The sequence below is a fragment of the Eschscholzia californica genome, unplaced genomic scaffold (assembly GCF_041429995.1).
Source record: "Eschscholzia californica isolate CP2 unplaced genomic scaffold, dmEscCali1.0.p SCAF_3, whole genome shotgun sequence".
NCBI classification, from domain to species: Eukaryota; Viridiplantae; Streptophyta; class Magnoliopsida; order Ranunculales; family Papaveraceae; genus Eschscholzia; species Eschscholzia californica.
The window spans coordinates 48,136,213-48,206,390 of NW_028238420.1; the positions used below are offsets into that span (position 1 = coordinate 48,136,213).

Sequence of the window (70,178 nt, forward strand, 5' to 3'; positions counted from 1 at the left end):
CCAAATCTTCCAATATCAATTTTGAATGCTCTGACTCAACCAAATAAAATTCATAACTCAGACCAAAGATCCTGATAAATTAGACAATCATGTTGGTTATCTCCAAATAAAAACATTATTCAGATAGAGGAGTACACATTTTTAAGCATTTTAACAAGATACCCGAATTCCATTTGCCATATCTAATGTTGGAACCGAAATCATGGAGACCAATATTCCATTAATATTGGTCTCCATAAATACAAATGGGAACAGAGGTATGATTTGACAGTATTAAAGATGTAGCAAAGACATGAAAAGAGACCAATATTCCATTAATAGTATCGCAACAGATTCATCCATTTTGTACAGAAAATACAACAAAAAATGCAAAGACGTATTCCCGTACCTTGGAGATAATCCCAGGACAATTTTTCTAAAGGATTGACTTCCTCGTTAATAGGTGAGTTGTTTATGCTTGAGGTCCGAATGATAAAGAAGAATGAAGAATAATGGTCAGACATCAATTCTCTTTGGTACTTGGGTTGAACCCCTTCAGTGAATCCATGCATTCACGACTTAATTGACCGGTAGATAGAAGATTCACTATCACACTTGTCATATTTGCCGAAGGTGAATAGCCTTTCCCAATCATTTCGTGTAAAAGCCGCATTGCCTTATCAATCTTATTCTTCCGAAAATATGCCAAAATTATAGTATTGAATGTGTGTTCATTCGGTGGATAACCTTTCTTTGTCATTTCTAAAAACAATTTATAAGCCTCTTTCAGAAACCCCGCTTTGCAAAACCCGTTGATCATTATGTTGTATGTTACAGTGTTCGGCTCCAACCCTTTCGTAGAAATTTTACTAAAAAGCTCCTCGGCATCTTGAACTTTACCTGCCCTGCACATTCCGTCAATCAGTATGCTATAGATTTGGATATCTGGTCTAACTAAGCTTGTTTCCATCACTTTAAAAAGTTCTTCTGCCTCACAAAGACAGTCATTTTTACACAACCCATCCAAAAGTATTATGTATGTAACAATATCCGGACACTGACCACGCAACTTCATTTCTTTGAAAAGTTCCTTAGCTTCCACAACTCTTCCCACCACTAATAGACCACCAATAAGAGTATTATAAGTACCGACATTACGATTCAATCCCTTCCTCCTACTACAAGCATTTAATCCACATGCACCCAGTTCCTACTCCTTTCAAATAGTGTAAACAACTTTGGCACCTAAGGATCCATCCTAGGATTCAACTTTTCCTTTGGAAATAGCTCAAGACATTATACCCATCTCTTTCTGGCTAAGTATTTGATTCATAACCCCACTCTCTGCCCCCTATGCTTGGAGAAGGAGGAATCAACCATACATTTCATCCAAAATTGCTCAGAGGTCAAGGCAGTTGTTGGAGAATTTCACCCATTGTGTCTCACCCAACTCCCCAGTACAAACTTCTCTAAATGGTTTGAGCATATTATGATGTTGGATCATGAAGAGGGTTACTCAACTCTGTGACTCTTTTAGAAACATTAGCTACTGGTGCCTTTGCCACATTTGGAAAAGAAGATGTGAGCTCATATTTAATGGAAAACAAATTCATCTACCTTCCTTGGTAACCAACACCAAAAGCTTCATCCACACACAACTTACTACTCTTCCCACTTACCAAAGTAGTCGAGCTTCTGGACCTCAACAATGGACTGCACCTCCCTCAGGAGTCAATAAGCTTAACTATGATGTTTCCTTTGATAAAAGCTCTCTTACAACAGCATTGGCTTTTGTTGTCTCTGATTACACAGGAAACCAGCCCACCAAAGAATCCTACATTACCAGCTCAAGATCAGTAGACGAAGAAGAAGGAAAAGCAGCTCTATATGGAGTTCGATGGGCAATGAAGCATGGAATCAGAAAACTAATTTTGGAGGTAGATTTCATAAACGTAAGCAACTTTTTGAATGGTCGACAAAACTTCATCCATTGGACAACCAAGCATGTTATGAAAGAGATCAAAGCTTTAATCTCATCTTTTGATTCAATTACTTTTGCTTATGTAAATAGGAAGCTCAATTGTAAAGCGAACTATGTCGCTCTTAGCACTAGGAAAGAGAGACTCGGCTACTCTACTTGTATTCTTAATTGCTCTTTAACTCACCATAGCATCCATGTCACTAACTTTAATCTTATTGAATATACATTATGATGTTTAAAAAAATATCAAAATTGGAGGGAACAACCCTGTTATAACTAAAAGTCGCGGAAGCTATCGAACCTACCTAGAAATTGATCCGACTATGAAGATTAATCGAAAAGCTAAGCCAAAATCTAAATATGCAAACAGAAATTAACGAGGTTCGGCCTAAAGCCTACGTCCTCGGGCGAACAAGAAATCTTTATTGAAGGATAGATGAAGACCACTCACACAACCCGCAAGTTCGTCCCAAGATGGTACCGTATAGTAATAACCTTCTATACTAAATCTTCGACGACCGAGAAATTAAACACCGCTCAAAAAACTATGAACACAATTTCTCTCTTACTTGCTCTCTCTCTAGCTCTCTCTAAAGAAGAGGTGTTGTTGAGTTGTTGTGTTGGTATGTTTTGGTTGATCTCAAGACCCCTTATTATATAATTATAAGCCGGTGGGGGGAACCAAATTGAGAACCAAAATTGGAAACTTCAAAACCGCCATAAGCCACAAACCGCCTATTGCAACCGCCAATACCATCTTTTGGAAACTGCCCATCTTTTGAAATTTGGAAATATTTGGAAACCTTCCTCTCACAATTCTCCACCTCGTACACAATTTGATACTCTTCAAATTTTGGACGAACACCAGGATACTCCTTGTAAGATATATCTGCTTCTTGTAACTTCATCCGACTGCGTCATATGACCATGGCTGCCTACGTACCCTTTTACAGGATCAAGCCTACCGTAGTTCTACCAACCCTTCACATAAAGAAAACCTTGTCGCCATTACGCCCTTTCGGGCAACTTAACACGAGCCGATTTGTAGCAATTCCAGGCAATGCTGAAACTTGCTACACGTCACCACTTTAGTCAACATGTCCGCGGGATTCTCATCTGTGTGTACCTTCATGAGAGAAACATCACCTTCCACTATGACATCTCGTACAAAGTGATACCTGACATCGATATGCTTAGTACGAGCATGATGGACCTGATTCTTCGCCAAGTGGATCGCACTTTGACTATCACACCATACATCCACGCACTCCTGCTTAATCCCTAGATCATCCAGAAGACCCCACAACCACAATGCTTCCTTCACACCCTCGGCCATAGCCATATACTCGGCCTCCGTAGTAGATAACGCAACTGTAGATTGTAACGTCGATCGCCAACTAACTGGAGCACCATGTACCTTAAATACATAACCAGTAGTAGATCGTCTTCTATCTAGATCGCCAGCATAATCTGAGTCAACATAACCGCTTACCTGACATGTGTCTCCACCAAAGCACAAACCCGTATCAACAGTACCCTTCAAGTACCTCAAGACCCACTTCACAGCTTCCCAATGTGTCTTCCCCGGGTTTGCCATAAACCTACTAACCACACTGACCGCCTGTGAAATATCTGGACGAGTGCACACCATAGCGTACATCAAACTGCCAACTGCACTAGCATACGGTACACGATCCATATGATCCTTCTCCACCGTAGTAGTGGGAGATTGTTTTCCCGAGAGCCTGAAGTGTGGTGCCAAAGGTGTTGACACCGCCTTCGCATTCTGCATCCCGAACCGAGAAACTACTCGTTCGATGTAACCTTTCTGATTCAAGTACAGTTTCTTACTTGACCTCTCTCTCTCTTAATCTCTATTCTCAGTATCTTCTTTGCAGCGCCCATGTCTTTCGTCTCAAACTCTTGACTGAGTTGAGATTTCAACTTATCTATCTCCACCATGCTTCGAGAAGCAATAAGCATGTCATCCACATACAAAAGGAGATAAATAAAATCACCTTCGCGAAGCTTCTTGATGTATACACAACAATCATAGTCACTTCTGCGAAAACCATGCTTTAGCATGAAAAAATCAAATCGTTTGTACCATTGGCGAGGGGATTGTTTCAATCCGTAAAGAGACTTCCTCAAACGACATACTTGATTTTCTTTGCCCTCAACCTTGTATCCCTCAGGTTGAGCCATATAAATTTCTTCTTCCAAATCACCGTGCAAGAAGGCGGTTTTAACATCGAGTTGTTCCAGCTCAAGATCACTGTGAGCAACAATACTCAATAGCACCCGAATAGAAGTATGTTTCACGACCGGTGAGAAAATCTCATTGTAGTCGACCCCTTCTTTCTGTACATAACCCTTGGCCACTAGTCTTGCCTTATACCTTGTACCCTTGATTTCGGAAGAATCCTCTTTCTTCTTGTACAAACATTTACAACCAATAACAGACTTACCTTCGGGCAATGGGACAACCTCCCATGTCTGGTTCTTGTGAAGAGACTCCATCTCTTCTTGCATAGCAACCAACCAACTCTCTCTTTCCGCCGCGGTAATAGCTTGTTTGAAGGTGACCGGCTCGTCGTCTTCCACCGAGAGTGCATATTCAACCAGATTTGCCTGCCCGTAATGCCTAAGAGGTTTGTCTGACCCTAACCTCTGTACCGGCTTATATAACTATTTCGGCCTAGTGTGTACCGAAACATCCTGCTGTTGTTGTTGTAAAACTTGTGTACCTTCCCCTTGAACCTCCTCATGATCAGGTTCATCAATTTCCTCATCCTGAGTATTATCCTGATGCTCCACCTGATCATGATTCCTAGAAACCCGTTGGTCTTCAGCTTCTACTTCCACTACTTGAGCTTTAGTAGAACCAACATCACCACAACTAGGCACCGTAGCTTTCGCCATAGCTACAATAGATGACTCATCAAACACCACATCTCTGCTGATTACAAACTTCTTGTCTTCCGTACACCATAGTCGATAACCCTTGACTCCTGTAGCATATCCTAAGAAAATTGCCTTCTTTGCTCTATTGTCAAGTTTGTTACCTTTAACATGGTAATAGGCCGTACAACCGAAACCTTAAGTCTCCCGTAATCTGCATGTTCACCTGACCACACCTCGTAAGGTATGCCGCCATCTAAAGAAGAATGTGGAGACCTGTTCACAATATAACAAGCTGTAGCAACAGATTCTGTCCACCATTCTACGCCTAATCCCGAATTGGAGCGCATACATCTAGCTTTCTCAAGTAGTGTACGGTTCAATCTCTCTGCGACTCCATTCTGCTGAGGTGTGTTTACTACTGTCCAGTGCCTCACAATGCCTTCCTGATTACAAAACTCCTTGAATGCCCCATCCGTGTACTCGGTCTCATTATCCGATCTTAACGTCTTCAGCTTTCGACCAGTTTTGTTCTCAACCATTGCTTTCCACACCAGGAACGTGTTGAATACCTCATTCTTATGCTTCAGAAAATAAAGCCAGACAAATCTCGAATGATCATCAATGAATGTAACAAAATACCTGGAACCACCCTTGGAAGGTAACTTTGCCGGTCCCCAGACATCGGTGTGTACGTAGTCTAACACCTCTTTGCTCCTGTGCTTGCTTGTAGAGAACGTCACCCTGTGTGCCTTCCCGAACACACAATGCTCACAAAACTCCATGCAAGGCTTCTTCATGTCCTTCAACAAGCCTTTCCCGCACATCAAAGATAGACCCTTTTCTGACATATGCCCAAGGCGCATATGCCAAAGCCTCGTACTAGCCGTTGGATCCCTTCCACTGATTCCTACTGCTACATCTCCCGTAATTGTTGTCCTCAAAAGTTTGTATAAATTACCGTAACGAGTACCTCTCATTACCACCAAAGAACCCTTAACGACTTTTATGGAGCCATTCACTATAATTATCTTACAGCCGTTCAGCTCCAACACACCAAGGGAAATTAGATTTTTTCGCAAATCGGGTATGTGTCTTACGTCCGTCAATGTTCTCACCACTCCATCGTGCATCTTGATCTGTATTGTTCTGAGTCCCACAGTTTTACATATACTATCATCACCTAGTATAACTGTACCACCATCTATACTCCTATAGGTAGTAAACCACTCCCTATTTGGACACATATGGTGTGACGCCCCTGAATCAAGCATCCACTTATCGAAGATCTTCTCAGACACCTCTGTCACCGAGAAACATTCGTCCGCCTCTTCTGACACATATCCCGCCTCTTGCATCTCTTGTTTCTCCTTGTAGCCTTCGTTCTTTTGCTTCAACTTTCTCTTTGGACAAGCCGCTTTAAAGTGGCCAAGCTCACCACAACTAAAGCACGTTTTCTTGAAAGAGCCTCTAGATTTGGATCTAGATTTCCCGCCCTTTCCCTTTCCCCTTTCATTACTCCTCCCCCTCGTTACAAACAACCCTTGTGCTTGTTCTTTGTCTACTCCACCGACGCCATACTGCTAGTAGCAACCTTACGAAGGTCATCCGCTAATAGCGAATTTCTCGTCTCTTCTATGCTTAGACTATCACCAACAAGCATCAAAGTTTGAACAAGGTTCTCATAGGATTTAGGCAATGAAAGTAACAATATGAGGGCTTGGTCCTCATCCTCAACCTTAACATCAATATCCTTCAAATCTGAGATAATCCTGTCAAATCTATTCACATATTCCTGAATAGAAGAACCCTCTTCCATTCTACATGTGAATAATTTGGATTTTAAGTAGACCCGATTCGTTAAAGTTTTCGTCATGAAACTGCTTTCTAGTTTTAACCACACACCTGCCGCCGTTGTTTCTTCGTCTACTAGGAACGCCACGTCCCTCTCAAGATACAACATAATGGTAGCCCGTGCTTCGAGATCTAACTCTTCCCAATCCTCATCTGACATATCTCCTGGTTTCTTTCCCGTCAACGTCTTGTGTAATTTCTGCGAGATTAACAGATTCTTCATCTGCATCCGCCAATAAGAAAAATCGTTTTTCCCATTGAACTTTTCCCATTGAACTTCTCTATCTCATATTTCCCTGCTTTGACCGTACCACTTCTCGATCCCATCTTCTCTTCGTTCAATCCTAACAAGGCTCTGATACCAATTGTTATAACTAAAAGTCGCGGAAGCTATCGAACCTACCTAGAAATTGATCCGACTATGAAGATTAATCGAAAAGCTAAGCCAAAATCTAAATATGCAAACAGAAATTAACGAGGTTCGGCCTAAAGCCTACGTCCTCGGGCGAACAAGAAATCTTTATTGAAGGATAGATGAAGACCACTCACACAACCCGCAAGTTCGTCCCAAGATGGTACCGTATAGTAATAACCTTCTATACTAAATCTTCGACGACCGAGAAATTAAACACCGCTCAAAAAACTATGAACACAATTTCTCTCTTACTTGCTCTCTCTCTCTAGCTCTCTCTAAAGAAGAGGTGTTGTTGAGTTGTTGTGTTGGTATGTTTTGGTTGATCTCAAGACCCCTTATTATATAATTATAAGCCGGTGGGGGGAACCAAATTGAGAACCAAAATTGGAAACTTCAAAACCGCCATAAGCCACAAACCGCCTATTGCAACCGCCAATACCATCTTTTGGAAACTGCCCATCTTTTGAAATTTGGAAATATTTGGAAACCTTCCTCTCACAAACCCAAGGTTTGTTACATATTTCAAATTATCTAGTCTTCATGATGTGCAAGAGAAAAAATCCTATATAAACCAGATTGATCGTTTATCATCAAACGATGATGGTCTGTGTCCAAGCTTGAAACAGTTGGAATCGGTACCTAGCTCAAAAATAGCTAGACCGGTTTTTCCTTAATTTGAGGTACCTATATTCATCAGAATCTCGAGCAAGACGTCTCGTTAGATTCGTCTCGTGGAGCTCTTGAATTTAGACCTAAATTTTGTCCAAATTCGATTACGTATGAATGAATTATTACCAAATTAGTTTGGTATGGGTACCATTAACTCTAAACCAGGATTTTGAGTTTAGTACCACATCTATGATGTTGGAGAAGTTTTATTTCCTTATATAGACTCTTCCATATATATATATATATATATATATGGGCCAGCACTTTGGGGAAAGCTAAATAGTTTCCGGTGTGTGAAATTTTAAAGGGAATATGTAAAATTTTGAAAATTTTCTGGGAAAATATATTTTATGGGGAAATTTTCCACCTCACCTCTCTCTCACCACCTCACCTCTTCTCTCTTTCCTCCATCTCATCTCTTCTCTCTGCCACCTCATCTTCTTGGCATTTCATCATCTTCACCGACAAAGGTCGCCAGCCGGCAAACTTTCCGGCCGGCGACCTTTAAACATAAAAAATAAGAAAAAATATTTTTTTTCTTATTTCCTCTCTCCCAAAAAAAATGTTTTTTTTTTCATCTCCTCTCTTTCTCTCTATAAACTCCGGCGAAGGGGGTTTCCCTTCGCCGGAGGTCATCCGTCTGCTGGAACAAACCATGAAGGTCCGCTCGGAGCAGACCTTGTAGATCTGCTCGAGCAGACCTTCATGGTCTGTTCCGGCAGATCTAGAAGGTCTGCCGGACGAACTCCGGCGAAGGGAAACCCCCTTCGCCGGAGTTTAGAGAGAGAGATAGGAGATGAAAAAAAAAATTTAGAGAGAGAGAGGAGAGATGAAATAAAAAAAAAACTTTTTTATTTTTTATGTTTGAAGGTCGCCGGCCGGCGACCTTTGCCGGTGAAGATGATGAAGTGGCAAGAAGATGAGGTGGCAAAGAGAAGAGATGAGATGGAGGAGAGAGAAAAGAGGTGAGGTGGAGAGAGAGAGGTGAGGTGGAGGTTTTTATTTCCCTCTAACAACTTACAAAATAAAATTGTCAAAGTCTTCACACCCCGGAAACTATTTAGCTTTCCCCAAAGCGCTGCCCTATATATGGTATGTTCTTTGAAATGGAAAGGTGTTTCGCGTGGTTTGCACCATGCAAACCGCGCACGCGCGGCGTGGGCGAATGGGCGTTTAGGGCGCTTTAGAGGCGTCCGCACGCACTTTGCACTTCGCATCAAATATGAATGTTGGGAAGCATCCATTCGTCTATAGGCACCCATACGAAGTGGTGTCAATACCCCTATAAATACCGTGAGAATTCAGCAAACAAAACTCAATTTTATTAGCATTTTCGGAGCATTCATTTTCAAGCATTAGAATTTAACATTGTTTCAGAAGTTCGTATTGCTTAGATAGACTATCATAATTAAGAGGTACCATCTTTATCTTGATAGGTAATCCGTTTTATCCGTACTTATATACTGGGTGTAAATTGTCTTAAGACAGAGGTATCCTCGACTCGGATTTTTGTTATATTTAATTTCTAATTAATAATCACTGTTTTCATCGTTTTTAATTAGTATAGAAAAGATAACTCTTTCTCTAATTTATCAGATAGAAAAACAAATAAAGTGGTGTACTCTGTTTTGTTTGAAACAGAAAGTTTAAAGATTTTTTATATTAAAAGAGAACCAGGAAAACAACAGAAACAACTCCCTCAGACGTCGTCATGCAACATATTTCTTGCAATCACTCTTACAAACAAATCTCTTAAAATCACTCTTACAATTTTAAGCAGAAGTAGAATTGGTGTGTCATATGTAGTCTACTTTCAAACTAAGTGAAGTGGTGATACTTCAACGAAAAAATAAGTGAAATGGCCACGTACAATGGGTCATATGAACTTTTTTTTGTTGCAATATGGGCCATATGAATTTAGAAAAAAAAAACTGGCATTATATCCCAATCCCAATGACTAAGGAATAATTTATCTCTCTTTTTCTCTCTCCTCTAACAAGTTACTATCATCAAAGATTATCTCTCTTTCGGCTCAATGTAGCTTCATACCCTCAAATATTAACTTTCTTAAAACATTTCTTCCTGCATAATAGAGTTTTAAACCCACAACTTACCAATCCATAAGAAGGAGACAAAGGTAAAAAGAAGATAACGAAAGGGCAAAAGGAGTTACTCAAAGGTTTACAAGATGATAAATAAAATAACGGTGATGAAGATGGAAAAAGAAAAAAAAGTATAGACGAAATAATAAATAGAGAGTGATCATTATGTAAAATTGCAATATGACTTGATGGATATTAAGGTTTTATGTTGTCATGACCGTAACAACTGTACGTTGTTTTCATCAATGTCAAAGTTTGTTTTGCTATCACGATGGAAACGATTAGATTCATTTTTAGGGTCCTCACTACCGCCACTATATCTCTCCTCTCTACCGTTAGAGTAAAGAGAGAGATGGTGATGCCAGACGGTGACGATGAGAAAGGAAAGGGAAAGAGGATAGAGAGGAGCTAGAAAATAAATAGTTTGAATAGCTTAGTCCTTAGGCTTAGGATTAGGTTTCTCACAAAAGTTTTCCCTCCCCGCAACAATCTCTTCCTTCCCCTAAAGCATCCACTTTTTATACATGCAAGTAAGATATGAGAGTAAGTGGAATACATGTTTAGACATCCAATGGTCAGAAATGTTGATCTATTATTCCATTAAATTTGAGATTTTGTTAAGATAATCTTTGATGATAATAACTATGATCTTGTTAAAATGATTATATTGATTTTAAATCACATGAGATAAGGTTTGGGGATCAATTTTTCTAATAATTTTTCTAAAAGTGAGTTCTTCCTGTGAGTCGATCCATCTGTTTCGATTTTTTTTCTTCTATAGGGTTGCAGGAAATAATCAATAAATACAAATGGAACAGAGGCATGATTCGACAGTATTAAAGATGTAGTAAAGACATGAAAAGAGACCAATATTCCATTAATAGCATCGCAACAGATTCATCCATTTTGTACAGAAAATACAACAAAAAATGCAAAGACATATTCCCGTACCTTAGAGATAATCCCAGGACGATTTTTCTAAAGGATGACTTCCTCGTTAAAAGGTGAGTTTTTTATGCTTCCTCCGAACGATAAAGAAGAATGAAGAACAATGGTCAGACATCAATTCTCTTTGGTACTTGGGTTGAACCCCTTCAGTGAATCCATGCATTCACGACTTAATTGTCCGGTAGATAGAAGATTCACTATCACACTTGTCATATTTGCTGTAGGTGAATAGCCCTTCCCAATCATTTCGTGTAAAAGATGCATTGCCTTATCAGTCTTATTCTTTCGGAAATATCCCAAAATCATACTATCGAAAGTGATTTCATTCGGTGGATAACCTTTGTTCGTCATTTCTAAAAACAATTCATTAGCTTCTTTCAGAAACCCAGCTTTACAAAATCCATTCACCATAATGGTGTATGTTACAGTGTCAGGCTCTAACCCTTTCGTAGAAATTTTCATGAAAAGCTCCTTGGCATCTTGAATTTTACCTGCCTTGCAGATACCGTCAATCAGGATGTTGTACATTTTGATATCTGGCTTGATGAAATTCATTTCCATCTCTTGAAGTAGTTCTTCTACCTCACAAAGACAGTCATTTTTACACAACCCATCCAAAAGTATTATGTATGTAACAATATCCGGACACTGACCACGCAACTTCATTTCTTTGAAAAGTTCCTTAGCTTCCACAACTCTTCCCACCACTAATAGACCACCAATAAGAGTATTATAAGTAACGACATTACGATTCAATCCCTTCCTACACAGTTCTTCATCTATCCTCATGGCCTCATCAATCATCTTTTTCTTGCAGTACCCATTAATCAATGTGGTGTACGTAACCACGTCGGGCTCATTCCCCTTATGTTTCATCAAATCAAACACTTTAACTGCCTCAACCATACGACCCTTTAAACAGTATCCATCGATTAATGCATTGTAAGTGAAAGTGTTAGGCTCCTTACCTATTCCGATCATTGCTTCTAATAGTTCATGTGCTTCTTCCGCCATTCCTTCTTTGGAAAAAGCATCAACAAGAGTGCTGAAGGTTACCACGTCTGGGGAGATCCCACGATCGATCATGTTGTGGAAGATGCCGACTGCTTCTTTCCACCGGCTTGCAATGCATAAACCTTGAATCAAAGAAGTGTAAGTTACAACATTGGGCCAAATACTTTTACCAATCATTTCGGAGAACAAATCAAGACCAACATCTACCAATTTGTCTTTGCAGAAACTATCAATTATTGTGTTGTAAATTACCACATCAGGTTTACAAGTTCCCTTCTTCTCCATCTCTCTTAACAACTGAACAGCCGATTTTGTGTTCCCTGATTTGCAAAGCCCATTTATTAGCGTAGCATAAGAAACCACATCTAGTATATCCTTTCTCTTAGACATTTCCTCGAACAGCGCTACTGCCTGGGCAATTTTATCAGCTTGACAAAGTCCCTTGATAAGGGTATTCAAGGTAATGGTATCAGGTTGAAGACCACATTTCAAGAAGTTTGCGAGTACTGAAAAACTAAGATCTACCCAGTTCAAGTTGCAGTAAGAATTAATTAAAATGTTGTAAGTATAAATATCAGGTCGAGTTTCAACTGAAATCAGTACCATTTGTTTGTATAAATGAATAACGGTAGTAGAATGATATTTCATTTTTGAAATTACACCCAATAATTGATTAAAAGGATAAATAGAAGGTGTGGGTTTGATATGAAGCAATTTATCAAATAGAACAAGGGCATCATGGAATTTAAAACTCCCTGATTTACATCCATCCCTTACATAATTCTCTAATTTCTTGGTTGTGTTAATAAAATCAGGAAAAGAATCTTTGTTGGGTGTATTAGAAGAAGAATTAGGGTTAGGAGTTGCAGAATATGAGTGTAGCTTGAGTGAAAGATGAGTGAAGGAAGATAGAGATGATGAAGAAGCCTTAGTTGAAGCAGAAGCAGTTCTTGTTAGAGCCATTTTTGTGTCTTGAGGAACAAATTCCCTCAACAAATGGTGGGAATTCTAATTCCATTGGCATTCATGAATAAACTTTTATGAGAAATCGTATAGGCGCCTCTATTATCCCTTGGACTTTGGTCAATGGTGGGAATTAAGCAGCCTGGAATGGCTGGGTCTGGTAGGTAAGGAGCCATGAAACTTCTTTTAACATATTATTCCGTCCGTGTTTGAACTCTGAAGAGATTAGTGATTGTTTTGGTGAAAAAAATATTGTGTTCCCCCGATGTCATCACGGACTGCCTGTCATCTAATATTTGGTACGTGAGGTGGCGTTGTTCGAGGCACACGCTAAACAATTAAAAAAAATAACCAAAATTGGGGGAACAATCCAAGGTTTGTTACATATTTCAAAGGCCAGCGCTTTGGGGAAAGCTAAATAGTTTCCGGAGTATGAAGACTTGGTCAAAAATTGGTCAATTTTGTTTGACAATTTTATTTAGGGGGAAAGCAAAATAGCTTCTCCACCTCAGCTCTCTCTCTCTCCACCTCACTTCTCTCCCTCCACCTCATCTTCTCTCTCCACCTCATCTTCTCTCTCTCTTCTCCGATAGGTCGCCGGCCGGAAAATTTTCCGGGCGGCGACCATGAATTTTTTTTTTTTTCTCTCACATCTCTCTCTCTCTCTCTAAACTCCGGCGAAGGGGGTTTCCCTTCGCCGGAGTTCCGGTCTGTTGAAGAACAGACCAGATCGGTCTGTTCTTCAACAGACCGGAACTGGTCTGTTGAAGTCTTCAACAGACCGGATCTGGTTTGTTCTTCAACAGGCCAGATCTGGTCTGTTCTTCAACAGACCGGATCTGGTCTGTTCTTCAACAGGCCAGATCTGGTCTGTTCTTCAACAGACCGGAACTCCGGCGAAGGGAAACCCCCTTCGCCGGAGTTTAGACAGAGAGATGTGAGCGAAAAAAACCCCCTTCAACAGGCCAGATCTGGTCTCTTCTCTCTATCGGAGAAGATAGAGAGAAGATGAGGTGGAGGGAGGTGAGGTGAGGTGAGGTGGAGGGAGGTGAGGGGGAGAGTTTTTTATTTTGAACCATATTCCCCATAAAATATGTTTCCCCGGAAACTTTTCAAAATTTTGCATATTCCCTTTAAAATTTCACACCCCGGAAACTATTTAGCTTTCCCCAAAGCGCCGGCCATTTCAAACTATCTAGTCTTCATGTGGTATTCGTAATTTGTTGGACTCATTTTTGTAACATTAATCAGAGTGGCTCAACAGAATTAAGTGGCTAACAAGAGAAAACAAGAGAAAAAGTCCTATATAAATCAGGTTGATAATTTATCATCAAACGATGATGGTCTTCATCCAACAACCCCCTCGAACGTCGTCATGCAACAAATTTATAGGAATCACTCTTACAAACAAATCTCTTATATTCGCTCTTACTATTTTAAGCAGAAGTAGAATTGGGGTGTCATATGTGGTCTACTTTCGAACTAAAGTGAAATGGCGATTTTACGCTTGGAAGGATGATAATAACAATTTAGTCATATCCCAATCCCAAGTGACTAAGGAATTCTGCTTTATGCTCAATGCAGCTTCGTACCCTCAAATATTAACTTCCTAAAACATTTCTTCATGTATAATCTGAGTTATAGTGAAAACCCACAACTTACCAATCCATAGGAAGGAGACAAAGGTCAGAGAAAAAGAGGAGAACGAAAGGGCAAAAGAGGTTACTCAAAGGTTTACAAGATGATAATGGAAACACCCAAACATATTACCAAAACTAGTCTTCTTCCAAGTTGATAGAGTCCTTGAACTTCCCATACAAAATCTTCTTTAACTCAGCCATTTGAGCAAGCAATGATTCTTTCTCTTCCTCCAGCTTTTCCAAGTTCTTAGTTGTCGCTTCTTTCATCTCTTCTATCTTGTTCTCAACTTCTTCCCTTGGCATATGAGCAAACACCTCTCCTATCTGGAACCTCACTACATCTTCGTCCGTGAGGATTAACTCATTGCCCGCATCTTCTAAGTTCTCATTTGATTCCTGCAGGACAAAAGAAAACGTTTCAGAGATCTGGAACGGCAGATATCTAAATGAATAACAAGAAAACCAGACTGGCGGAAAAAGAAGCTAATGAACACATTTCACCGATGATTGTAATGCTGCAACCACTTTTGTGGCTTTAGAAAATTGTTGATGAAGACGGATCTAATGATGATAATGGCCATGCCAAAACTTAAGAAACTTGTTAGAATACATGCCTAGATAGATGATATGAAATTCTAGATATACTCAAATTGTTATATCTTCTTAAATGAGTTTTAATGTTCTTGACGGGTAAACCAACTACTCTGTTCACGGCACAAAATTTCTTCCACAACATAAAATATGGAGTATTATACCTAAAATTGCAGACACATCATTTTACCAGAGAAATATTATAGCTCAGAACAAACCGACCACAAAAAGTTTTTTTCTTAACAAACTCATTCCTACTATATAAACTCTTGAACCATGTTTTACAAAAATATTTAAGGCATACACCTCGAGGAGGTTACCTTATGCCTCAAGGCATACGTAAATGAACTCAAGATTTGAGAATAAAATATGCTATTCTGAAGTCATGTTATTTTTGAGGTTTTGCGCAAAATATAAGTACAAGTTATATTTTATAAAACACTTGTGACTTTATATTATGATAGTAAAGTAGTATGTTATGCTTTTACATGTTCACACCTCGAGGCGCCACCACGCCTTGCGAGAGAAAACCGCCTTGATGGGTACAAACGTATTTAAAAACATTGCTCTCGAAAGACAGGAATAGCAGATTAGGTGAAACATAACTAAATTCTCGTTTCATTTCGAGACTGTTAAACTTACATCCAAGTAGGGAATGTCGTTCAAAATAAAAGAGTGAGCTTGCAAAAATGTGATATCAAGGAAACTGTCTCAAAATTATACAAATATCGACACATCACACATTGAACTCGAACCATTACCATGAGCAGAAATAATAATATGGAACCATTGAAGTGGGTTTCCAACTCTCATTATTGATGTACATATAACACGGCAACTAGGCGAAGGAATTCGGCAATGACGTCTCCAAAGTATACTATGTGTATAGATATAGAGTGGGTGAATCAGCAAGAACAAACACAAAAACACTTCTTATTCAGTGAAGAGGCTCAGTGGGTAGTTCTAAAATCATTTGCCCTAACTCTTAACTATACAAAGATCAAGGGCTGAAAAATCAAAACTTTCAATAAGCATTCAACTAGCATCCGAGTATGGATATTAAGATCAGATTAAAAAGTGGGGAAACAAAACCCAGAGTCATGATTAAAGAAAGGGTACCTGAGCAATCTTGATTTCTTCCTCTAGATCATGAAATCTGTTGTTTAATCTTCCGAATTTGTTAATGTTTTGTTGATCTTCCCATGTTACTTCCGTCTCTGATCCTCCACCCTTCAAATCATTACTAGCTTACTTTCAGATCCAATAATCATAATAAAAATCAAATAGCAGAGATTTCGAGCTAGGGTTTTTTACCTGTTGCATCTCTGGTTCTGTGATTCTAGAAGAGAGATAGAGATAGAAGCTGCGAGGGTTTTAGTGGAGAACAAGAAGATTGTTGTGCTGTTCTATGCCAACAGATTTATTAAACGAATAACTTCAAAAAGCTTAGAACCGTTGGATCTGGATTCAAGACGATAGAGCGGCCCAAAATCTTTGAATGAAGTTGTCTAGATCCGTTCCCCGTCCTCCGGTGTGGTAGTATGACATCCTTCTTAAGCACATGAGTTCTTCAGATCGAGTCATAGGCAGAAGCAGTTTATTATCAAAATTTATCTCATGTAAACTCGATAAAGTAGATGTTGTCGGGTTTGAGAGTCTTTGTTGTCGGGCCTTAAGTCTATTTAATTATTGGTCTAACTCTTAGACAGCGTTATCGTAAAAAAAATAAAAGATAAAAAAGTTGACGAGATCCAACAACTGACACGCATGCTATTTCATCACGACTGAAAAATTGGTAGTCCAAGGGGGGGCTGGAGTGGTTAAAACAGTATTTACCATGGAATTGATCGACAACATTGTCAAAGCTCATGGAGGGGTATCCGTATTTGGCGGAGTAGCCGGACGTACTCGTGAATGGAATGATCTTTACATGGAAATGAAAGAGTGTGGAGTGATTAACCCCAACTTCATGCCTATTATGTCAGTGACATGTACATATTGGGAGGGATTGGGGTGATATTTGTGTTTTTTCCTCAGTCTGTCTAGATATGAATCATATCCCTCGAAAGTACTAAAAACAATCTAAACTAGTTATTCAACCGAGTTAGACATCACATATCCAAATTTAGATTTAGTTGGGGGATTCAGACAAGTTACACGTCCCTCCGTTCCGTTCGAGTCTAGGTTTAATTGGGAAAACAACCAGTAACTTAGTTGAGGTATTTCTTTCACTTTAAATCATTTTTCCCAAAAATCACAATGCTTTGTGATTGAATCGACTCCACAAGTGAAACAATTTTAATGAGTAAAATCCTACTACGAGGCAACTCAACTGATACGACGTAAATGTACTCTAATCAGCATATCAACGGTACTAGTACTTCATATTCTAAGTTTCATACCCACCTGCATTTTGAATAAATATGATCAACAAAAACAAACCTGCATATTTCAAATGTCTTTTTTATTTAATTAATGTCATTCAAACCAAAATATTATATAATCCTCAAATAATTTAAATCCCATAATCCATAAAATAAAACTGACTGAAGTTCTAAAATGATATAACTTTTTGTGATAATATCACTGAGTCTTTACGAGCGCTTAAATCTTCCGAGAATAGGTCAACTCCATAATGAAATCCTCAGCTGAGGAGCCAACTTTTGCACGTATATGGGTTGATGGAGTTGTCTCTAACCACATATCCATTAACTCAGACAGTGGCAGTGTCGGAATAACTGCCACGCCACGGCATTGAATCTCTACCTATTAAAAGAAAGAAATAACCAACAGGAATATCATCAGTCTGATGGTTATTTTCCAAAATCTAAATTTAGATGTGACAATTAGTCGGAACAAGTACCAAATAGATAGAAGAGAGGTTAACTTACTTCGGTTTCGCTTTGAAGGTTAAGTTTCTGTTTCAGATACTTTTGGATGTATGAAACAGCCATGTTGACATCCCTGAACAAAGATCAGTGCACCCTTATGATGTATGTTTGATAGATCGAAACCCAAAAATATGTAAAGGAGTAGAGAAGTATCAAATGAAATCTCAAAGGCGTAAAAGAGGTACGCCTAGGTGTGAAGTGATATTCATGAATAGCTACAATATCTAAGGCCTTGAGCTTCCAAAACATTCGAACATATAGAGGAAAAGTAAGCGAAAAAATTGAATATAGAGGAACTCACTTGATCTTTATAAAACGAGAAGCTATCTGCGGCAATGGTGCATCTCCTTCCCTAGTAACACAAGAAAAAAAAGATACAGAGTATTTAAAATTTCCAAGTCATTAAAAGATATCAATTCCGTTAAACTTAAAAGTAGAAAATGGGTTCTTACTGGTGTTCAGAAGCCAGTAATTTGAACCAAATTGGTTTATCCTGTATTACACCCAGAGCACGAAGGACAGCTTGAGCATTCCCACCACGCTCACCACTAGATTTGGCTCCTCTTCTCTCCATCCCGGGCGACTTTTTAGGTCCCTTCACACCTGCACGATTAGACTTTGTGCTGTTCGTGACTTTAGAACCCACAGCACCAGGGACAGCTTGAGCATTCCCACCTAAACGAGTAGAGCTTGTGCTGTTCGTGACTTTAGAACCCACCCTGAGTGAGTTTTTTGGTTCCGTCACACCTAAAGGAGCAGAGTTCGTCCCATTCGTGATTTTGGAATCCACAACACCAAGGATAGCTTGAGAACTCCCACCAACTTCACCAGTAAAATTGGCTCTTCTTCTCTCCATCCCCATCGAGTGTTTAGGTTCCGTCACACCTAAAGGAGTAGAGTCTGTGCCGATCGTGACTTTAGATTTAGGCGCACGAACCTCACCCTCTAAGGGGTTCCAACGATCAATCTTTTCTGCCAATGAATCACCAACAGTACGGATATTTTCCTCTTCCACCTGTCTTCGTTTTTGAGTAATCTTGCTTAGCGACTCAGATGAGCTAGAGTTCTCAGATCCATTTTCTAGATTTTTGTTCTTTTCAATGCCTTCTGTTCCTCGCCGGGATAAGCTCGTATTTGGCGATATTCGAGGAGCGCTGACCACCAATGAGGAGAGTGATTGTTCCTTTGTTCTTACCAGAGCTGTTACTTCAGGTTCGGGTTCAGGTGCCTCAACCTTTTCCCGATTCAGAGGAAAGATTTTAGACGTTACGTCTTGTAAGTTGTGGTCTGGCCTGCAAGTTATATGAAACAAATCATTTACTTCAATAGGAATAAGTCACTCATTCCGACAAATTTTGAAAGGTTTAAAGAATTTAAAGTCTTATAAGGCTAGTTTCGATCTATCGGAGCAGAAGTGGTTTACCTCAGCTTCTCTTCTGGAGCAATACCAAGATTCATATGGCAGATTGGACAGCAATCCTCGCCCTCGTTCGTTAGCTTTTCAAAGATACATTTCCTACAAACTGGTTAATAGGTCAATCAAGAGTATCAGATATGTCCTTTTATGCCGCCAAAAATACTTGGAATTCAATGTCACAAGTTCAAATATAAATACTTATACAATTAAAGGACATTAACAAACAAGTTAGAATATGTTAGATACACTGACCCCATCAACCAACGACCACTCGTATTTCATAGAGCTTATTCGAGACTCAACAGCTCAAAGCTTTATACCTCTTCTACTACTTCGGTTATGAAGAAAAATGAAGTATATATACTCATCCTCGGATGGTTGAAAACACGTGTCTTTGACAAGTTTCAATATTGTACCCAAAATGAATCTATTCGAACAACAAAATACATGGAAAACTCTACATTTGGCTCCGACAAGAAGCTCTCATTAATTTTCTTAACGAAAAGACATAAAGAATGACATTGTCATAAGACATTGTCCAAAACTCATCAAGATCCCCAATCATCTAATTTTCACCCCAATGGAACCCAAAAAATAGTGCTACCAAGTATTAGAACGAAGAGACAGGAACATGGAAAAAAGAAAAGCTAAAGAAAGAACATATGACATATCTTATAAATACCATTCTTCCAACTTTATGAGCAACAAAATAAGTAATTCACATTTCAAACCAACTACGTTAACTACGTTATCTTTAAAGCCTACCAATTTAATAACGCATACGCTTTACAACCATAGATTGCGATCTATTCTTTCACTTTGCGTTGTTTCAAAATCAACAAATCATAAAAAATCCACCTAGCAACATCAATACTTTAGGTGTTCGTACATGGTTTATTTAACTTTTTTCCTTTAACAAAATTTTTTCTTCTTTTCAAATCTTATTTAGTAGATTTTCGAAAATGACACGATATCCTCCAACCTTCCCTTTACCTTACCGCATCGCCTACATATATAGAGGACAAGGGTTTGAAATGACAAGATTGGCCTTAAAATAGCGTTTCCCCGCTTGTCCTATTCAAACGCTAGTAAGGTGGGGAATACCTGTATCATCGTTAGTACATTTAACGAATATAACGACATTGAATTCTTCTCTTGTACTAGTATTAGTTTAATAAGCAATCTACATCGATTTCTATAATAAACAATAACAAAAAACAACTATGAAAAATGAAGATCATAAAAATCAACAAACCCGTATCATAAAATGCAAACACATAACACAAAGTTCATGGTAAATCACAATCTTCAAAGAATTCTAATGGTAAGAAAAAAAAAACTTCGAAGAAATATCACAAGGTTGAAACAAAGATGAGAAAAGAATGAACATGAAATAACATATATACATATATAAAGAGAGAAGAAAGACTCACATGAATGAAGACATTCTGGAAGAGTAGTAGCTTCCTCCAGAACCTTATCACAGAGAGGGCAGTTCATAAACTCAGCTAAAGTTTCCCTTGGAATTTTCACCAATTGACTGTCCATCTACACACAGAAAACCCTAAAACAACTTATTATATAATGCATGTAAGAAAATATGAAACTGTAAAATGAAAAGATTCATATAATCGCAATTGGACTCTGAATCACGTACCTGAAAACAATGAGAATCACAAACAAAACGAAACAGAGATGATTAACACAAGAAACGGGTTGGAAATTGGAGGATCGTCTCTGATTATGTAATGAAAAACCCTGAATCAACCAATCAATATATCTATCTTTTCGATTTGTTTAGAATTCTCACAACATGAAAAGATTGGATTGAAGTTTGAGATTGGTAATTCTGATAATGGGTTTGAGGAAACTAGTTAAATACTAAGTGGGTTTGGTTCGATTAAGATGATAATCGAGAGAATTGGCGACGATTCATGAAACGTTTGGAGATGGCGTTTCACTTCAGAGTTGAGTGGTTTTTACGAAGAAGAAGAAGATGGTGAGATTGTAGAGAAACTGATAGGAGGCGTTAGTCACCCTACTTAAAACAAAAATATATTATTCTTACCCGGTGATCCTACGGACATTATAATCCAGACTAATTTAGATGGACGGTAGGATTTAGTGGGACAAATTAACCCTTATTTCTATCTTTAAATTATGCCCGTCCATTTAAGCCGATTAACATTTGAACGACTAATGTGTGAGATAGAATATCGTCGTTGTAGATTGTTTAGTAAATATGGAAGCGTAGAGCGCTACTTGACGTATTTATTGTTGGGATTTCTTTTTGTTAACTATGTCATTTGGCATAGGTTTGAGGACGTCTCACTTTCTGTGCAAATATATTTGTCATAAATGAATTATGATTCGTTTTTTCTAGTTATTTATGGTTTAAATCACTTTCTTTCGTGCTCAAATCTATATATGTGTGTGTTACGATTAATTTTCAAACGGCCTTGTTAATTTGGTTAATCCTTAGTCAATATATTCGTGAGAATTATGCTATAACTAGTTTGGCTCCTATTTCTGTGAAATAATAATCACCAAAAGTACTGATTAAGTCGGCCAATGTTCTAAACAAAATTAATTTGTTAGGCACAATAAAAATGTTTATTATCAAATGATATCAGAAGGATTTGTAGCTATAATAGACATTCCACTTTCACTTTTATTAGGATCATCTATATGAGGAAAATATAAAACAAAATTTCATATTCCTTTTTAAAGAGAAGGCATAGATGTATGATAATAAATGAGAGATTTGGTTCATCCATAGTCAATACATATGTGAGAATTATGCTATAATTAGTTTCACTCCTACTCTTGTAAAAATAATAAGATTGCGTCATAAAGTTGCTAATCAATCTTTTTAAAGAGAAAACATAGATGTCTGATAACACAGGAGAGTGAAGAGTGTGGTGGTAACAGGTGTTATTTATTAAAAAAGAACATTTTCAACCCAAAAAAAAAAAAAAGCATTTGTATTTTTTTCATTTGGAAATTGACTAAGATCTAAAAGATAGTCAGTGGCGAGGCCAGAAAATTTTAAGAGTGGGGCACTTTTTTGTTATAGTTAGCGAAAGAATTCCATAATATACGATCAGGCTAGAATCAAAAAACAAAATTTCAACAAAATTTTATTTATAGTTTAGATATGTCATGGTAATTTTGATGTACAACAAGTAATCTCTAATTTTCTCATCAATATGATTTGGGGATCTTTTCCCCAACCAGATTCCAAAAAATATTAAGATAAAAAACAAAGGAAGGGATGAAGAGATACTGGTGAAGATTAAGACAACGATGATGAAGAGGAAGAGATCGTAGTGGAAGAAAAAATGAAGATAAACTTTTCTTTCTACTGACATGTTTACTGTAACAAACGTGTAAAAAACCTTGAAGTCCAAAATACAAGTCACTAAAAAATCAGACAAAATCAAAATTAAGAGAGTTATTTAGAAAACTCAACATCTCTACGAAACCGTTTATATTAAGTTGGTCACTTTGAGGAGGTCAAAATTGAATTAGTTCAATTAGTAAGAACCAATTTTAAACCAAACATGCAATTTATAAAGTATATTTAATAAGCATTCATCCTAAACCAAACAATACTTTCAACTAACGTATATAGTAGACATTCTAGGAAAAAAATGTAAGTAGTGGAAATCCTATAAAAAAAAAAGGTGTTGTGTGTGTAGGTCGATCCCAAGACCTCCACAATGTAATCCAAACGTTTCACTAGTTGAGTTAGAGAGGATCTTTGTTTAAAAAGCGAAAATATAGATACATAATCTAGTGACTGTTGGAATCGGAGCCGATTTTGGATCGGTTAAAATCGTCAAACTCAGAAACGAAGCACGCCATTGCGTTCGTCTCATCGAGCTCTTTAGTTTAGACTCAAGAATCACTCAAATCCGTTTCCGGATGAATGAGATATTCAAGTCTGAAGTTTGGACGGAAAATTGTTAAGTTAGGGACCAAAAGGCAATACGGAAAAGTTTGTATGGGAGCCATTCTCGCAAAGGGAACACGTCCAGATCTGACGGTTGGCGTTCTCTCCGCGCTAAAGGCCAGATCCAATGGATGGCGCTAGGTCCGTGTCGGGCACGGAGTGGGATACCCCGAAACTTCATCCAACGGCTGATCTTCTTAGATTTCGAGCTACTTTCGGTATAAGTCCATCAGATCTAACGGATGGCGTTTCCTCCGCGCTTTTGAGCGAGATCTGACGGCCCAAATCCCAGCTGATATGTCTGTTGCTAAAGAAGTGACCCGTCACTTTACTTTCTCAACAGATGCGTCCCTTAACCAACAGAAGTGTCCCAAATGCATGTGTCTATTCGAAACCTATTTATAGGACTCAAATCAACTCCAAATTTCAATACGTTTTTTCCAGAGTATCAAGCATTGTTAGACGATAATATTAGAGTGTCTAAGAGAAAGATTTAGCAGAGGTTTCAAGGAGTTTCATAAGCAAGAAGTTTGGTCCATTTGCATTATGTCAGAGGTTACTATACTTTCAAGTTCGACTGCTTTCTGATTCGAAGTACCATTGAATCGAAAGGTGATCGTTGTATCTTGGGAGACAAACACCGGTAACTGTTTGGTATTATACAGGGCGTCAATTGTCTTAAGGAAAGAGGAATACCTCGCCTCGATTAACATTTTTTTTCTTCTAATCCTCCAATTTTTCTTTTTTTCTTTTTAGTCTATCTGATTTCTTAATCAAAGACATTCTGATTTTGTTAAAATCAGAAGTGTATTGATTTTAAGTAATAAATTAGTAAACACAGAAGGAATACAATTCCTCTTTCCGATCTTAAATCGATAGTGAGATTCGACTACGAATCATCTGTTCTGGATAACAGACATTATCGGTTAGAAATACGAAAAATATTGAGTTGTTCTATTCCTTAGTTTTTCTTCATTAATTTGGAAAGAAAGTGTTTTTGATTGGTTTACAAATAAAATCAAAGTAGTAACCAGTTTCACCAGTGATCCGGTTAGGGACTCGTTGAGTCAACTCGTTGAATCGGTACACCGAAAACAACAGTGACAAGTGCAACTTAACGCATCGAGCCAATTAGGGTCGTGGGGGGGGGCACGGGCCCCACGGGCCCTTATGTGGGCTCGCCCCTGAAGATAGTCATTACATTGGCATTGATACATCAAAGATGTGATAAACTTAAAACAACCGAATTCAAAATCTAATAAAGAACGGCCTATAGTCCAACTAAATTATGGCCTAAAACCCAACAACATTATTTATACCTTAATAACTCAAGTTCCAAAAAAACCATGAAAACTACCTCCTCTGAGAATCGAACCTGGAATCTCCAGGATTTTGGAGTTTATGTCAACACATTGTTTGTATTAAATGTCTCAAATGAATCGAGAGACAATAGAGAACTTTTGAAATGTTATGAATAACAAAGATATATTTAAAATGTCCAAAACAGCTAATAGAGGAATTAATGAATATTTTAAATGTCTGAAATGAATAGCACGCACATTAAGTTTGAGAAGTCTCACTTTATGTGCAAATATATCTATCATAAATGAATTATGATTCGTTTTTTTTAGTTATTTATGGTTTAAATCACTTTCTTTCGTGCTCAAATCTATATATGTGTGTGTGTGTTACGATTAATTTTCAAACGGCCTTGTTAATTTGGCTAATCCTTAGTCAATATATTCGTGAGAATTATGCTATAACTAGTTTGGCTCCTATTTCTGTGAAATAATAATCACCAAAAGTATTGATTATGTCGGCCAATGTTCTAAACAAAATTAATTTGTTAAGCACAATAAAAATGTTAATTATCAAATGATATCGGAAGGATTTGTAGTTATAATAGACATTCCACTTTCACTTTTATTAGGATCATCTATATAAGGAAAATATAAACAAAATTTCATATTCCTTTTTAAAGAGAAGACATAGATGTATGATAATGAATGAGAGATTTGGTTAATCGTTAGTCAATAGATATGTGAGAATTATGCTATAATTAGTTTCACTCCTTCTCTTGTAAAAATAATAAGATTGCGCCATAAAGTTTTTTTTTTTTTTTTTTTTTTGCTGAAAGAGATTGCGCCATAAAGTTGCTAATCAATCTATATAATAAAATAGGTGGATGTGTGCTGACTGGGACAAATCCTTGGATAAATCTAGCCGTCCGTCCCACATCAGCATCGGTATAAACCCTTGGATTCAGCAAAATCATAACTCTTTTTCTGATGGGTTACATCTTCTCAGTTCTCAACAGACATACCTTCTCAGTTCCTGTTTACCACGACTTCTCTCTCATTTTTTCTTCATTTTATTCTTTCATTGTTCGGGAATTCAGGGCATGCTTTGACAGATCATTCATCTCATTTCAAAGGTTTCAACCACAACATCAATTCCTCACCGATAAGAATCCATTTCGATCACTGTGTTGATATATTAGATTACTGGTTTTGCCTTTTAGATTTATATATTAAGTCTATAGGGTAGATTTATTTTCTTTAATTAACAGGATACGTAAATTCTAGAAGGTTATGATTTTGATAGAGAGTGATCTACTTCTTTTTGTGTGTTTGTGTATGTGTTTGATGTTGCTCTACATGTATGTGTTTGATGAAATGTCTAATAGAAATTAATTATGGAATGGTTTGTATTTTTTGCTTCATTGATCGTAGGTCATGGAGTAACAGCAGGAAGCAAGTACAGAATGTCACTAGGTCTTCCAGTTACAACAACTGTGAATTGTGCCGATAACCTTGGTGCTAAGAATCTTTACATCATCTCCGTTAAAGGAATCAAAGGTCGTCTCAATAGATCACCTTCAGCTTGTGTTCGTGATATGGTTATGGCTACTGTCAAGAAAAAAAAAAGGTTATGCCTGCTGTTATTGTTAGAAAAGGGAAAGACTGGCGTCGTGAAGATGGTGTTTTCATGTACTTTGAAGGTAAAAATTTCTGCTTTCTTATTTAGGATCTTATGTTTTTATTGATCAGCGATAGATATGATTTTGTGGGTGATTAGACCGTTGGATTACTTCCTCCTCTCCCTTCTCATATAGACACATCTTCCCATCAAATAGACACTTCTATTGGCAAGCCACAAGATTAATGTTCCTTCTGCCTTTTTAACAATTTCAATTAAGTTCCGACATGTCCGCTCATTTCATTCTACTGTTGGGTTCATCAGAAGCTCGCTCATATTTGGTAGTTTCTCTACCATGATCATTAGCATCTCCAGTATTATGAACCCAAACTAATGTGGATGTAAATAACTAATTATTTTCATTGTATTGGGAACTTTTCTCTCATGTCACCATTATTCCACTCAAATCCTAGATTTTATCTTTCTTAAGACCAGACAACATGGTACATTAATAATTATCTATTTAATACTGACAATACAACTTACAATTTGATTCATAGCCACAAAACTTAAACATTTTGTGGCTTTTTAGTTCTGTTGCTTCATTTTGTGATTTCTCTCAGGAATTCAGGACACGTCATAGAAAGGTTAGTATCTTTTTTGTTTAATCTTTGAGAATGTTCCATTGTTAATTTCGTTGAGTTATCTACTTTGTGCATGTGTTTAACTCTTAATCAAATGGTTTTAACGTATGTGTTTGATGTAATATCATATAGAAATTAATATAGTATGTGTTTGATGCTTTCATATATGTGTTTGATGAAATGTCTAATAGAAATTTTGAATTAGAACGTGAACTAGGAAAACCTCCTACCTTCTTTTTTTCAGTTTGCATTTATCTCGATTTTTTCTAACGTCAATTTCGTAAAAAAAAATTGGGTTTCTTATTGTTTTCTATCATTTTGCGCTTAGGAATAGAGATTTCATTTTCAGTGAAGATTTTGAGGATACATATAAACATGGTTTCTTTTCAAGAACTTCAAAAAGTTTGGGTTTCTTTGTCTTTCATATCATTCCTTGCTTAGGAATACAGATTTCATTTTCAGTGATGATTTCGGAGATACATATATACATGGCTTTTGAGCACCTCCTAATGCATTTACTTTGTCATGAGTTTTACATTTCAGATTCTTAGTTTTCGGTAGGAACTTTTTAGAATTGTCAAAATTATGAATGATGAGAGTTTATAATTCATGGTAGATGAGCTCTTAAACCGTCGTTTTTAAGAGCTTCAAGATGATGGAATCGACATCAATGTCACCATTTCTTTAATGATCACCTTGGCTACTTCTTAACAATCAACAACGTCTTCTATAACTATTTGCATAAGATTTTTCTCTAACTTTCCAGCTCTTTGCAAGACCCCAATCACCTCATTTGTCAGCGTCGAAGCCAGGGTTAAGTATTGTTTCAACACTGCTGCATGACTATTGTGGAGAGTCATGGCAGCAAACTGGGTGTCATCTCTTCAGTATAGGACTAAAGTTCTCCATCTCCTTTATAGCCAGCTCTTATGTCTCTTTAGCTCGAATTAAATCAACAGTCTTCTATGACTATTTGGCATAAGATTTCGATAGATATGGTTATTAAATTTACACACGGATGCACTCTTTCATGCATGGATGCCTCGAGTTTTAATATAAATATTGCTAGACTAATTCTGACTTTGTTTCTTATAATGCATGACCTCTATTCTTAGTCTAGAAGCATCAATGCCTCTTACTCTCTTTGCTACTGTTTTCAATCAAATGGACGGAACTTTACAGTCTCTTGGTGTCCAGTTATGTTCTAATATCAAAGTCAATAGATTATGAACTCATTACCAGTGAAGATTTCGATGATACATATATACATTATTCCCGTCAAAGTTGTTGAACTCTAACATGTGACTAACTCTTCTGAAGATGATTGTTATGATTTATCTCAATATATACTAAAATTACCCTTAGGATTTATATGTTCATTGATTCCAAGAAGTGGTTCACATTTACTACATTATGGTTCAACCCAACACGTACTTCCAGTTGCCCCATAATTAATTCTATGGTTCAAAAGATTTCTTATTCACTGTTTTGGTTGAAATCTATGCAACAAATGACATGGTTTCTTTTTAAGAGTTCCAAAAGATTCAAACATTCTTCTTCTCTCCTTTATTTCCTTCATTTTGTCTCTTCTTCTTCTTTTTCTTCTTCATTTTGTTATATGGATGATTGTAGTTTGTGTTCATCTGCTAACGTAAAAGACAAATTATGCCGTGCCAGAGGCACGGGCTATACCCTAGTCTTTTTAAAGAGAAAACATAGATGTCTGATAACAAAGGAGGGTGAAGAGTGTGGTGGTAATAAGTGTTATTTATTAAAAGGTTATTTCCCTTATAGCCCCTAACATTGTGACCAGCTTCCTGTCTATCCCCTAACTTTATTAAAAATTTCCAGATGACTCCTTTTTTCAATTATCGTTAGAACGTCGTTAACCAGTCATCAATTTTCTCTCATGCATCTTTTCCTCTCTTTCTGCCACCTCATCTTCTCGCCACCTCATCGTCTTCTCCGGCGAGGGTCGTCGGTCGGCCAATTTTCCGGCCGACGACCTTCAAACATATAATAAAATTTCTTTTTTCACTCTTCCTCTCTCTCTCTAACACTCCGGCGAACTTCGCCGGAGTGTTAGAGAGAGAAAGAGTGAAAAAAATTTGATGTTTGAAGGTCGCCGGTCAGAAAATTGACCGGTCGGCGGCTTTCGCCGGTTAGAATTAAAATATTCAGCTCTATTTTTTTTTCTTCTTTATAATCATCATCTTTATGACTACCGGCGACTACCACTAAATCCGGCAAGCACCATGTTCTCCGATGACTACCCATGTTCAGATTATTCAATCTTCGTCGGGATTAGAATCTTTTCATTTTTAAAGTTTGTCGATCGCATTTAAAAATTTATAGTTAGAGTAGGGATGGATTTTCACTAAAAGTGTCTATTTGTCAACATGAAAAAGCTTTTCCTCCTACAAAATTTCTTGATTCATTAGAATACCTAGACTCCATGATAAGAGAGAGAGTTATTACAGTTCAAAAAAAAAAGGTTCTCACATTATTTTTAGGGTTTTCTTTGATGAGAATTAAAGAGATGAGATACCTTTGAAGCCCTTCCTCGATTAGAATGATTTAAAATCCAATTCATAGAACAGAATCACTGTAGAAGAAGATAATAGGATTGAAGAATCCGATCTTCTAGACCTTTGGGTAGAATCAGGAATCAAAATTTAAGATCCACCATGAGAGTTGGATTAACTACAACCCAACAAACCCTAACACCAGAAGTAACAACATGTTGAAACCGACTCCGTTGTTGAAACTACTTGTCGGAATCATCAAACAAACCCTCAATAAGTGGTAGTCACGACTTAAAATAGGTTGAAGATGGCGATGAAGATCAGGAAGAAAAAAGATAAATGAGTAATTAATGTTAAATCCCTCGATTTGGTTGTCCTCAAATTTAATTTACTTACCCCTAAACTGTGGTTGTCCACATAAAAAATTTTATTGTCCATATAATGGTGGCCTTTTTTCTTCTTAACTCTTTAGTGTTGTTGATTTCTCCTTATCTCAAATCTCTCTCTTTTTTCCTCTCGAACTCCTATTCTAGTTTGTCTGTCTCCATAGCATCCATCTTTTATAAAATAAAATAAAAAATCATATAATAATTGATTTTTCCTCTTAATTATTTTCACACGAGTCGAAGATGTCAATGTGTTTAGTATCTATTTTGGGCACCTACCTTTTTTATTTTCTTCTTAAAATCTAAAATAACACTTTATATATAGAAATAAAAACCTTCTTAAAATTTTTTTTATTGGAAAATGGTACGCCAATAATATAGGAGGTTTCATTTTAAAATAATACTTTGTACATAGAAATGAAAGCCTACTTAAATTTTTATATTTTCTATCGTTTCGTATTTAAATAAGATTGAGATAAAGAGAGACAACGAAAAAAAAAAAAAAAGTGAATGCGTGAAAGAGAATGGTGGTGTTTGGTGAAGATAAATAAGAAAAGTAAACAACTATTATTTAAATTTTAGCTCTTAAACTAATATAACGTTCCTTGTAATCTCAATTTTCAAAGTTTTAATAAAAAAGTTTCTGAACTTAATGATCAAAGACTTTAATGTCCCAGACCTTTAAAAGTTTAAAACTTTAAAGTTTCTGAACCTAGTTTTGATTGTTTATGTGGCAGAATACTTAAAAGTTCTGAGATCTTTGGATGTCCGGAACAAAAAAATCTAGTAAAAAGGTCTTAACGAATGTCTCCAACTTATACATGTACAAACATTAGTGGATATTGTCATATCTATCAATGTCCACAACCACTAAACCTGTCAGGTGAATGGTCAAGATCCCGAGAGAAAAGTAAGTTGGCCATCAACACGAGCCAGTAGGGCAAAATGTCATCCTAGTTAAATTTCAGTATCAGGAGACCAATTAGTATATATGCACGCCCGCTCTCCTCTTCTTTTTAAGTTTTTTTTCTTATAAAAGTAGTGTCATTAGGTAAACACCAACAAGACACCACTCTGCACGTAAATATGTTGGTCATAAATGGGAAAGGATCAACTCTTCCTGATTTATCATGAAATCCCTTTATTGATATATTTTTGGACGTACTTAATGTATATGTCAGGGCTAAATATTTTTGAATGGTCTTACTGTCGTGCTAAAATTAGTTTTAACTTCTAGTTTTGTAAGAATCATTGAGATTGCATCATATATGAAAAGATATATGAGAAGGAAGGAGAGTGAGGAGATTGGGTGTTTGTTTACTAAAAAATGTTTTACTGTGATGCTTTACTCGACTACTTTGTAGGTCAAATTTCGACGTGCTTACGTGTCTGTCAAAACTAAGAAAAATAAATATTTAAGAATAATGATAGGGAACAACAAAAACTAGATAGACTCTGGATATATTTCTTATGTGGCCTTTCGTTATTTATTGTTTAATAGATTTGAATCATCAAAAACACGAGTCGCAACAAGCCACCTAGATTGTATGTCTAGAATCTGTCTAATTTTCTTTCTTCTCTATCATTACTCTTTTTGTTTTTTAAATTTATGCCAAGATATATAGCTAGATCGGGGTTCGATCCGGATAGGAGTGTTAGGGTGAAGTCTTCCATGGCAAAATCGTGGAGTGCTGAGTTTCCCAAGCTGAGAACAGTTTACAATTGGGTAGGTCAAGGGCCCACCCACCAGGTGAGTCAGTCAGTCAGATGTTATTAAATGCAAACGGCAGTGTTTGTTTCGTAAAATACACATGAGATCTGGATAATCTGATGAAGAAAGAACGTGATCCCTTCTCTCTCACTAAACTGAGAAGAAGTTAGATAGAGAAGATAGATAGGATAGGATAGGATAGGACCAATCAAAACCAAACGCAAAGAAACCAGGTTTTGTCTTGAGGAGCAATAAAGGAATAGGGTTCTCTAAAAGTGCTTAATTTGTATTTAAACTAGTTGTTGGAGAAACTATTATTTTTATTGTCAATTAATATGAGTTATAGAAAAGTTTATTTTAATATATTTTTTGTCTAAACCAACGAAAAAAGTGTGGCGCCACTTACATAAAAAAGAAATCTAGAACTTGGAAGATTATGCACCTTGGCCGGAATATTTGGAGGCTCCAAACGAAATTAAGAAATGAAACCTTGTATAACACTTATTAAAAAATTAATAGTCTATCAATTTGGTGTCTTAATCTTTTGCCAATGTCTTAAATTCTTAATTACTTGGAGCTTAAAACATGTAATAAGTCTGTTTAGGATACAATTTTATTCTGAAACAGCCATAGAAAATATTAACACATAGGTCATTCATTCCGTTGGAATTCAAAAGGACCGCTCGGGTTGCTTTGGACCCGGACAACCCCTAGCCATGAATACTAACCAAGAATAGTCCTAGCACGTTCTCATTCTAAAATTGTGTTACCCACTAATCAAAATTCCCTAAACTACTCATTTACTTACGGATTTTGTTTTCTTAATTACTTATTCAACAACACTCATCAAGACATGAAAGAGAATATTATTAAGTGGCTATGTAAAAAATAACAACTAAAGAATTACTTAAAAATTACTCTAGACTAAAATTCAATTTCTTTCATTTTCCTAGATTGCATCTCAATCTAATTCGATTTTATTTTAAATCTCATTTATCAAATCTCACGCTCTCTTCACATGGCATGTCCCACCTCAAAAAAATATAGTCGTATTATTATTGATTACTTTGTTTTATTTGAATTTTTATTTAGGGTTTAAATTCAAGTTTAATTAAATTTAAAAAGTACTGATCAAAGGAAAAAAAATTGAACTAATTGTCTGAAAAAGTAATTTAAGAACTAAAGACAAAATAGAAAACGGTCAACTGCGAATCTAATAGCCATATACACCTGGCAGATTTTAATTGGTTGTCAATTTAATCTCGTCAAATAATTATCTTTCAACGTTGTATCGGAAGGTTATACACGTAGGAGTACGAGAATAAATTATTTCGCGTTACATATTATCATGAAACATTAGGACTTCACATGGAAATATAAGTTTCTCTCTCTAAAACACTTTCGTCTCTCTCTCTGGATCGACGAAGATTAGAAACGAAACCCTAAATAGGGAAATGCATTATCTAGAAAGACGAAGAAAAAGATGAGAAAACCCTAGAACTATTTCTACTGAAACTTTTTTGATGAAGCAAGATCTCAGATGCCAGAGGATCCTAATCCTCTCTCTACTTTCTATTTCTGTTCTCGCTCCGATTTTCTTTCTTTCCAATAGACTCTCTAAATTCAACTCTTCGGGTAAAGTATCATCATTTCTGAGTATTCTTCTTAAAATCGTTAGGGTTTTAATCAAATCTATGAGATTAATTGATTGATTGATTGATTCTTTGTCATTGCAGCACAAAAGGAATTTATTGAAGATTTATCTAGCATTGTATGAATTAACCTAATCCCCTATTTTGAACTTTCCTTTTCCTTTCAATTTGTTAGTGAGATAGATCTTGAAGATGAAATTTTTGTTTGTAATTTGTGCAGAAATACAGTACTGCAACTTTGAAATTAAATGCAGTACAACAGGTTTGTTTGCTAAACCATCCACTGGGACATGATATGATGATTTTTTTTGCCCTAGTTTTCATTACTTGTGCCTGTCTAATTTGAGTGAAATTTGGTTTATTGGAAATTTAGGATTTAGGGGAAGAGTTAAAAGTGCCAACTTTACTTGTGTATAAAGATGTGGAGACTAATAGCAATAGAAAAAAAGATGTTGGTTCTTATTCTGCTGTGAATATCAATGGTGGAGGAAGAACCAGTTTATTAGAACAAAATGGTTTGTGATGTTAGTTTTGGTTTTCTTTTTGGTACTTTATCAGTTTCAGTGAAAATTCGTCTACTAATTCTGGTTTCGTTCCGTTAATAAGTTCCAGAGACTGATTATGATGCCAGTCAAGAAACTCAAAAGATTAAAGTGAGAAATGTATCGCCATCTCCGAGAAAGGTACGATCTTGGTGAACTCTAGTGTTGAGTAGGAATTAGTCTTAAGATTTGTTTGCGTTAGGAATAGACTGAATTTTAGAGAAGATGAGTCTTGCCATTTGCGCAATTGGTATAGTTTAAGTAGAATAAGTGTTAGGCTGTTAGCTCTGTGGATACTTGCTGTTTGAACTGAAGATATTTGGTTTCAGAATCAGGGACGACATAGTGCTAAAAGAGCAGCAAAACCGAAGCCACAACCCCGGAGAGTGACTGATGAGAAGGTGAAAGAAATGAAAGATCAGGTGATCAGGGCTAAGGCCTACTTGAATATTGCACCACCAGGTAGCAACTCTCGAATGGTGAAAGAGCTAAGATTGAGAATAAAGGAGGTAGAAAGAGCCGTGGGTGAAGCTACAAAGGATTCAGATTTGACAAGAAGGTAAGCGAATCATTTGGTTTATCATCCTTGATACAAATCTTCTTCAGGTTTTGAAAGTTTAGTGAAAGCAAAAAATAAATGATATCTCCTCCTTATTTTAAGACAAGAATTGGCACAGTGCTTTGCAGAGGATGAGATCCATGGAAACTTCCTTGATCAAAGCCAGCAGCGTCTACACTGACTGCTCTGAGATGGCAACAAAACTCCGAGCAATGACCTACAACACCGAGGAACAAATTCGGGCACAGAAAAATCAGGCTGAATATCTTATTAAGCTTGCTTCAAGGAGTACACCAAAAGGTCAACACTGCCTAGCCATGCGGCTCACCGACAATTACTTCACTCTGAAGCCTGTAGACAGAGAGTTTCCTAACCAACAAAAATTGAATGACCCAGATCTTTATCACTATGTTGTCTTCTCTGACAACGTTCTTGCTAGTGCAGTGGTTGTTAACTCCACCATCTTCTCAGCTTTGGTAAGATAAGTAGATAACTACAGGCTTGGTCCTCACTTCATTTGATTCTATATATATGTTCGATATACCATGCTTTGGCTGTGCTATAATGTTGCGTTTGAGCAAAGACTTGCAACTAACAAGGATGGCCGAAAAGATATATGATCTTGCTCAAAATCTTTGCAGGAACCAGGGAAAATTGTCTTCCACGTAGTGACTGATTCCATTAACCTACCTGCGATAAAAATGTGGTTCTTGCTAAATCCACCTGACCAAGCGACTGTTGAAGTAAAGAGCATTGAGGATTTTGAATGGCTATCCTCAAAATACGGTTCCATGTTGAAGACCCAAGACTCTCAGGACCCTAGATACTCTTCAGCACTGAATCACCTCCGCTTCTATATACCAGAACTCTTCCCAGCTTTGAATAAAGTTGTGCTCCTTGACCATGACGTGGTAGTACAGAGAGATCTTAGGGGATTGTGGAGATTAAATATGAAAGGGAAAGTTAATGGAGCGGTGGAAACGTGTGAAGTAGGTGATTCGTCATTTCGTCGGATGGATATGCTTATTAACTTCTCAGATCCAATTGTATCTGAAAGATTTGATGCCAATGCTTGTACATGGGCTTTTGGGATGAATCTGTTTGATCTAAGAGAGTGGAAGAGAAGAGATTTGACATCAGTCTACATAAAATACTTAGAAATGGTAAAAAATACTCAAACCCTTATTATATCTACTTAACTAGTTATTCTTGTTCTTGTTTATGTAATCTTTCTGAGTTTGGTTTTTTGCAGGGAAAGAAGAGGGAGTTGTGGCAAGGTGGGACTTTACCTTTGGGTTTAGTTACCTTCTATGACCAAACGGTGGCTCTGGACCGTAGATGGCACATCCTAGGTCTCGGCTACGAATCAGGATTGGCAAAGAATGAGATTGAACGGGCGGCTGTGATTCACTATGACGGTCATATGAAGCCGTGGCTCGAAATAGGAATTGGAAAATACAAAGACTACTGGAACAGATACGTCAAATACGACCATCCTTACCTGCAACAATGCAACATTCATGAATAGTTTATAGCTTTCAAAGAACAGTCTCCATCCCCCACACGCATTTATTCACATTCGGGAGCTGCAGCTGATAACTCAGATTCTCCCCTTTCTTGATATTCTGTAACTCAGATTCTCCCCTTTCTTGATATTCTGTTCTATCATGTAAATTCAACATTTACAACGACTCTTTTTTGTTCGTCTTTCTTCGGCCATAATCTTACGAGTCGATTTAAATTTATATACAACTAGGGAATAAGAGAGCTCTGATGTTGTATATACAAAATCATTTTTCAGTAGTAGTTGTAGTTTTGATCACTTCAATTTCCGAATTCATCAGATAAACTAATATAGTTGCAACTTCAATATTATTTCGTTAGCTCTATTTGCATTTTTTTTTCTTTCATGAGAAATCGACTAAGATCTACGTTAGTCGTTACAAGGCATTATTGTATTAGCATCTTGTCTGCATTTGCAAGGACAGGAAACAAAGTATACATAACAAAATCGAAATGCTTTCTTATTTTATTTTTTATTTAATAGCAAAATATTTGTTCTCTCGATTAATATCACCATCACCAATTCAGATTTTACTATCTAGAACTGGCTGTCTTAGGAAGATCTGTAGTTGAGTAAACCTCAGTCAGACCCAGCACCTGTCGTATTCTTCTTAGATGCGACCCTTCGGTATTGAGTATCATGGCCTTCCTTTACTTTATGCCTCTTTTGTAATGGAGGAACTTCCGTGGGTAACCTGCTAAGAATGAGTTAAATAATCAGTATACGCAGTAAGAAGAAAATGTTCATCTTCAGCTAGATATAACTAGCAAAACCAAATCCCATCTCATCATTTAGATTCATGAGCCTTTTATTAGTTTATAGAAACAGATAGTAAGCAAGAATACGATTTGTAGTATCTGTATGAATTGTTCGTCCATTCATTTCTTAAATATCCTGTTTTTCTTCACAGCTCAATTCTACTTACATCAGAAGAACAAAAGGCTTTACTGGTAGACTAACTTCTATGAACTGGCTTTGGCTTTTACTGGAGCATTGACAATCCCCTACAAAAGTTTCAACAAACGACAAGGATGTATTAATAATGGCTAATGGCTTACGTACGGATCAACACTTCGATGTTGTATGCCATGTATGCCATGCAAAAAAGATGGGAAAAAGGAGCAAAGCCTAATACTATGATATATATATATATATATATACACACACATATACATAGAAGAAATGAATCAGCTTATGAGTCTATGACAAACCTCAGTTGGAGTGGTATGTCGGATCTTTCGAGTTGGAGTTCTCATTGTAACGAACTCCTCAGAAGCTGTAGGGTGAATTCCGATTGTAGAATCGAAGTCTGCCTTGGTCAACCCAGCTTTTACGGCAACTGCGAAACCCTGAGCATACAAGAAGCGGCATCTGATTGACTACTAGGTGAAGAAATAATGAACTAACTTAGAAAACAAGAGTAAACGAATAATAAGTAACCTGAACTATCTCAGGGGAATCATCTCCACACATGTGTAAACCTAGAACTTTGTTGGTTTTTGCACAAACTATGAGTTTCATGAAAACACGATCAGGCAACCCGGATAGAGTAGCCTTCAAAGGCCTAAAGTTAGCCGTATAGACATCAATGTCTTGATATTCTTCGATAGCCTGCAAATATCTTAAAGCATCGGTTATTAATTCTATTCTTGCAGATATAATAGATCATTTGAGACTTTAAGTCACCTGTTCTTCAGTAAGACCAACTTGTCCAATAGGTGGCTGAGAAAATACAGCAGATGGTACAGCTCTGTCGAACAACCATGATAAGTACACATAAAAAGAGATTCTTGAAGACAAAAATGAAGAACAAGATGATGTAGCGGGTACCCGTGATCTGGTTTGGTTAGTTCATTTCCAAAAACTGATTTTGCAAATGCTGCTCCCTCCATTAACGCAACCGGAGTCAAATTTATTCTGTCAGTAACATCTCCTACTGCCCAAATCGAAGGAACTGATGTCCGAGAATATTCATCAACCTAAAAGATGACAGTCAGCAAAAATAGATAAGGTATAGTAGTTGTACAGTAGTTTCAGACAGCTAAGAAAGATAAATCACGAGTTTTAACAACTCTAACCTCAATTGCGCCATTTCCGGACATCTTTACCCCGACTTGTTCCAGTCCTAAGTTCTGCATAGCACAATGAAAGCTAGATCAATACTCAAAAGTCCCAAAATGGCTCTGTAAACTCTTACGTTGATATAATTTTCAGTTAGAACAGAAATTCGTGCCTTTGTGTTTGGTCTACGGCCTGTGGCGAACATGACGTGTGAAAAACCATCAAAAGTTCCGTTCTTGGTCTTCACAGAAAGTGAGCCGTCAGACGATTTTAGGATTGCTTGAGGCGATTCTTCAGTATGGAACTCAATTCCTCTTAGAGACATCTGTTCACCAACGAAATCTCTGACCTGCACTCACATGAAAACACGCATGAAAAACAGATTCTCGCTCGATCTTCCACATAAGCGTATGGACCCCTGAACCTGATTTCTCTAGAGGCTCTCACCTCTTCATCGAAACCTCTTAAAACCTTTTTCTGTCTAATAAACACATGAACTTCACTTTTCAAACCATTGAAAATGCCTGCAAACTCAACGGCTACATAGCCACCACCGACTATCGCAATCATTGTGGGTTTCGACGGTAAATCAAGGGCAGCATCAGAATCTATGGCATACTCCTTTCCTGGTATATCAGGAATGAAAGGCCTTCCTCCAACTGATATAAGAATATGTCTTGCTGAGTAAAGTTTCCCATCCACATCAACTGTATGAGGATCCACAATCTATAAAAACCATTAAAACATCATCATATCAAGATAAAGACAATGTCATATAGAATTCGGTTCATACGTTCATAAATTCAACATCGTTAAATCAACCAACCTTTCCACGACCTTGGATTAACGTAACACCCGAGTTTTGAAGAATGTTCTTGTAAATTCCAGTTAGACGTTGCAACTCCGCATTCTTGTTCGCCATTAACGTTCCCCAATTATGAGTAGGATCTGTTTCATATTTCCATCCAAACCCAAAACTTTCATCAAAATCATGAGCATATTTCGATGCATATACAAGCAGCTTCTTCGGAACACATCCTCGGAGCACACACCTAATAGAGGGGAACAATTCAGTCAAGCTTGAATTCTAACCAACAAATGAACTTCATTAATGGAGTTAGAAAGACAATTTAGTTGACAAAGGGATCAAAACAACATCTTACAAACCTAAAGGTTCTTCATTTCTTTCATTTTACCCAAAACTATGCAAACCCATCGATTGAAAGAGACAGATAGAGGGTTTTAGAGAGAGAGAAAGAGAGAGACTTACGTTCCACCAACTCCACCAGCAGTATCAGAGGAGATGGTAGAGAAAGGAAGCTCACAAACAGCAACAGAAGCACCAAAATTGGAAGCAAAACGAGAAGCTCGAACACCACCACTACCAGCACCAATTGTGAAAAGATCAAAATCATAATGACCTCCAGATTCAACTCCGTTTACAGATTCAGCTCGAGCACTGAAATGCCGACGATAACATGGGTTAAACAGACGACGATTGTTATCATTATAACTAGATAGAGATTTTAGGGTTTTGAATTGAATAAGAGGAGAAGTTAAAACAGAAGGTTTATAAGCTCTAAGAGAAAGAAAAATCGGGACTTTATTATAGAGATTTTTAAAGGTTTTGGTAGTGAAAGTTGTGGGAGCTCTAATGGAGGTCGCCATTGCTTTCTCTCTCTAAAAATGGGTTCTTTTTCTCTTTCTCTAGAAACCCTTTACTTATCTCTCAATAATCCGACTGCCATGACTCAGATTCTTCCAATTTTGACGATTTCATTCATTCATACTCGCTCTTCTCAATGACCTACTTGCTTACGAAACAAACCAAGTTATTCTTACATCCGTTTACACTCTCTAATTCAGGTATTTTGATCTAAGAACTAACAACCCCATTTTCCTTCTTCATCTTCTCGATTAAGAACAATAAAAAAAACATCATTACTTTCCCACTACTGAATCTGTTTATGGGTATCAAAGAATTCTCTTGAAAGAAGATTAAGTAGAGAGATGGAGAACGAAATTCTATTTGAATTAGCAAAATTTATGATAAGAAATTCAAACTAAAACCAATCTATCAAATAGCACTAAAGAAAGAAGATTATTACTATGGGGTGAATTCATAACTTACCCGAAATGAGTTTTCCCGGCAGAATTTGAGTTTTCCTGCAAAAATTTCTAGTTGCTATACATGGAAAATGAATATAACTTTCTCATCAGAAAAGAAAGAGAGACCCATTATGTTATTTAAGTTGTATTTTAGTTCAAATTCTTTAGCTATATGAGAGGCCACTTGATCCAAGACTTCTTGAGCTTAAAAGAATATGATTTCTTCACTATGATATGGGTTTTTTTTGTGTGGGTAGCAAAGCCAATCTTGCTAGGGATGGTTGTACTAGTAACGTCTAAAATCCATGATTCTCCTCTCCTTTGTGGAAATGTTGGTTGATGATATTTCACCACCAAAACTCTGTTTTTAAGGTTCCAAAAACCGAGCATAAAGCACGTAAACTCTTCACTTTCCATCATTTGTGTTTACTCTCTATGGTTTCGCTTCTAATTATACTTGCAGGTTTAAACATCATAAGACATAGGAGTAAATGCCAATAATACAATACAAACAAACTAAGTTCCGATTATCGGAAGAGGTAATCTAAACTCGGAAGCCAATTAAGGAGAATGGTTTGATATTAATGGTAGTCCAAATGTGGCGCTTATAAACGAGTTGAACACCTATCTGGTAATTAGGTCAGTATATTTCTCGAGTTGATCTCATAGACTCACCGGTACACAAGATAACGGATATATATATATCATCTTATCAGTCAGACCACAAAATCATATTTTCCTACTAGTTCAGGAAGGGTGCCCACAGAACTTGAGCCTTGAAACCATACACACCCACATAAATATGAGAACAAAGTCACCAACACTTGTAGTAAACATACTATCTATTTGAAATTTTAGATAAATCGTCATGCCATGTTTCTATGACAAATCAACATTTGCTTTTATGTATTTCGAAATCCAAAGCACTCTCATACAAGCATAGTGAAGACTTGGCTGCCATGACAAAGAGCATCTCCAATAGGACACTCAATTTCTAACACTTACTTAGGAAAGAAAATCTTTATTTGACACTTGACAACTAAACGTTAGAGTTTTTTTTAGAGTATCCCATTGAAGACACTCTAAATTTTTGAGTCTCTAATGAAGATCTCTAAAATCTCTCTACTTAATAAATAAACATGTCACTCTTTAATTGAATATGAAAAAAGTAGCCAACGACCCTTGGCTCAAGTGGTAAGAGGTAAGTCTTCTAACTTAGAGGTCAAGGGTTCGAGGCACACGCTTACCAATTCAAAAAAAAAAAAAAAAAAGTAGTTGAAAAGAAAAAAATTCTATTGGTTTAAATTTTAAAATGACACTTAGAGAGTCTCAAAGAGACACTCTAGTTTTAGAGTTTCTCTCTCTCATCATTTTCAATAAAGGATTACTTCCAAATGGCCCCATACTTTAAGATCAGCTTCCCGCGTAGCCCCTACTTTATCGAAAATACTCATATGGCCCCCTACTTTATTAGCTTCCCGCGTAGCTCCCTACTTTGTCGAAAATACTCAGATGGCCCCCTTTTCCTCCTCTCCTTTTCTCTCTCCCCCTCTTTTTTCCTCTCTCTCTTCCACTATCTTCTCACTGTCTCTCTCTATTCTGGTCGGCGAAGGGGGGAGCCTTCGCTGGTCGTCGGTTTGGGAAAACTAAGTATGCGGGTCGTCGGTCGTCGGAAATTTTGGTCGGTCGGCGACCTTATCGGGGAAGATGATGAGGTGGCGAGGAGGGTGACGTGGTAGAGAGAAGTGATGAGATGGAGGAAAGAGAGTTAACGAACATTTGAAGGTAACAGAAAAAAGGGATCATTTGGACATTTTCGATAAAGTAGTGAGTTACGCGAAAAACTGGTCATAAAGTAGGAGGTCATTTGAGAAATAACCAGGGGCGGACGTGCCCCCACAAGCCTAAAGCATGTTTTTTTTTTGTTGAAAGGACCTAAAGCATATTCTCAGTTAAATGAGATTAAACCTTTATAAAAAAAGAAGAAGTAACTTTAGTGTCAAATGATTAAATCTCGGCCGAGCGGTCTGAGAGACACCTGATCACGGCAAAGGCAGGGTTCAACTCCCTCTATCCTTCTTTTTTGCATTTTTAATGGTTAAATTTGTTTGTGACTCCTACCTTTTAATTTATTATCATTTGGTCCTTATATATGTCCCTTATGACTCCGTACTCTCAAATAAGTTCATGTTTGAGTCTTTTTTTTTTCTTTGTAAATTCAATGTTGTTTCCCGTGACTTTTGCCAGACCTATTTTTCTCCATATTACTATTATTATGTCTTTTGTTAAAAAAATATTGTGGATATTATATTATTTTAACTTAGTCAGTTCTCTCTCTTTTCTTAATTTCTTTAAGAGCGTATAATATGGTAATCATTATCACTTGGTCCTTGTATTTCTCTCTTATAGCTCTATACTTTCAAATAAGTTCATGTTTGGGTCTTTTTCTTTGTAAATTCGATGTTGTTTTCCTTGACCTTTGTTAGACCTATTTTTCTCCATATTATAATTATTATGTCTTCTTTTTTTATTTCATTTTTCTCATATATATATATATATATATATATATATATATATATATATATATATATATATATATTTCATACTATTTTTTTTTTAACTTAGTCTGTTATCTCTCTTTTCTTAATTTTTTTAAGAACGTAAAATGTGGAAGTCATTTTTCAAGACACGAAGGACTCTCATTCTTGTGACATAAAATTTACACATAAGTTGAGAGCGTAGGTATAAGAGACATAAATCAATCGCTTGAACGTCATATCGAGATTCTTGGACAATTTAAAGTTTCTTTTTATAATTAAAAGCTCCCCCACAAAACAAAATTTTTGGGTCCGCCACTGGAAATAACCCTAAAAAAACTCTCGTGAAATCATCGAAAAACTTTGAAATTCTTATGGGGTAATATTTTTGGTGAGTTTATCCAGTTTAGTTGATTAATAAACTTTGTTGAGCTGCCCATTTTATTTTAATACTTTAAGAACTTGAATCAAGATTAGGTTTTAAATGAGTTGAAGAAGCTTATAACTCATGTTCCTGAATTTGCCTGACAAGATCTATATAATGAAGAACAAGGAAAAAGGGACAGATTTACATTCATTGCATCTTCCTCAAATCCTTGTTCAAGAAAACTGAATCTAGCCTTTTTAAGCTACCCATGATAATAATTCCTTCATTCAATCAAAGTAAAGAATAAATGTAAATTTAATATATACATTTTAGCAGACAACATATGCATTCTGCAATTTGCATGTTCTACCCAAAATGATGAACATGTGATATTTATGAACTAAGATAGCAAAATAACATTAACCCAAATGACATTGTCATACTTTTTTATAGAGCTAAGTTGTCTTGTCTCCCTTAGCGAGGCGGCTGCCTATGCCTAAGCTCTAAAGTAAGTCTTGAGTTATTTTTTCTGGAAACAGTAAGATTCGAAGTTTTGTTTCTTCGAGGAATCTATTGCACTTTTTTAAAAAAATGAATTTAGGTGGGATGGGAAATTTTAAATTTGATTTCTTATCGTTGCATCAAAAAGCACAAAAGGAGCTATCTCGACATTTATCCAAATTTTGAAGAGTCATGCTGGAAGAGGTCACACTTTAGGAGTCGAATTGAAAAATAATATATGTAATATTTATGAAAATTAAATAACCCTATATTATTTTATCTTCATTTTGAAGGGTTGATAAATTAAATATATTTTGGTGTTGTGGAAATGTATGTTATTGGTTTTTTTGTTCAAATAAAAATTATCATAATATAGAAGGAATTTATGAAACCACCAACCCTACTTATTATGGTTTTCCCATCAAAGACAGTGAGTGCTCTAACCACTATTTCATGCATGCATAAAAAGAAGCCATTATAGATCTCCAACTCATTATATACCAAGAACATTAACTTAAAAAAAATCAAGAAGAAAAAGTCAAATTAAAGTACTTTAAGAGAGAAAAGGGGAAAAACTAACAAAACCCTACCCAGTTTCTCTTTTCTATCTTCATATGTTTATATATCAATTAGGAAACTTAACTCTTGTTGTTCTTCTGGTATTATGAAAAACCAAGAATCTGATCTTCCTGTTTTTTTTTTTTTAATAAAACAGGGATACACTTTAGAGAGTCTTTCTGAAATAGATTCAGAGATAATTTTATTTCTAAAAAAGAAAAATTAATATTGTATCTCAACCAGTAAGGTGTTTGTCTCCCAGGATACAACGGATGTACCTTTCAGTATGACGACTAAGAGTAATTCGTTTTCTGAAAGCGTGAGTCACCTTTCTATTCTAAAGAACATACCATAAATATATGGAAGGTTCTATGAAAGGAAATAATCCATTTCCTCTTTCATAAATGTGGTACTAACTCAAAATCCCGGTTTTGAGTTAATGGTACCCATACCAAACGAATTTTGTAATAACTCACTCATACGGAATCGGATTTGGACAAAATTTGAGTCTAAATTCAAGAGCTCGACGAGACGAATCCAACGAGTTGTCTTGCTCGAGATTCTAACGAATACAGGTACATCAAATTAACCAAAAACCGGTCCAGCTACTTTTGAGCTAGGTACCGATTCCAACAAGAGGTGGCCCTGAACCAAAGCGAACAAAGCGTCGCTTCGGGCCACCGACTTTTAGGGGCCACCGACACATTAATTTCTGTAAGAAATATATAAGAAAACTAATTCTCTAAGAAAATTATAAGGGCCCCATTTAAAAAATATTAAGTAAAAAGGGCCACCAAATTTGATGATCTTTAAATGAACGATGGGCCCAACAGTTTGTTTGATTTATGGGAAAGTAGAGTCGATAGTGTTGATTCAAAAACTAGTGGCGACAAGTGATGATTAGGAGAAGCTTAATCCATTTAAAAAATGTGAAGTAAAAAGGGCTACCAAGACATTAGGTTTCAAGCTCCATAATTACGAGAAGCTTTGGAAGAATTGGTGGAGACAAGTGATGATTCAAAACAGTTTATGGTGCCGAAAATATATTAAAACAACACTTTGAAAATTTTGAATTCCTTTTGAGCATGGTTATTTGGCATAATATATTGTTTGAGGTAAACTCTGTTAGCAAAACACTTCAAACTGAAGATGTAGATATTGATGTTGCATTAGAGAAATTGAATGGACTCATTCGTTATCTTGAAGATTATAGAGAAGTGAGATTTGAAGAAGGCATGGTTGACGCTAAAGAGATTGCCATTGAAATGGGAGTTGAAACAACATTTTGGAAAAAACATATTATTCGAAGAAAGAAACAGTTTGACGAGAATGCGTGTGAAGATCCATCAATGTCACCTGAAGAAGCATTTAGAGTTAATTATTACATATGCATATTAGATCAGACTCTTTCTTCATTTACGAGCAGATTCGAGCAAACTAGAAATACAAAGAAATATTTAGTTTTCTGTTTGAGTTAAAAAAAAGTCAAACTCACAAGATGATGGTGATTTGAGATATTCATGTGTTCGCCTTGAAACCTTTTTCAAGCATAATGAGTCATATGACATAGACGGACTAGACTTATTTTCTGAACTGAAAGTGTTGAAGCGTCTTTTACCAAATGAGATCAAAAGACCAACTGAAGTGCTAGATTTTTTGAAAGATATGAAAGGTTGTTAATCGAACACATGGATTTGTTATAGAATTATGTTAACCATACCAGTTATTGTTGCCTCTCCAGAAAGAAGTTTTTCTAAGTTGAAGTTGATTAAGTCTTATATTCGACCTACTATGTCAGAAGTAAGGTTAAACGAGTTAGCTATATTATCTATTGAGAAGGATATGATTGACGTCTTGATTATTCGACGATTATTAGCGACTTTGCATCGAAAAATTTACGAAAAACAAAGTTTCAGTGATTGTAATTATCAAAAAAATTATTTTGTTATATAAATATGATGAAAATATTTTGCGGTACTTATTGTTTCCATGTAAATACATTTATACGTTTTACAATTTGATAGAAAGGGCCACATTTTCAGATCTCGCTTCGGGCCACCGAAAAGTCAGGGCCGCCCCTGCCAACAACCCTAAACTTAAGAGCAAGTAACTAATTGAGTTTCTCATCGCCTCAGTGTGGTAAGTTAGTAGTCGTATATCGCTCTAAGACATAAGGTATTGGAATAAAATCTTGACACATTGGTTTAAGCTCTCACAGTTCCTACTATTGAATAGTACTTGTGACTTCCATTGATGCCACATTTGTTGCTATATATTGATATAACAATTATCAATATAAAACAAAATAACTACTTTTGTTATAATTATTTTCCTTTAGTTGGGAATCTCTTAACTAAATTGAAGACTAGTATTGTATAATATAGGATACTTCGGAGACCTTGGCATAATTATATTAACATTTTAAACCGTTATAACGATTACATTATAATTGGAGAAAGAATATTAGAAGGAGAATACAAGGTAAAAGTATTTTAAAAATATAAAATAAAGACAATGAGTGGGAATCTTATTAAGGAATTATATTGCAAAATTATGAACTCAAGAAATTTCATGGAAATGTCTTCAACCATATTTTAGTAGTTTATTCCCATTAGACAATGTGTTAAAGAAAAGATTAGTATATCCCTTTGTTATCCCATACATTCAATTATGAAAAGAATAAATTCCTTCGAAATTGCTAATAAGTTTCAAATGCCAAGAAGTAGAGCTTACTCCTTTGGGGTATACAACAAAATTTTATCAGTTTGACTAACTCTTGTCATGCTACATTTTTTCTAATCACGGATTTTTTTACGGAATGAATCTGAATTGTAGATGGGTTGTCTTAATCGCTTCTTTTCGTGACAAAAACAAAACTTATATCTCAATCAATAATAAAGTACCAAAATTGTTTATATCGAGCCATGAATTCAACCCCCAATTTCACTCTCATTGTCTCGAGTTCTTAGATAATAGTGATGGTGGGGAACAATGTTTGTTTTAATTCATGGAAGTAGGGAATGGTGATTGTTGTTGGTGGAAGAAAAGGGGATAATACTTAACCTCAAAAGAATAACCTAAAAATCCTTTCTCCAAATCAAACTTTCTTTTTTGAACAAAAATTTAATTTGTTACCCTTTATTCTCTAGGTCTTCATCTTGATCTCGATTTCTTTGTTATCTCTTGGAGAACCAAAATGAACTTTTGTAGTTTCAAAAATATTTACTTTTATATCCGAAAAATTAAAATTCACGGATCATAAAAGCGCATACTCTTTCAAAAAAATGTTTCCACACGTTAAATTATTTACATCTAAGATTGTCCTTGAACATGAGCTAGTAAGTTAAAAGAGAAAATAGAGTTTTAAAAATGTCGACAATTGGAAGAGATGAATTCGGGCTTTAATAGGGCTTATGTGTAAGACCTACACCAATTCAGTCATTGTTGATTATTCTGTTACACTGCATTTTCAACAGTTTATTTGTCTTTTTACCATTTTTTCAATTAACTAAGTCTTCATAAGTGATAAATTTATGAGTTAATTCCTATATGGCCCCCTACTTTGTGACCAGCTTCCTTTATGGCCCCCTTTTTTTCGTAAATTCAAATATGGCCCCCTATTTTCATGGAAATGTCCTAACTACCCTTCCTTTAAATCTTTTTTCAAAATAAAATAAAAAAACAAACATAATTCCACCTCACTTCCCTCTCCACCACTTATCTCTCTCCACCTCACCTCTCTTCCCAAATCATCTTTCTCTCTCTCCAACTCACCTCTCTCTCTCTCCACCTCACCTCTCTCTCTCTCCACCTCACTCTATCTTCTCCGATGAAGGTCGCCGGCCGGAAAATTTTCCGGCCGGCGACCTTCAACCTAAAAAAAAAAAAAAAAATTTTTTTACTCTCATCTCTCTCTCTCTCTCTAAAAACTCCGGCGAAGGGTTCCCTTCGCCGGAGTTTTTAGAGAAAGAGAGAGAGATGAGAGTAAAAAAATTTTTTTTTTTTTTTTTAGGTTGAAGGTGAGTTGGAGAGAGAAAAAGGTGAGTTGGAGAGAGAGAAAGATGATTTGGGAAGAGAGGTGAGGTGGAGAGAGATAAGTGGTGGAGAGGGAAGTGAGGTAGAATTATGTTTGTTTTCTTTATTTTATTTTGAAAAAAGATTTAAAGGAAGGGTAGTTAGGATATTTCCATGAAAATAGGGGGCTATATTTGAATTTACGAAAAAAAGGGACCATAAAAGAAACTGGTCACAAAGTAGGGGGCCATAAAAGAAGCTGGTCACAAAGTAGGGGGCCATATAGGAATTAACTCTAAATTTATCTCTTCATTGAGATAGTAAAATAGTTGAATGATACAAAAAACCGTACATTATATCATAGCATTTTGAGACCCCACGAGTATTTGTCGCCTTGTATGATTATGACGTGCTTATAAAATATTCACCGATTGTATCCGTACGGCAAACATACTACCTCATTATCTCCTAGAGATACGTATTATGTCAGATACTTAGGGAGACAAAGTACATGAAATTAATTAGGATCATTACTTAAGTTATCCACTAAACAAGATTAGTTGGATGGTCCAACGAAAATGAATATATTCCAGATGTTGGTTAAACTGCTGACAACGCGTTCCTATTGGGTGGATTGCTAATCCGGGCACCAACTCTTAACTACTTTCATTATGAAAATTAGCTGACCCAATTGCCCGATTTTAATTTTTTACTAATAAAAATTAATTTATAATTAACTAATATTAAGATTGGGAATCTGAAAAGCCAATTTTAAAGAAAGAAAAGATAAGTCTGAATAAATAAATATTCCGGGCACTATACGTGGCCCATTATACTTGATTTGGAGAAAAATACAGATCTAGATTCGATTAACCTAATTCTTCGACACCCATAGGATCGTTGGATTTGATTATAAAATTTTCAGAAAATGATTACAGAAATATATTATAATATTTTATATTAATCGATAATGTACCATTGAACTTTATTGTATTCCAAATTTGATTAATGAAAGGACAGATGAATTTGATCACATTCTTAAAGATACATAATGATCATTATATTACAAATGAATCTTAGCATTTTGACTAAGTATTATAATGAGAATTTATAGTCTGCACTAATATAACTCCAATTTGCGTACCAATTTTCATTTGCAAAAGTATTTTTGTAACATGTCATCGGTGCTTTTCAGACAAAATACCAAACGGGTTGGTATTGAAAGTTACTGATCCTAGCTAATCTAGTTTAAGGTCGGCTAATTAGAGCTAATCTTAATAATTAAATTTGGGCAATTGTTCTTTAAAATTCGCCAAAATACATATAGCAACTACTGTTTTTACTTTTTTTTTTTTGTTGAGATATATATAAAGGAGCTACAAACTACAATATTCTAACATAAAAAACCACTCATTAATTTATAGCAGAAATAAAAGGCGGGGTGCCGTTCCAGGTCTGTCTCTGGGTATTTTTCCGTCCCCATTTAGCTAGAGCATCTGCTTTTGAGTTGCATTCTCTGGGTGCGTGTATGAAATTGATGGCTATGAAATGATGCTTGAGAATTAGGATCTCGCATACAATTTGTCTAGACTGCCATTGTATCGCCTGACTTCAGTCTTCAATGTACTTTATAATGTTTTGATTGTCACTTTCTATATGGAGATATTGAATATGGAGTTGGGTAGCCCATTGGATGTCATAGCAGATTGCTAAACATTCGCATTCCTCTGCGATTTGCCCTCTGACGGTGTCTGCTACTGCTATTACAAAGTTTGCTTCATCATCATGAAGAATACATTCTATACTTTTGGTTCCGAAAGTGACGTGAAAGAAGCGTCAACGTTAATCTTAAGGATGGTGTCGATGGAGGTCTCCGTTGTTGTTGCTTTGGTTGCATCCTGTTTATATTAGAAATTATGGATTCGACTTTAAGCCGTGTAGCAAACGTCATTTTGATTCTGTTAATCATCTGGATTAGTGATTGTTTCTGTGAGGAGAAATAATTTTCACACCTGTCTTTCCAAATAAATCATAAAATTTTAGCATATAAGTTAGTTATTTCCTCATCTAGTTCCTTCCACTGTAGTATCCATTGACTAACTGTGATTAATTGATCTGTTCTAACCTTAAAGTAAAACCAAATAGCTTTAGCATAATGACAACGTATAAGCGCATGATGTATTGTTTCGTTGTCATTACAGTTGATACAGGTGTAGATGCTACCAATATATTTGTCTATTTTGTCCCTTACTGGTAGACTGTTCGTACATCATTTCCATAAGAATAGCTTTATACAAGGTATCGTGTTTAAGTTACAAATAAAAAAATCATTCGGGAGTTTCGTTTATTTGTCTGTTGTTATTGGTTCTCATATGTACATAGAGTTGACAGTAAAATTACCTGATTTTGTCAGAGTCCATCGTGTTGTGTCCTCAGTGTTGATCTGTGAAGAAAATCAATAAAGATGTATTTGCACTCACCTTTGGATAATCAATTTTATGAAATAAATGCATTTGCTAAGGTAATGATGCTTAACGGCTCACACAAAATTTTCGATACAATCATATTAGTTTTTGATAGAGATAAACATGGTTTTTTAGGAAAGGAAAGATAATCTACCAAACAAATAAAGGTAGGAGTTCAACAAAAAAACAAATAAAGCTAAGAATTTACTAACAAAAGAAAAATAAAGCTAGGAAGGCATAAAGAAAAATGAAGGTGTGGCCCAATCATCAATTTGGCATTCTGCTAAACTTTTGTATTTAAACATTCCCAAAATGATTGTATTGTAATAATAAAATAAACTAAAAGTAAGTTTAATTGTAATAAACGATAATAAGATTATATTAATTTAACTTGATCACAAAATTGGCAATTGATGGTAGTCTTGATTCAATTAATTTTGTCATCCCTCAGACAAGACTTCTGTAGTTCTACGAATGCCAGTTATATTATATTTCGCATGTTTAGTAATTACATTGTTTCTGACTTAGCTATAACATGTGAAAAGAAGATGAGACCCTCCTAAAAATCAACGAAGTTTATTGTCCTTTACCCAAAATCAAGTAATATCAACTTAGGGAGGATAATTATAAAGCTCAAATTAAGAGATAATAGGAAATTAGGCTCAAAGCTGTAAAAAAAAAAATTTCATTTTGCAAAAATACAATTTTACCCCTAAAATGAAATTTTCCTCCAAAATCAACGTCAAAAATATTTTTGGAAATTTCTGAACATAGTTTTTGCTCAAAACTGTTTTGCAAGAATGTTTCGCATTTGACATGCAGAAATTGACACTAACATTTTGGCTAAAGCATTTTCCGATTTGTCTTGTGAAAAAAGAAATGGTTTCTGCACTTCTTGTTTTGCTTTCGACATAAACATTTAGACTAAAGCATTTTTTGAAATGTCTTTTGTACAAATTAAAATGTTATATATATTATCCTTTATATTTGACACGCCCATTAACGGACAAATAATTATATATGTTGTCAACGTTTATAACAAGTCAGGACATTATTAAACATGTTGTCAACAATTTATAACAACACAATTATACATGTCGTCAACATTTTGAAAAACATTTAAAAAACAAATTTTTTTATTATTATTGTTTTCGAGTGGACTTTATTTCTTATTAGGGCCTAGATTTTAGGTTTTTGGTGCATTTTTTTCATCAACTTAATGGACTGGCCTTCTTTTCTCTTTCCTCTTTTCTTCACCATATTCCATTGTTGAAAGAGAGGTTTTATATGTTCCAAAATGTGCTAAGAGGAAGGAAATTACGACAAGATGATTAACTCCCTTAGAGATTAGATAATTAAAAAGAAATAAAACATGATGATTAAAAACAACACGAGTCAAGTTCTGTACCAGTAGATAGAATCCACAAAAAATCTAAATAAATTGACAACCACATTGAAGAAAGCAAAATAAAGGTCCCACCGAGATTAGTGTGCACTGTACACAGCCTATCCTGTCTGCTGGTTCATACCTTTCCTCGGACCCACTAGGACTTAACCCCAATAACATCAAACCCGGTCATAATGTGTCCATATACATGTATGTATGTACGTTTTTGATATATAACCATAATAATATGTCTCACTCATTCTTAATTAAATCCCGAGTACCATATGTGCGGATGAATATAATTTAGATAGAGCACGAAAGAACCATTCCCAACTGAGTATGTGGACGCACGAGAGTTTAAGGGAGACAAATTTCAGATTGATACGTGAAACCACAATATTTAGAGAGAAAAGTTCACTTCCTATCTCTAAACCAAATTCAACTATATATCTCTACTTGGATTCAATTAAAATATATAAACCAGACAAAGTGTCGTTTTTGTTTGTGTCACAGCTTGGGGCTACTATAGTATTCTTTGAAGCATTCGAGTTGTGGGTTCGAAAAATTTGAGTGTCACGTAACCCCTCTCCTATCCAAGTCAGTTGTCTGTGAAGGACCGCTGTAGACTGTCATCGTCGCCGACTCTTCAAAAACAAAAAGTTTTTTTCATTTTTTTTCCTCCCGCCACCTCCCACCACCACTCTCTTTTTTATTCTTTTTCTATGCTTCCCTCCTTTTTTTGCTCAAATTCTCTCTCTCCCCCTCTCTTGGAACCTTTTATGGAAAGCTTGTGGGAGAGAAGTAAGAAAATGAGAGAAAAATGGTTGTAGTGGTTGGAAGAAAGAAGTTCTATTTCTTAATGATTCGTTGACCATGACAGTTTGCTAGAGACTATTCTTCCAACAATCGACGTGAAGAAGAAGAAGAAAGGTGTTCGTGGCATTAGAGATTTTTCCCCTTCCAAGATGGGCGGAAAATTATTTTGAGAAACCAAATTCACACCTTTTTCTTTGACATATGTGTTTGTACATATGTAGGTATATCAGGATATACGTGTAGGTATAAGTATAAGTGTTGTATGAAGTATGTATGAATGTATAAGATGTTTTAGTGGGGCCAACAGGCAATGGCCATAATCTGAAAATGGATGGATGATGGATGGGAAGGTGATGGGAGGGGGTCCTAGAAAAACAAGGGGAGTATGGAGGGGTAGAATTTAATGTGTCAAGTAATAGCTGACAACGATATAACACTGAAAGCGAGATGGAAATTTGTAACTTAAAACGTCTCTCTCTCTCTCTCTCTCTTTTCTACCACTTCCAGTCTTCCAAACAACAAGGGGCCACCCAACACCTTCTTCTATCTATAACTTCACCTTCTCACGTGTGACTCCTATATGTTTATGGGACCCACTACACTACAACTCTCACTTTCAGACTTCTTAAACCACAATGCCTCGCACGTGCCACCCCATCCCTTCCCCGTATAAATGTCTGAAATCTTTGGCCCCAGACCGAAACCGAAAATAGCAAAAATTCGCGATTACTTCAGCCAAAGGGTGTGAGCAAATGCGCAACTATATCGTATTATTCTACTATAAATGAGCTTTCACATTTAGTCAATGTCAAAGTGTCTCGTCGTTTTGAATATCACGGATGGGTTATCTTCTTGTGACTGAGTTAGAGATTAGATACACAAATAACAACAAAATGAATTGAATGAATTGCGGACAACAAAGCGTGCAACCAACCACAAAAATTAGGCTCTTAATATTGTTTTTATTGAGTGTGACATATAAATGTTGTTTAATTAGGTTAAGAGTGCTATACTCAACACTGTTAGACGTTTAATGTGGTCCAAACTATATTGAAAAATTAGGGTTTGATGGAGAGAAATACAAAATTTAGTGGACCCTTTGTGTTTTTGGCTTTTAGGGTTTTGAAAAGATGCATAATTCGGATTTATATGGAATTTTCTATAAAAAGAAAGTATTATGCAATCTGTACATCTTACTCTGTTCACCTAAATTTGTTCTGAAGCGAGTGTCGATTGATTGTTTGGTTTGGGTTCTTCGAGAGGGTTTATAAAGATTGAATCATAATACATTTGAATAGAGACAACTTGATTGTCAATATCAAACATATTAAGTAGAACCCAAAGTTTAGAAAATTACATGAAATAAATAAAGGAGTTGGATTTATAGACTTGATTCAAGTGGTTTAAATAATGTTCACACATCAAATGAACGTGACTTGTAATGTGGGATTTAATTTTGGAATACTTTATTCGACTAGTTAAATAAATACTTTATTTACGTGGAGTATAGTCCATGTTATCTTACGAAAATTTGGAAGGATTTCAGGATCTTGAAGTGATATGATTTATAGTTTTAATGTGAATTTTCACATGTTTAGAGATTTGAAGGGAAAAGGGGACCAACAAATATTCACCCAATTAAGATTTAGAAATAAGAAAGTAATCTTTTTAATTTAACTATCCACATTCGAAAAACTATAAGTTAATAGATATTGCCAGAGACATTTTACCACATTTGCTTCATCTCTACTTTATTGTATCGGTTGGAGATTTATTAAGATTTTGAGTCACAAAAAAAATCATGAATGGCGTGGTAGCACCTAATCAAAAACAATATCGTGTGTTGGTAGAATATGTTTACTCACATTAATGGCTTGAGTCCAGTTCTCACTTTTTTTTTGTTGTTGAAAGAGTCCAGTTCTCACTTGGTACCGAAATCCTAGAATAAATCCTTGTGAATCTTTTAAGAGTTGAGTTCAACAACCAAGGTGGTTGATCGTGTTTCGGTAAGGGGGTTGGGGTGGTTGTGATGTTGTTGGTATATTGGGTGGGTTTCGATTTGGTTGGTAGTGAAAGAAGGATATCGGGTATACGGGTATGGGAGACGTGGGTCTTGATAGGTTGTGATGGTTCCTAAAGGAGGTTGGCTAGTGGTGGTTCGGTTGTTGGTTTGGTGGTTGGTGAGGAGGTTGTGGTCGGCCGAGGAGTGGCTCTCGGGTGGTGGTCGGTGTTGTGTTGTTGTTGGTTCGGTGAAGGAAAACGATGGTGGGGTTGACGTGTGGGTATAGTGGGGGTACGGGGGTGTTTGAAAAGGTGTGTTCGGGGAATAGGAGGTGATGAATGGTGGTGTGATAACCGGTGGAGGGTGGCTAATGGTGTAACCAAATAGTGGTGTTGTTGGCTCGGAGGGGAAACCGAGAGGAGGAACACGTGTGGTGATGGTGGTACCCGATAGTTGTGTGGGATGTTGATGTGTGATAGTAGTGGGAGATGGAGTTTGGTTTTTACACATACCTTCTAGTTGTTTGGAGATGACGGAGATGGAGTCATTGAGTTGATTGAATCTTTGATCGATTTTATCAAATTTTTCTGTTGTTTCTTTCTTGTACTCATTGAACCCTTCTTCCAACTTTTTACCTGCAGATAGCCCTTCTTTAATGTTATCCCATTCAGAGGAGAAAGTTGGTGTTCTCTCCTTAGTTGGTGTAGTTGAGATAGTAGTATTAACCATGATGATAAAAGTGATGAAGACCGGAAAGAGAGAAAAAAAAAATTTATGGCTCTAGATACCACTTGATGTAGAAACGCAGCGGAATTAAAAGAGATGAATAATTAACTAAGAACGATGAAAATAAAGATCAAATAACTCTAAATAATAAACTTGATTAAAACTTCAATGGGGTTTTTCTCTCAATCTGAGAATAATAGACAAACTAGACATCCTTTTATAGGATTCTGGACTTTCCTAGATAGACTTGAATTAGACTTCCTAAATAATTAAATACTGCAACTGCCTAAATAACTTGGACTCAGATATGAACCTTTCCAATTATTGGAAATATTAAAATAGCATAATTCCTAAACCTAAATTAATTAATAATCATACTAAAATAAGGACTTCCTAATTCTACTCTCTTTGACCGGTTGGTCCATGACCGGGTCCGGTCATGGAAATAGTCTCCACGCCGGGTGCCCCTGCATCAGTTCAAACATCTAGATTCAATCACCAGTCTCTTCATCCAATAGTGAAAATGCCTTACGATCCACCCAAAATAGACTAAACAATCCTAGAGACACCAACAATTTTCTTTCACATCGTGTACAAAACTAGTAAAACTACTTGTATACAATGTTCTTTCTCTTAGATCCTCGCTTAATTACTGGGGCATTTACAGTAAAAAAAGATCGTGTTTTCGGTATTGACGATCTTCATTACAGTGGCGGGATATATTTTTCACCTTTCGTTCACTGAAAACATGTACATCCCCCAGCTGAATAAACTCACCGTACACCTCAAAGCATCAAAACATCAAACACATCAATATCTTTGATTAAATAGTTATTGACCTCCTTTTGTGTCCATGAGTATAACAAATAACTCAACAATAAATTGACGGTTCTTCATTACCGCGACAAGATATATTCTTTCCCTTTTGCTCACTGAAAACATGTATATAATATATCTCTCAGCTGAATAAAATTACCGTATACCTCAAAGCTAACATCATTTTCTTCATTAGATAGTTATTGGTCTTTTTTGTGTATGTGAAGAACAAACAACTCAATAAATAGACCATTTATACTTTATCTTTTTATATTTTGGAAAGGGGTAATACCTCGCACAGAGTAACAAATTCCCTTACAATAACTATATAACGAAGTTCGATCTTCCTGGTCAAAAATACAAAAAGTTAAATAGTCCTTGACCAATTGACGTTGACTAATTAATTTTGACCATAAATATTCGAGAAGTTCTCTCCCAACAACTTTCTAACCTATTAATCTAGCCATTGGTGGCATTGGATAAGATTATCAACGGCTAGAAATAAGTAGTCATAAAATTTAGTCAACTATTAAGAACTTCAACACATAGAAGGAAAGGCAAAAACAGGAACAAAAACCATAGACGATACTGATAGTCACATGACTTTACCATAAACGACGGTTTAATCCACATGGATCTTGGATGATGATGAATGGTCATCCATCCATGCCCCATATCCCATGCTTCCCTTGGTCCCACATACATACATGTAGGTCCCATATTCACATGGGATGCTTTTTCTTACCCCACAGAAAAAATACTCAACGACTTCTTAAACAGCATCTTGACCGTCCAAAACTATTCCTCTTTCCATAAATGGGCGGCTGAAATTGTCCCATCTTTGTCCCCAAAATAACCCGACAAACATTTAATTATGCTCTTTCCGTGACCGACAACTTTAGCTGTCTTTGTCCGAAATTCATGCACTCTGTAAAATGACCATTTTGTCCCTAGATATTATCCTTCCTTTTTCTATAAAACACTCCTCGTTCTTCTTCCCATCTCCATAACAACATTTTGATTTTCTCTCTCTATCTTTACCTTTTATTGAACGGAAAATCTCGCCGGGAAACTCGTCGGAATCTTACCCACGTCTCATTAAAGACCTCAAGGAGTGTTGTAGTTGGAAACAAAGATCGTCGGAGAAGTTGAAGAAATGGCCGGGAAGTATGGAACTGATCTGAATTTTATGGCGACGGAGTTAAGATTAGGTTTACCTGGAACAGAAGAAGAAAGTGAGAATCAAACAACACCTCAGAGTGGTGTTAGGAGTAACAATAAAAGAGCTTTGGGTGATACAGGAGCTGATAATCAGACTGGAGGATCTAAAAATAATTCCGGTGTGTCAGATTCCGGTGACCGGGAAGTTGTTCATGCTTCTAAGTAAGTTACAAAACTTTTTTGATTGATTTGATGATTTTATGGTATTTGTGAGTTTGGGGTGTTGATGGATTTTCTTTATTTTCAGGCAACAAGTGGTTGGGTGGCCTCCGGTTAGGTCTTACCGGAAAAACAGTCTTCAAACAAAAAAAACAGAGGTTGATACTACCGGAATATATGTAAAAGTAAGCATGGATGGAGCTCCTTACCTGAGAAAAATTGATTTGAAGGTTTATAATGGGTACCCAGAACTTCTAAAAGCTTTAGAAAATATGTTCAAATTCACTATTGGGAAATACTCAGAGAGGGAAGGGTATAATGGATCAGAACATGCTCCTACTTATGAAGATAAAGATGGTGATTGGATGCTTGTTGGTGATGTTCCATGGGAGTAAGTCTCTCTCTCTCTAGATCACCCCTTTCTCTCTCTCTAAAATCAATCATCTCTCTATGTCTCTTTGTATGTCTAGGTCTAATTAACATGGGTATGTGTTATTTTCGCAGTATGTTTGTTTCTTCATGCAAAAGATTAAGAATCATGAAAGGATCAGAAGCCAGAGGCTTGGGTTGTGGTTGTTAAAGATCTATTAAAAGAACCCTAAAACAACCCCCCACATAGAAGATGAAGTAGGTGAAGATATTGAGATCTGCCATTAACAGAAATTTTTCAGCTTGGGTTCCACAAGAAGAAGATGAAGAAAGTTTTATGGCAGATTTAAAGTTTATTCAAAGAGAAGAAGGGAAAAAAAAGATCATCTTTTTGCTCAAATTCACTACTAAATCTTTAGTTGATTTCTTGATTCATGGTTTTTTTTTTCTTTTGTGATTTTTACTTGGTCTTGTAATAATCAAATCACCACCAAACCAAACACTATAATATATGAAAGATAGATTAATATATATATAGATATATTTGCTTTTTCATGCAAATTGTAAAGAGAATTTAAAGGAAGTATTTGTGAAAAACTATTTACAAGATTCTCATCCTTCCCCAAATTTTGATTTAGTATTTTGGTGTTATGGGTTGATTGATTGAAGTTAGCAATTTTCTTTTATGGTTTGATACTTTGATATGATTCGTATTTTCGATGATCTTGATCACTGAATTATGAATCACGACAAGCTAGATAGGATTTTTATTCCTTATTTTGCTAGTTGTTCATATTTCTCTACTTGTTTTAGGTTTTTCTTGTTCATATCATCAAAGTTCATCTTTGATCTGCCAAAAAGCAACCCTATCAAAATAAGTGTAAATTGGATCCAGATTTGCTCCAATTCAACTGTTCTGGTTCTATCTATAGGACAAACCCAAAAGTTTGTTGTTTCTTTTCTAGTTCTAATTGGGAATTAGATTTTGCCTTTTTGGGGTTGCAACATCTTGAGAATAAGGGAATACTAGAACTGAATCTGCCTAGAACCAGAATCACAAGTGGTTCAGACCATAATAAGGTAACCCAGTTCTGTTTGGGTGGTTTCAGTTCCAAATTTGAACCAAGTGCTATAGGAACCAATGCCAAGAACTGGATTCATGTTACCTTCTACTAGATTTCGAAATCCCTTAGAAATAGTCTAATTAGAGTTCATTAGTAAAATGTAAGAACTAAACAACAACAAGTATATTATCTTCGAAGAAAAGCGTCGAAACATATAATACAATCACCAAACTTTCATTGAAAGAAAGAACCGAAATAGGAACCAGGGGGACCAATCGTGCTGTACTGTTCATACATATTTAAGCAAACAATATATCTAGTTAGGACGGTGTCGTTGCCATTATAAAGGCAAGAAGTTGTAAGTTATATTCATAGTCTGTTATTTAACATCATATTTTCTTTTCTGGTTTACGATCTTTTCTATACTTAAATGAAGTTGTAGTGCACAAAAAGGGAAAGAGTGATCGAAGTTTGGTAGTGTTGATTAGGACATCTTGAACCGATATTTAAATGCTTGTGGTTAAAGTATCTACAACTCTATCTCGAATAGGCATCAGTAAATCAATCGTAACCTCCTACTGTCATACGATTTATTGGACCACACGATAGTCAACAAAAATGGAACTCTTTAGCTTTTCCAATAATAAAGGTTTATAAGAGATTGCTTATAGTAAAGTTAAAAGAAAGATGAAGCATACCTTCCAAAGGGAAAGCCAAATTTGACCTCTATAACGGTCTTTCTTTTGTAGATGAAAGGAGGGCCTTCAGCGACGTGGGGACCTTTCCAGTGGGCTTGGGCTTGTCTGGTGCAGGGTAGTATAGACGGACGGGCTCATAGAGGGGAAAAACTTCGTACTATGTAGCTCACGGTGACGACTGAACAATGTTGTTGGTCTGTGAGACATCGAACTACCTTATGTAACCGTTCTTGGTCCAAAATTGGGCCTAACATATTCCACAACAATCATATAAATTGGCTCTAATTTAACGACCGAACTGAAACTATTCCCACTCGACGAAGTCATATTCGGAACAAAAATGAAGAATTCAATGTCCTACTTTTTAATCTCCTTAGGATCTGCCGAACTATTTCTGAGCAAATTAACTTAAGAGTCACCCATAGATGTGTTGTTTCTTGCTTTTATATAACCACTCTCTCCTCTCATTTGTTGTCACAAGATATTATTCAGACACCCCAAGTAAGGAGTCTCCGACGGCGAGCTCATGGGTGATAACCAGTTAATAGACTGTAACATCTATCAGATTGCCCTAGTTTACCAAACATTTTCTCGCGTCTCTAATGTAGTGTCACGGAACGACCACAGAAAAAATACTTCACAAAAACTGAAAAGATAAAACACTGAGAGATAGCTCCATCCCTTCATATAAACATATAAGAGGAATGTGTTCAGATTTTTTCACATCCCATTTACGAGCTTCTACTGTTGATTTCGTCCATTATCTCTCTATAAGATAACATGATATTCTCGGTATCATTATATCATATGGTACTATTATATTACGAAGAAATTACAGAATAACTAAATATTCTTAGACACAAAGATACAGATACAACTCCAAGCCCAAAATGTCGCATAGGCTTTATGGAACAAACACAGATGAACCCACAATCACAAAAACTGCATTCACAAAATCAGTTTTCAAATAATTATGGATATTTCTTTTGGCTCTAGATCAATATTTTAACTACGAAGTAAATTAAGGGCAATATGTAGATTTTTTTTTTGTTGAACTATCGGCAATATATAGATGATCTGGATAATGTGATATGTTTTTATGAAGGTAGTATAGTATTTTAATGAATATTTGATGGTCAAACTCGCTTGCTCCATGCTCCAATAATTAAAACACAGATACTCCACATAATATTTGGTGCAATATTCACATTCTGTAGGATTAAACGTTATTAACACAAACATCCAACAAGTAGTTATAATGTGTACTATCACGAGTCACGATATAGAAATACTTTTTATCGGTAAAGACAGTTCTTCGTTGCAACTTTAAGTTCATTTAATTTGATTACTAAAAATCCTTTAGTAATATCTAACTCTGGAGTCTAATCTATCTTATTGTGTCTTTGCATTTTCTTCAAGTAGGTCAATAAAAAGCTAACCCTCGTAGTTATGCAAATATCTTATCTTTATTACATTACGTGTATGAAATTTCAAAAAACATTACATGTATGTAAATGAATGACTTCAGAATAGAAACGCAATAAGATCTCGTTTTTTCTCTACGTATGCTAAAAGATAGAGCAAAACTCATACTATTACTGTTATGGTTGTTATCGATCACTTTTTTTTATTTAGTCTTCCATTTTATGACAATTCTAGATAATTATTTAGTGTCAATATCCTCTCACAATCTAAAATGTCTTAGGAGATCGTTTTGATTCTTTTGAATCAGACATTAACATTTTTTTTGACAAAATCCTCCGGGGTAATTAGATAAGATTGGTGACAGGCCATTGACCTGCCAGATCAGCAAATCTAAGCCCTAAAATAAACGCCACGTAAGTAACATCTAAATGCCAACTCACCAATCAAAAGGTTTCATTTTTTTTGTGTTGGGCTATATATATACGAAAATTCAACCCAGAGTAAAAGGTAAAGTCCATAGGTAGGGTTTCTCTCTCTCTCTCTCTAGAAAAAACACATCGCCACTGTCTGGCTTTAAACTGGGAGAAGAAGAGAACCGAATTAAGAGAAGCTGAATTGAGATTATATACTATCTTAATTTTGTTGGGGGTTATTTGTAGAGATTGAAATTGAGGTACAACGGAAACCCTAGATTTATTTGGACACTGTTGTTGTAGATCGCATTAGGCGAAGGTAGATAGAGAAGAAGAGTGGGGAAAAATGGCGGAATTAGGACAAGAAACGGTTGAATTATCGATGGTGATTCGTCGAGCGAGTCAAGATGCGTATCAATCATTGACTCAATTGGTTGATCATTCAAAGTCTACTGAACAGTCTGATTATGAGAAGAAGATTGGGCTTCTTAAATTTATTCATAAAACTCGGCAACGGATGCTTCGTCTTAATGTTCTTGCTAAGTGGTGCCAACAGGTTAGTGGTTTTCTGATTTATTTAGGGTTTTGTTTTAGCATTGTTTGATTGATAAATTATTGAATTTTTGGTTGTTGGGTTGGTTTGTGAATTAGGGTGTTTTGTATTTGACCTAGATGCTATGAAAGGAGCTTCCTTTTTATGATTTATCGTTTTCTCATGAAACCTCAGAAATGGGTATTTGGAACTTCACCCAGAAATGGTTATTGACATAAGTACATAACTGTTGTCAAATGACGAGAGTTAATTTTCATAACTTAGGCATAAGTTAAGGGGGCTGGAATGCCATCGATTGTGTTAAGCAGTTGAATTTCATCAGGCTTATAACCCTAACAGAAGAGCAAATGCACTGTATTTTACAACACATACAATAGAATAATAAAATTAGTTATCAAGCCTTCAGAAAGGAAAGAAATTGAAGAATACTTGTATAGTTAACTCAAAAATGCCTAGTAATAGAACCCTCTCATTGACGAAAACCCCAATTCTTCACTCGTTTGGCGATTCGGCGTGTACTTGGGAAGGACGATGATGCCATTGTGATATGTACTTTGGGTTGATTTTATGGTAGCGGAATTGTGGGAAAAAATGGAACTTGATTTGACATTTTTAAAGGGCACGTACGGAATGCATGGTGACATTAAAAAGATTATGAGAAGTACATTTTAAGATTATCATAAAAGGAGAGTTGGAAAAATCGCGGGTAATGTACGTCTGCTTTATTGAGAATTGGGGTGTTAGCAACGAATCTTAGAAAGATATTAAATGTAGTGGGTTAGAGGTAATAGTTACCTTGTTACTAGTGGAGATACAACTATGTATGGAAAGAGACTAACAACTGAGATTTACCCCAAAAGCAAAAAAGGCGGGTACATATGAGATTTATGCCCCAACCCTTAAATCCGGGTTCTTTTGTTACAATGATTACTAAAAACTGGGGGAAACAAACTAACAACATTAATAATATCCATTTAACTTCAAAAGTTGGAATTATAGTGGATGAGTATTTTTTTTTTGGGAATGTAGGTCTTTCCGCTCAACAGTTATAGCCCACATGTACCCTTAGCATAAGCTACAGAGGCATTTAACTTGAATAATGCAATGATGTAAGTTGTGAGTATAGTAAAGATACGTTTCATAGGTATGGAGCAGAATAGTATAATGATGTTTATGCAAATTTTGTATGTTCAATTGGCAGTGCCATGTCAAGCACATAAATGTTGAGTTTTCCCTCATCTTAGTATTTAGAGATTCTATATCGGGTTGCAAGCTTGGAGCTACCTACGACCTTTTTTTCGATATTGTACTGTGTTAACTTCCATTCTGTCTATTTTCTTAAATTTTTTTGCAGGTTCCATTGGTTCAGCAATATCAACAACTTTCATCTACTCTGTCAAGCCATGATACATGTTTCACTCAAACTGCTGACTCCATGTTCTTCATGCACGAGGGACTGCAGCAAGCCCGCGCACCTCATTATGATGTTGCATCTGCTATTGACATTCTCCTCACTGGAAGTTATAAAAAATTACCGAAGTGCATTGATGAAATGGGAATTCAGAGCGCTCTAGCTGGTGATGAGCGCAAGTCAGCTATAAAAAAGTTAGACATACTTTTACGATCTAAACTGCTGGAAATTTCTCTGCCCAGAGAGGTATCAGAAGTTAAAGTATCTGATGGCACTGTGCTTATTCGTGTGGATGGGGAATTTAAGGTTCTTATGACTCTTGGTTATCGAGGACATCTATCTTTGTGGAGAATACTGCATCTAGAGTTGCTTGTAGGTGAGAGAAGCGGTCTTGTGAAGCTTGAAGAATCACGGAGATATGCCCTTGGAGATGATCTAGAACGCAGAATGGCTGTGGCGGAAAACCCATTTGTGGTTCTCTATTCCATTCTCCATGAGCTGTGTGTTGCACTCATTATGGACACCGTGATAAGGCAAGTGCAGGGCCTTCGTCAGGGTAGGTGGAAAGATGCAATCCGCTTTGAGCTTATATCTGATGGTAATATAGGACAAGGAGGGAATGTTGGTTCTCTGCAAATGGGACAGGATGTCGAAGCTGATTCGGCTGCTCTAAAAACTCCTGGATTGAAACTTTTATACTGGTTAGATTTTGACAAAAACACTGGAGGTTCTGATCCTGGGTGCCCATTCATTAAGATTGAACCAGGGCCAGACATGCAGATCAGGTGTATTCATAGTACATTTGTCATAGACCCAGAAACTGGCAAAGAGGGTGAGTTTTCACTCGATCGAGGTTGCATTGACGTTGAGAAACTTCTTTTAAGAGCTATATCTTGCAATAGATACACTCGCCTGCTTGAAGTCCATAAAGAGCTGCTGAAAAATTGCCACATTTCTCAGGCTGCAGATGATGTTCTTCTTCAGTGTCGTGGGGACACATCTGATGTAGAAATGAAAAAGGTGGGTTTAAGAGATTTCTTGTCAACAATATATTTCCTTACAGGATTAGGCAGATTGCACTTAATTGACGTTTTTTTATTGGTATTAACACACACGTCATTGTTAGATTACCCTGTTTTGTGTCGTGTGTGGTTCTGTTTGATACTGTTGAAAGCATGCCATCTCTTCTTTCAACCACTTGTTCTTAAGATGATAAAATATACTTTTTGAATAATGTGTTATTTGTGAATTGGTAATTGCAGAAAGGTAACAAGTCCAGCAGTAGAGAATATGGGGGCAGCGAAGTATTACGTGTTCGGGCGTATGGCTCATCATATATTACCCTTGGAATTAATATCAGGTTTGCTTGCCTGACCAATAGCAATTGGTTGCCTTTGCAAGTGGTTCACAAACATGTTTTTATAAATACTGGAGTTTACAAAATTTTCATGTGTCATTATATGATAAATCTCTTTACACCATGCACATCTATAATTTCTTGTTAACTTAATGCAGGATTGGGCGCTTTTGTCTCGAAGCATCCAGAAATATTATTGCTCCATCTGTGCTGTTAGAGTGTGAAGACGCGTTAAACCAAAAAGTTATTACTGCAGCCGAAGTATTCATGAATTTGAGGAGTAAAAGCATGTTACATTTATTTGCATCTATTGGGAGATTCTTGGGTCTTCAGGTAATATTTTTCTTTCCTTTTCCACGGTTTTGTTTTTCTTTTCTTTTTCTATGGTTTTGTTTTTCTCTTCTAGGATGTAGAGGAGAAGGATTCTTACTTGCTGCAACTCGTCTATCGTGCTCAGCGTAACTTATAATTAAAATACAATACGTGGTTCATATTCTGAAATTGTGATACATTGCTGAAATATAGGATTCTATCTGAGATGAAATCTTACCAACTTTAAAACCTCAAATTTATTCATCTCTGCAAGAACTCTTCGACGTCAATTAACTTTTTACATTGTAAAATATCAAATGTCTTTTGGTTGAAGTATTATATACCTAGACAGTCTACGTTAATGAAATATTGACGTCTGTGTTACTAATCTTCGATATGAGTAAACATGTTTCAACCAGTGCTTTTCCTAGTAATATAAATGTAAAACATAGATATGTTAATTTTACAGAAACGGCTTTGATTCTTTCAGGTATATGAACAGGGATTAGCTGCAGTTAAGATACCCAAGATAATTTTAAATGGTTCAGGTTTATTGCTTTTGGGATTCCCTCAGTGTGGGAGCTCGTATTATTTGCTGTTGGAGCTTGACAAGGACTTCAAACCCCTCTTTAGTCTTCTTGAGACCCAGCCAGATACAGGTGGAAGATCCAATTCTGGTGGTGAATCTAGTCGTGTGATACGCTTCAACAAAATTGACATAAGTCAGATGCAAATGCTTCGAGACGAATTGAATCTGAGTCTTCTCGACTGGCAAAAGTTAGTCACCACATTATCGAATGTTGGGGGTTCAAATCAGAATTCAGAACGTGGTCTTCTCATTGAGAATGGTCTTGATGCTTCTGTGCAGATTACTGGATCTCCTAAATCAACTTTTTCGTCTTTGGCTGATAATGTATTTGAACTTGAGACAGGGTCATTTCTTCCTCCTTTGCCAGCTCAAAATCATCTCTCCTCATCAGGCACAATTCAAGTGAGTAATCAGTGGGTAAAAGCGGGAATGACCTCTCCTAAGTGGGAGGGGGGCTTGCAACTTCCCCAGGTTAATAGTTTCACGAAGGGTCCTAGTGGTGGTTCCCATTTGAACCATCCTTTGCACCAATCAAGCAGTTTGAAGTTAATCCAGTCCAGCTCGGTCAGTTCTCTCTCTTGTAGCCCCGGAAAAAACCAGTCTACCCAGAAGCTACCAACTTCAAAATCTGATCAAGATTTGGCCTCTATTCGTTCTCCGCATTTACTTGAGGCCAGCTCTCCAATGGAAGATGAACAAGTGAGATTGTTGAATGAATCTTCAAAAGAATTGGTTCCTGGAAGTCGATCATCACGGTTGTTATCTCCACTGAGATCAACTGCAGCCCGAGTATCTGCTTCTAGTGCAAGGCCAAGTGGTTTCAGGGTGTCACCTTCTGTGCATGTAACTGATTCTAGAGCTACTGGAATTGGCTCGTTCACTACAACCTCAATATGTAAGATACCGAATCTGAAATTTATGCTTGCGTTCCTTGGGCCTTGTGTTCTCTTTTTTCCATTTTTTCCTTTTCTCATGCGTATGATTATATTGTCTTGTCAGGCCAAACACCAGAGTCTGGGGTTTCTCACAACTCAAGTTATAATATTGTTCCGAAACTTGATAAAAATCCTCGAAAGCGTTCTCTGCAAGATGTTTTAAGGCTGATCCCGTCACTCCAAGGGGAAGAAGTCGGTTCAGCAGTTCGTAAAAGGAGGAAAATATCAGATACAGCTATTTTTCATCCTCCTGCATCACAATCAGTCTGCTCGTCAGATGTCATGGTTAAATCTGAGGTCGTTACCTACGGAAGTCTACTAGCTGAAGCAAATAAAGGAAATGCACCTTCTGGCATATATGTTACAGCTCTTCTACATGTGGTCAAGCACTGCTCTCTGTGCATCAAGCATGCTCGGTTGACTAGCCAGATGGATGCTCTTGACATACCATCTGTAGAAGAAGTGGGTCTACGAAGTCCATCATCTAACATTTGGTTCCGATTACCATTTGCTAGAGAAAATTCTTGGAAAAATATATGCTTACGGCTGGGCAGACCTGGAAGCATGTATTGGGATGTCAAAATAAATGACCAGCACTTTAGGGACTTATGGGAACTTAAGAAGGGAAGTGTTAATACACCATGGGGTTGCGGTGTTCGTATTGCGACAACATCTGATGTTGATTCTCATATCCGTTATGATCCAGAAGGTGTTGTTCTAAGTTATAGGTCTGTTGAGGCTGATAGCATTAAAAATCTAGTGGCAGACCTGCGAAGACTTTCAAATGCTAGGTTGTTCGCTCTTGGGATGCGGAAGCTTCTAGGTGTAAGAACAGATGATAAGCTAGAAGAAATCAACGTAGCTACAGAAAGTAAAATATCTGCTGGACCAAAAGGGACTCTTGATGTTGTTGATAAGATGACAGAATTGATGAGGAAGTCATTCAGGATTGAGGCAGTTGGTCTAACGAGTTTCTGGTTTAGTTTTGGTCCTGCAGTTGTGGCACGTTTTGTTGTTCAGTGGGAATCTGGCAAGGAGGGGTGCACGATGCATGTTTCTCCTGACCAACTTTGGCCACATACCAAGGTATCTGCTGATCTTTATCATGAAACTTAGATGCTTGTGAAAAGTGAAAACCACCACTAACTTCATCATATTGATAGTTTTGGCTGTTTAGTTGTCTCCCTCTCCCCTCCCCACCCCAAACCTATCAGTTTAGCTTTCTTTCCTTCTTGTAGCTCTTATAATTTCTTTCTGAAACTTATATATAAATTAATACTGTAGTCTCTTTTTCCCTGCAGTTTCTAGAAGATTTTATTGATGGAGGTGAAGTTGCATCCCTTTTGGACTGCATTCGGCTGACTGCAGGACCCTTAATGGCTCTTGCCGGTGCAACTCGACCTGCACGAGCTGGGCCTGCTTCTGCAGCTCCTACTACATTCTCTGGGCCCTCTCCTGTTCCGAAGCAAAATGCGTCTTTACCATCCCAAGGACTATTGCCGAGCAGCTCAAGCACTACCCAAAACAATGCTACTCCAAGCACTGCTGCTTCAGGGAACATTATTCCGACTAACAGTTTAGGTCCTCTTGGGAGTCACAGCCTACATAATGCTGCAATGCTAGCAGTATCTGGAAGAGGTGGGCCAGGAATTGTACCCAGTTCGCTTTTGCCTATTGATGTCTCTGTAGTACTTCGCGGGCCTTACTGGATACGTATTATCTACCGCAAAAACTTCTCGGTGGACATGCGCTGCTTTGCTGGGGATCAGGTGTGGCTACAGCCTGCAGCGCCTCCCAGGGAGGGACGTACAGCTGGTGGCTCATTGCCTTGCCCTCAGTTTCGGCCATTTATCATGGAACATGTTGCTCAAGAACTAAATGGCCTCGAACCTACTTTTACTGCTGGGCATAGTACTGCTGGACAGAGTACTGCTGGGCTGAGTACAGCTGGACCTATAAATGCAAATCATCCCAACCCAAGTATGGCTTCAAATGTTGCAAACGGCAATCGTCTTCCGGGTGCTGTTGGGACATCAAGACCTACCTCAGTGGCTGGTTTAAGCCGCATGGGCAATCCTCTTATTGCATCCTCGAATTTGGCTGTAATGAGCTCTGGTCTGCCTATTCGTAGAACACCTGGTACAGGTGTCCCAATTCATGTACGAGGAGAACTAAACACTGCCTTTATTGGGCTAGGAGACGATGGAGGGTATGGAGGTGGTTGGGTGCCCCTCGTTGCACTTAAGAAGGTTTTACGAGGTATTTTAAAGTATCTTGGGGTGCTATGGCTATTTGCGCAGTTGCCCGATCTTTTGAAAGATATACTTGGTTCAATTCTGAAGGAAAATGAAGGGGCTCTTCTAAATTTGGATCAGGAACAACCCGCATTGCGATTCTTCGTCGGGTAAGCCTTTTACCTGTTTTATTTCCGTTTATCATATTTGATTTAATATGCTAATTTGCCTGTCTTGTCATTCGAAGTTCCAACTATCCCACACCACTTTAGATGTAAAAACAACTGAAGAATCCACTGGTCTGACTGATAAATCTTTTATTGCAGAGGCTATGTTTTTGCTGTTAGTGTTCATAGAGTGCAGCTTCTCCTACAAGTATTGAGTGTGAAGCGCTTCCATCATCAACAACAACAGCAACAACAAGGTAGCACTCAGGAGGAATTATCTCACTCCGAAATATCTGAGATATGTGACTATTTCAGTCGACGTGTTGCCTCTGAGCCCTATGATGCTTCAAGAGTTGCGTCATTTATTACTCTTCTCACTCTACCAATTTCAGTTCTCCGAGAATTCTTAAAACTTATAGCTTGGAAAAAAGGATTATCACAAGCACAAGCTGGGGAAATGGCTCCTACACAGAAACCTCGTATCGAATTATGTCTGGAGAATCACACTGGGTTAACTATGGATGATAACTCCCAAAGTTCTTCAACATCGAAAAGCAATATTCATTATGATCGTCCTCATAACTCAGTTGATTTTGCCCTCACTGTTGTCTTAGATCCTACTCATTTACCTCACATTAACGCTGCTGGTGGTGCAGCATGGCTGCCATATTGTGTTTCTGTAAGATTGAGATATTCATTTGGCGAAAGCCCTCGTGTTTCTTTCCTTGGGATGGAGGGCAGCCATGGTGGCCGAGCGTGTTGGTTTCGAACGGAAGACTGGGAAAAGAGTAAGCAGAGAGTTGCCCGGACTGTCGAGATGAATGGAAGTGCTGGTGGAGATACTACACAAGGTAGGTTGAGACTAGTTGCAGATAGTGTTCAAAGAACACTCCAACTTTGTCTTCAAGGTCTAAGGGATGGTAGTGGTGTCCCTCCAAACTCTGTCACCACATGATTTTTTTCTGTTGCAGCATAAAAATCAAAATTCAATATACAATTTCGATACCCGTGGACCAAATATATGTTTTGTATGCTTCAAATGTTCAAATAAGAAGATAGCTCAAGATTTTCAGTGTTCAAAAGCTGGATA

General features: G+C 36.7%; 7 protein-coding genes across 10 annotated transcripts in view; 3 read left to right on the plus strand and 4 right to left on the minus strand.

Annotated features, from left to right (window-relative positions):
• Positions 1–10,749: 10,749 nt before the first annotated feature.
• LOC147551114 (uncharacterized) lies at positions 10,750–13,027 on the minus strand. Its single transcript, XM_086666850.1, has one exon. The coding sequence runs from the start codon at positions 12,824–12,826 to the stop codon at positions 10,964–10,966; it is 1,863 nt and encodes a 620-aa protein (XP_086522976.1). The 5' UTR covers positions 12,827–13,027; the 3' UTR covers positions 10,750–10,963.
• A 1,405-nt stretch (positions 13,028–14,432) lies between these two features.
• On the minus strand, positions 14,433–16,645 carry AIP3 (ABI3-interacting protein 3). Its single transcript, XM_086671152.1, has 3 exons — positions 16,372–16,645; positions 16,177–16,287; positions 14,433–14,862 (listed from the first exon to the last, which is right to left on the minus strand). Exons 1-3 carry the CDS (start codon positions 16,378–16,380, stop codon positions 14,602–14,604), a joined length of 381 nt encoding a protein of 126 aa, XP_086527278.1. The 5' UTR covers positions 16,381–16,645; the 3' UTR covers positions 14,433–14,601.
• An 861-nt stretch (positions 16,646–17,506) lies between these two features.
• Positions 17,507–21,393, minus strand: LOC147551116 (E3 ubiquitin protein ligase DRIP2-like). Of its 2 annotated transcripts, none has more exons than XM_086671149.1 (7): positions 21,023–21,393; positions 20,799–20,913; positions 19,372–19,471; positions 18,401–19,240; positions 18,250–18,300; positions 17,949–18,021; positions 17,507–17,823 (listed from the first exon to the last, which is right to left on the minus strand). In XM_086671149.1, the coding sequence occupies exons 2-7, from the start codon at positions 20,911–20,913 to the stop codon at positions 17,662–17,664; spliced, it is 1,341 nt and encodes a 446-aa protein (XP_086527275.1). In that variant the 5' UTR covers positions 21,023–21,393; the 3' UTR covers positions 17,507–17,661. The 2 variants fall into 2 exon arrangements, with proteins under 2 accessions (XP_086527275.1, XP_086527276.1); XM_086671150.1 differs by having other exon boundaries at positions 20,799–20,929.
• Positions 21,394–32,822: 11,429 nt separating this feature from the next.
• LOC147551117 (putative galacturonosyltransferase 6) lies at positions 32,823–36,133 on the plus strand. Of its 2 annotated transcripts, none has more exons than XM_086666469.1 (9): positions 32,823–33,140; positions 33,242–33,276; positions 33,378–33,419; positions 33,531–33,672; positions 33,764–33,840; positions 34,029–34,258; positions 34,377–34,734; positions 34,900–35,421; positions 35,511–36,133. In XM_086666469.1, exons 1-9 carry the CDS (start codon positions 33,029–33,031, stop codon positions 35,784–35,786), a joined length of 1,794 nt encoding a protein of 597 aa, XP_086522595.1. In that variant the 5' UTR covers positions 32,823–33,028; the 3' UTR covers positions 35,787–36,133. The 2 variants fall into 2 exon arrangements, with proteins under 2 accessions (XP_086522595.1, XP_086522596.1); XM_086666470.1 differs by having other exon boundaries at positions 32,856–33,140; positions 33,770–33,840.
• Positions 36,134–36,257: 124 nt separating this feature from the next.
• LOC147551118 (glutathione reductase, chloroplastic-like) lies at positions 36,258–40,657 on the minus strand. Of its 2 annotated transcripts, none has more exons than XM_086666472.1 (11): positions 39,154–40,657; positions 38,710–38,935; positions 38,331–38,609; positions 38,056–38,232; positions 37,901–37,954; positions 37,653–37,801; positions 37,509–37,572; positions 37,263–37,433; positions 37,034–37,171; positions 36,748–36,826; positions 36,258–36,519 (listed from the first exon to the last, which is right to left on the minus strand). In XM_086666472.1, exons 1-10 carry the CDS (start codon positions 39,549–39,551, stop codon positions 36,785–36,787), a joined length of 1,698 nt encoding a protein of 565 aa, XP_086522598.1. In that variant the 5' UTR covers positions 39,552–40,657; the 3' UTR covers positions 36,258–36,519; positions 36,748–36,784. The 2 variants fall into 2 exon arrangements, with proteins under 2 accessions (XP_086522598.1, XP_086522597.1); XM_086666471.1 differs by having other exon boundaries at positions 36,258–36,516; positions 39,154–40,247.
• Positions 40,658–57,181: 16,524 nt separating this feature from the next.
• LOC147551119 (auxin-induced protein IAA4-like) lies at positions 57,182–58,537 on the plus strand. Its single transcript, XM_086671013.1, has 3 exons — positions 57,182–57,564; positions 57,650–57,952; positions 58,066–58,537. The coding sequence occupies exons 1-3, from the start codon at positions 57,338–57,340 to the stop codon at positions 58,139–58,141; spliced, it is 606 nt and encodes a 201-aa protein (XP_086527139.1). The 5' UTR covers positions 57,182–57,337; the 3' UTR covers positions 58,142–58,537.
• A 3,058-nt stretch (positions 58,538–61,595) lies between these two features.
• SWP (RNA polymerase II transcription mediator) overlaps positions 61,596–70,178 on the plus strand; it is an 8,834-nt gene continuing 251 nt past the window's right edge. Inside the window, exons 1-8 of the mRNA XM_086664846.1 lie at positions 61,596–62,086; positions 63,438–64,514; positions 64,757–64,854; positions 65,010–65,184; positions 65,654–66,647; positions 66,752–67,773; positions 67,989–69,091; positions 69,248–70,178. The exon at positions 69,248–70,178 is cut by the window's right edge and continues 251 nt beyond it. Coding sequence (XP_086520972.1) covers positions 61,877–62,086; positions 63,438–64,514; positions 64,757–64,854; positions 65,010–65,184; positions 65,654–66,647; positions 66,752–67,773; positions 67,989–69,091; positions 69,248–70,043 — 5,475 coding nt within the window. The 5' untranslated portion in view covers positions 61,596–61,876 and the 3' untranslated portion in view covers positions 70,044–70,178. The remainder of the gene's footprint in view (positions 62,087–63,437; positions 64,515–64,756; positions 64,855–65,009; positions 65,185–65,653; positions 66,648–66,751; positions 67,774–67,988; positions 69,092–69,247) is intronic.

What these genes read in the sequence shown, in the direction of transcription:
- LOC147551119 (XM_086671013.1), top strand. Translation starts at nt 57,338, where the DNA reads ATGGCCGGGAAGTATGGAACTGATCTGAATTTTATGGCGACGGAGTTA. An exon ending in GAAGTTGTTCATGCTTCTAA is followed by an intron (nt 57,565 to 57,649) that starts GTAAGTTACAAA and finishes CTTTATTTTCAG; the next exon opens with GCAACAAGTGGTTGGGTGGC. An exon ending in GTTGGTGATGTTCCATGGGA is followed by an intron (nt 57,953 to 58,065) that starts GTAAGTCTCTCT and finishes TTATTTTCGCAG; the next exon opens with TATGTTTGTTTCTTCATGCA.
- LOC147551114 (XM_086666850.1), bottom strand. Translation starts at nt 12,826, where the DNA reads ATGGCTCTAACAAGAACTGCTTCTGCTTCAACTAAGGCTTCTTCATCA.
- LOC147551117 (XM_086666469.1), top strand. Translation starts at nt 33,029, where the DNA reads ATGAAGCAAGATCTCAGATGCCAGAGGATCCTAATCCTCTCTCTACTT. An exon ending in TTGAAGATTTATCTAGCATT is followed by an intron (nt 33,277 to 33,377) that starts GTATGAATTAAC and finishes TAATTTGTGCAG; the next exon opens with AAATACAGTACTGCAACTTT. An exon ending in TATCGCCATCTCCGAGAAAG is followed by an intron (nt 33,841 to 34,028) that starts GTACGATCTTGG and finishes ATTTGGTTTCAG; the next exon opens with AATCAGGGACGACATAGTGC.
- LOC147551118 (XM_086666472.1), bottom strand. Translation starts at nt 39,551, where the DNA reads ATGGCGACCTCCATTAGAGCTCCCACAACTTTCACTACCAAAACCTTT. An exon ending in GCCGTAGACCAAACACAAAG is followed by an intron (nt 37,955 to 38,055) that starts GCACGAATTTCT and finishes TGTGCTATGCAG; the next exon opens with AACTTAGGACTGGAACAAGT. An exon ending in ATTCCCCTGAGATAGTTCAG is followed by an intron (nt 37,172 to 37,262) that starts GTTACTTATTAT and finishes TTGTATGCTCAG; the next exon opens with GGTTTCGCAGTTGCCGTAAA.
- LOC147551116 (XM_086671149.1), bottom strand. Translation starts at nt 20,913, where the DNA reads ATGGACAGTCAATTGGTGAAAATTCCAAGGGAAACTTTAGCTGAGTTT. An exon ending in TCTCGTTTTATAAAGATCAA is followed by an intron (nt 18,022 to 18,249) that starts GTGAGTTCCTCT and finishes ATCTTTGTTCAG; the next exon opens with GGATGTCAACATGGCTGTTT. An exon ending in ACCTTCAAAGCGAAACCGAA is followed by an intron (nt 17,824 to 17,948) that starts GTAAGTTAACCT and finishes TTCTTTTAATAG; the next exon opens with GTAGAGATTCAATGCCGTGG.
- AIP3 (XM_086671152.1), bottom strand. An exon ending in AAGAAATCAAGATTGCTCAG is followed by an intron (nt 14,863 to 16,176) that starts GTACCCTTTCTT and finishes TTTGTCCTGCAG; the next exon opens with GAATCAAATGAGAACTTAGA.